The sequence below is a fragment of the Myodes glareolus genome, chromosome 3 (assembly GCF_982192425.1).
Source record: "Myodes glareolus chromosome 3, mMyoGla1.1, whole genome shotgun sequence".
In the NCBI taxonomy this organism is placed as follows: domain Eukaryota; kingdom Metazoa; phylum Chordata; class Mammalia; order Rodentia; family Cricetidae; genus Myodes; species Myodes glareolus.
This window is the reverse complement of record NC_142028.1, coordinates 115,724,930-115,797,018: the sequence shown is the minus strand read 5'-3', so window position 1 is coordinate 115,797,018 and position 72,089 is coordinate 115,724,930. Positions and strand designations below refer to the sequence as shown.

The window sequence follows — 72,089 nt, the reverse complement described above, 5'->3', positions numbered from 1 at the left end:
TTTCACAGGACCTAGGTCTTTACTTGTCATGGATACTGCATCATCATGTATGTAAAATACATGAAAAGACATATTTATTACTATGTGCCATAGTAAAAAAAATGTTAAAATATGATTAACATAGAAGTCAAGCTGCTCAACAGAGCCTGGCCTTTGAAAATAAGCGTCAGGGTATTCTTTTTCTATGAATCTCCAACTTAAATTTTGATTGTTTTCTAACTCCAATTCCAAAACAAGCTCAAATGAATAGCAACATCCATGAGATGTGGTATCACTCTTGGGTCATATATTTGAATGCTTGTTAGAAGGTTGACAGAACTTTTGGGGAAGGATTAGGAGGTATGGCCTTCATCCAGAGGTGTATTACCAGGGATGGCCTTGAATATTTCAAAGGCCACACCTTTCCCAGGTAGATTTCCTGCTATCTGCCTCTTGCTTGAGGATCAGACATGAGTTCTGAACTACTTATACAGCACCATGGCTGCCTGCTGCCAAGCTCACCATAGTGGTCATGGGCTCTCTGGAATAGTGAGCTGCAAACTGAATTCTTTCTCTATAAGTTGCTTTGACATGGGTCTTTTTTCACAACAATAGAAAATAAACTAAATTGGTTAGCTGGAGAATGTTGTAACTGGATAACCTGGTTCAAATTCTGGCCCCACCTTTAAATATTGCTCCCTCAAGCAATACTTAATTCCACCCTAAGATGTTTCTTCTTCCTCTACTGCAAATTACTGAAATAATGCTAAATTACAAGAATTATGGTGACAGCTATAAATATAACTTATTATATCCATAATATAGTCTCTACAAGGTGAACTATAATTTTTATGGTGAATATTTTAATTTTACAGCCATTATTTAAAATAAATACAAATGTTTGTGCTGTATCTATGTTTCTGACAGCATGACATAAAATGTATATGGTGTGTGTGTGTGTGTGTGTGTGTGTGTGTGTGTGTGTGTGTGTGTGCATTCTTTGATTCTCCCTCTGGAAGCAGCATAGGACATGGATTTAAGATCAGTGGGGAGACAGCAGCTGATTTGCTTTAATCAAGTACAGATGAACAGAATTATAAAATGCTATTTGAGTACCATTATCAGACATTTTCCCTTAGTGATTATGATTTTTATACTCCTAGATAGAACACTTCTCTTTTACTATTGTTATCTAAGATGTCTAACTCTTTTATTAGCATAATTTTTACTGATTCCTTGGGAATTTCACAACATGCATCCCAATCCCAGTCCTTTGCCAGTCTTTCTGTATCCACTCCTCACCTCCAGAGTACCCCCCAAAAAAGTTTAGAAGTATTAATTAAAAACAAAGTAATCAAAGGAATCACTTTGCTCCTCCATTCTTTTCATCTTTTCATCAAACTTCCTCTTTTGTTTTAGTGGCACTGGGAGTTGCAGTGTGTCATGGAGTATACCCTTTTCTCTACTCAAGTTTCCTTACAAAAGTTCATTTCAAGGAGTTGTTCATCTGGTTCAAGGTCTCTGGCTTCTGGTATATCATCCATACTGGACACTCACCAAAACTACTGTTGGATATCCTGCTGTTCCTCCAAGTCATGAAGATTCTGTGGTTATGATTTTGCAGGACCAGTCCCTCCTACATATCATAGATAGGGTAGATGTTCAGGTAGACCATCAAAGGTGGGCCTGGGTGGTAGCAAACTTGGTGAATCTTGGCTACTGTGACTACCCCTCTCTGGCAAGGGGTAGAGCCAGTTCTTCTGCTGCAGTGGACAATGAGGGGCAGGGCCAGCTCTATCAGAATCAGCAAAGGGTGGTGCAGGTTCAACCCAACCCTCAAATTTCAACACACAAGGTTCCTATGCCCCTCTGTGGTAACATAGACCACAGATATCTTGAACCCCAGTTGCAGCAGGACCATGAACCTAGATATGACCTCCAGCACCAGATTGGGCCTGGGCATTACCATGTCCCTAGTGGCTGCAAAGGCAATGCAGATCAGTTTGCCCTTGGCAGCAGCATGGCCCTAGAACACCAACATAACCACAGGAGTGGGATTAATCTTGGGCATCTGTGTGGGCTGTTCTGTCAACAAGGGCCACAGACATCAACATAGATCCCAGCTGCAGTAGGACCACAGAGCCAGACATGCTACTTAGCAGAAGGTTGGGCCTTTATGTCAACATGGCTCCAGCTGGCAACACAGACCACTCATATCAGCAAGGCTCCAAAGGCAGTGTGACCCTCAGACACCAACGTGGATTTGGGTGGTATGCCGGACCCAGGATCCACATAGCCTTAGATGGTAACAGCAATCATGGACAGCACAGATTACTCATGTCTGCTTGGCCCCAGGGGCAGCATGGTTCTCAGAGAGCAACACGGACTCAGGTTGATGATTAGACCCCAGGTATCTGCTCAGTCTTCAGTTGTAACTGAAGCCATGGATATCATCATAGACTCTGGCTGCTGTAGGGCCATGGACCCAGACTCTTAGCAACATTTCAAGCCCAGACTTCATTAAGGCCCTGGGTGGCAGCTCAGGCTACTCACTTTGGCATGGCCCTGGGTAAAGTATGGCCTTGAGACAGCAACATGGCCACGCGTGGCAGCCCAGACCCAGACTGCAGGTATCCATGTGGCCTTTGGTGGCAACATGGGCCATGGACATCAACACAGACCCCTCCTGAGGTAGGACGGCAAGATATCTAATTCTTAACTCAGAAATTATTTGTTAAATGTGTAATCAAAATAATAAAATACTACAATGAGAAAGTTTCACATCAAAATTTCATGTGAAACATAATTCTTATTAAAGCTTAATTAAGACATGGGCCTTTAGGAATATGATTAAGCCCAATGGACTTTCTATCTACAAGAACTAATTCATATAGCATAAAAGAGCTAAAGGCAATAGGTTAGAGTCCTCCACTCAAAAACTTTACATTTTTCCATCTCTTTTGACATGTCATGACACAATAGCTCTCTCCGACTTGAATCTCCATAAAGGGGTTTTCCTGTATGGTAAACATTGTCATACAAGTCTCTAATTCCTTCATTTATAGGATAGTTGTAAAGAACTTTCTTTTCTAGTCTCCATTGATCAATTGCAAGTCATGTGGTCGCTCTAAGTCATTGTTGTTGGAGTGATAAATACTTTTAATTGTCAATCTGCTTGATAAGACCACTACAATGATGAATAGTGGTGGATTATACAGGGGTTTGTATGCACTTGTTTTATCCCCACTAGGTCACACAGAAAAGTAAAAGAAATTTAGAAAAAAATATGTAGGGAGAAAAATATTAAAGTCACCACAATTTGCTATAAATAACGACTTAATAAAAAATAATCTGTAAAATAAATTTAAAAGCAATGTTTAATATTTAGAATAATGATGCTCCAAATTATATGTGCACAGTGTTTTAATTAAGATATTATAAAGTATAGGTCATGCACATTCTGCAGCTGGAAGACTCAAACAGATGTCACTTATGAAAACTCTATATTTTATTATTGCCACAAGATTGATAGTAAAAAAATTAATTTTTATAAGAACACAAGATATTAGTTTCCCAGACCCTGCAAAGGACCTGTACATCAATAGACTTAAAATGGGTTCAGGGAAATTGGTTCAAGAGCTATGGGGGAAGAGGAGATGGAAGACATCTCAGGCGTGATCTATTAACTATTATTTAGTCTATCTTATCTACAGGGATCCTTTATTATTCTCTTTTCAAAGGAAATCTCTCTTCACAAGCAATATCTTAGAAAATTAATACCAACAAAAAGCATTGTAATTTGAGGGCTTGATATGTGTATAGTTGTGTATATCCACACATTCATTAGACAAGCATTTGTGTGGTGCCTAATACACAGAGTCACCGGTTCTTAATCTTCTCAGAGCTAAGAATCTAGAAGATAACTGTAAAATTTCTAGGTGTATGACAAGTACAAATAATAAACTGCCCCAAATCTGCTACCATTAGTTTAGTAAGAGCTTACAAAGTCAGGGTGGGTAGTGAGTAAAACAAAGTCAGTGTGCACTGAAGACGCGGAGACCCAGAAACTCCTGCTCTAAGGAAATCACAAATCACTTGACCTCCTAGTCCCAAGGAGAGTAAACTTCTTTTGAATTTCTCTAATATTTGCAGTGAGAAGTACAAAGCGAAGCCTGCCTGGTATATTTTTCACTACTCTATCATTTCTGAAACACAATAACAAAATCCTTCTGTAACATTTAAAGATCTTTTATTAAAAACTGACAGTAAAGAAATAGATGTTGGATGTCTAAGTCATTGCTCATGGACTATGTACTAGTTCCAAAAGGACTAACCAAGATTATCCCAATTTCCAGTGGTGGAACCCAAGAGCAAAAATTTCTTGGAGAAAAAACGCTATGTCTTTTCATATGTACTTAAATAAAGAATTCCTGCAGCAGAATTTCCTAGTGTGGTACAGATATAGATCCCTTAAGCTAATATGAAAAACTTGTTTGAAATCCATGGTTATCGATAGTACCAGAGACCTACAGAGTTGAGAATCTGTAAACTCAGGGGTCATGTGTGAATCTTTCATTCACTATATTTCAGATCTTTAAGTTACACCAAGTAGAGAGTGGGCAGCCAGTATCACAACATTTCTGCTTGTCTATGAAGAGGCGATAGAAATAAGCTCCATGGGGAAGAAAATGAAAACAAAGGCAATGGGTAACGCTTACCTGGTAGACTACATAACTAGTATGTATGAAGCCGTGAGTATAATTCTCCACACCACATAATCCAGGTACAGTGGCACACACCAGTAATCCTAGCACTTAGGAGGTGGAAACAAGAGGATCAGAAACACAAGGTCACATTCAGCTACATAGTCAGTTCAAGGCCAGCTGACAACTCACATAATTCTGTTTCAAAAATAATCAAACAGAAAAAACAAAGAAAAATTCCAGACAATGACTGTGCCATTAAACCAATCTTTGTGCTTTCTACTTAGTAATACGCTTTTCTACATATATTAGTACACTATAATATACAAAATCAAGGTAAGTGTTCCCTTGATAGAAAACACTCCTGTTTTCCCTTGTCACAGAAGCCACAGACTATAATAAAGTCAAGCAACGGATAGATTTCAGCTAAAACCTTAGTTTCTTTGGAAGAATTCAAAGGCTCCACAAGGTGCCTCATGTGTGTTCCCAAAGAGTTCCTATGTGGTCACATCTGCAGTATTAATGGTACAACTGTTTCGATACCATCACTTATTTACCAAACATTTATGTAACCCCACTACTGACAGAGACAGACATAAGGGGCGCTGTGCTTCTCTAGTGTCCCTTCTGCAAACCTGGGAGCTTAATTCCGTCCACTTTTATGCTTCAAGTTCTAATAGTCACAGACAGTCAGTTTCTGTCTGTGTTCTGTCTCTGTTTGTCTCTGCTTCCACTCACTCATCCCAATACACACACACAATACATATGCTAGGCTGGCACTCCTAACCTTCATGCTGTACCTCATGACTTCCGAGATTAGAGATATGTGCTATCTTTTGGAACCGAGAAACATGTTCTCTAACAAGAACTGTGTTGTGTGCATTTGAAGCTTTAAACAGATCCACTTTTTATACTTGCTTACTTGCCACAGACTGAATTGGTGTGATTCTCATTTTCTGGCATCTTCCTTTTCAAAGAAATTGGTTGTATTCTTCATGATATACATGAGAACATTTGAAAGATGCTCACTGAAAATATGATCATCTTTTCTTACAATGGTTTTTAAATATGAAAGGCCTTCTTTAGGGATAAAATCCCTAAATTCCCTTTCTCAAATTCTGGAAATAAAAAATTCATCACCATGTTTTGCTTTCAATTATGGGGAGTTATTTAACTTTGTACTAAGTACTCGCTATTTACAGTGGTTATTTCTTGACTGAGTTGTTAACTACTAATGCTTTGCTTTATAAGTAATTAAATAAACCCAGAACTTTCTATAGCTTTTCAAATGGAGTTTTATAATATTGTAAGATAAGTAAAACAACCAATGTTTTATGATATTCTGGAGAGATTGGGGCACATTTTCATTGTGCTAAGTAATAAACACTCCCTTAGTTTCACAAGTAACTCAAGACTTTGGTAGTCTACACACCATGATCCCAAGATCAGAGCCACATTTAAAGTGAAAGGAAGGGAGCAAGGAAAAAAGAATAACTGCAACTCCCATTAGAGTCAGCTAGATCACAGTGTGAGGAACAGAAACCTGAAAATCTCCTTTTGGTTTCCTTCCCAGAATTAGCTTTCCCTAGTCTCTCATGGGCCCCTTTGCGTGGTTTCATAGCTAGGACTTGCAGTCACAGCAGCGCATGCGGGGGCAGAAGAGAAATCAGGGCTGTGGCACTCTGAGTAAATTGCTCTCCACTGTATGAATGAGAGAGAAGACTGCAGCAGAGAAGAGCATTGTAAATAACTTTAAGTGTGCAATCGCACATAACATCGATTTGACTGACCTGGTAACTTGGCATCAGCCCAAGCAATCATGCCCTAAGCAGGATTTATATCCTGTGTTGTCAAAAAGCAGTCCAAATACACATTTAGATGCTGCCTTGTTAGTCTTTTCAATTAGAAAATACTGTAGGATTACCTTGCTATAAAAATCAACCCCCATACGTTTTTCCTGTAAAGTTAGTAATTTCCAATGGTATTGGGAAATAATGTGTTTCACATTTATTTAAGTATTCAATTGAATCTTTTTGAAGGTATATGTGCAGATTTATTTGAAAAGTATCCGAGGACTATGATACATATGTATGCTTACAAATATAGGAATTAAACACAAAAACTTCCATTTTTAGTTTCAGAGGTATCCTTCATCTGCATCAAAAATTATTCCTGGGAGTTAAGTGAAATTGTCAAGGCAATTAAAACTGTTTAAGTGTTCCTTTCTTTTTGGGTTAAGTGGGAACACTGAGATACATACTTAAAAACATAAAACAAAGAAACAAAAATATCCACTGTTAATGTTTTGTCTTCATATTACCAGGATAAATGCCAAGGAGCATATCAGAGTTAGTGATGAGCCTTCCTTCAAGGGCTTCAGAGTCTATGGCTCCATATGAGACTGACAAGCTTTGGGATTACAATTGGATTGCCAGGCATAATGGTTTGCACAATTAGACCTCGCTGTATTTTTCTTTTCATTTTGTAACAACATATTTTGTGATCATGAGGTATAAACTTAGTTTTAATTTGGGCAATAGAGATTCCTGTCAAGTGCTAATATAAACTTCTTATCTGTTGTATGTCTTTTCTTGCTTATACCCTGCTAAAACTGTCGAGACATATGGGGATAATCCATAGAGAAATTTTCATCTAATGTATGCAAACTAAATCTATACAAGTTTTATTAGTCTATTGTTGTATAAAGTCTGCTTGTTTGTTCCCAGCTTCCCAGACTCCCGAAATAATCACAGAAACTATATTATTTAAAACACTGCTTGGCCAAGGACTCTAACATATTTCTAGCAAGCTTTTACATATTAAATTAACCCATTTCTATTATTTTATATTTTACCACAAGGCTTGTGGTCTACCTAGTGGCTTGTGTCTTTCTCCCCTGGTAGCTCTATGGCATCTCACTGACTCTGCCTTCTCCCAGCATTCAGTTTAGTTTTCCCTGTCTACCTCTATTCTGTCCTGTACAGGTCTAAGACAGTTTCTTTATTAACCAGTGGTATTCACAGCATACAGAGGGGAATCCCTCATCAATCTATGACAGAGAAAGAGATTTCTGGATTCTAACCTGTGGGTTTTATTTTTAAATCTATTTAAATTTAATAATTTTAATTATTTTAAATCACTCTCTGACTTTTCTCTAAAAACCGGCTTACAAACTAGGCTCCTTTATGTTTCTCTCCATCTTGTTTTGTCAATTTTGGTTTGGGAAACTTAAACTTAAGAAAGCTTAAACTTTTATTCTCTTTTTGAGAATAGATACTTTTTATAATCAGGACAGCAAGAGAAATTTGGTAGTGAAGCCCAAATGGTGAAAGGGAATGAAATGCAAGTTAGAAAAAGAAGAGATTATTCTGTTATCACAAAAGCGTTGAACTGTCTCACTAATCCTGCAATATCAGCACCCTAAGTACAGTTTCCTATGTAGCTGTCAACTAATGTAAGACTAGAAAAAGTGACAAAATTCCCAGGTTAAGAAGGGCAAATGAATCACATAGGGAACATCCATAGAGGGCAATGTGAGCTCTACTAAGAGAATAGAAGTGAGGACATCCCAGATCTGTGAGGTGTTACCCCAATCTCTAGACTGTCCAGATACTTATTGTATGGAAGTGTTTCAGTTTGATGAGCACCCGGCTATGAGTAAGATACTTAAAAATGAATGACTATTTTGGTTTATCAATTGTTGGGAGCCATGCAGGATCTGATCAGCATATGACCCCATTGGGTTTCCTCAGAGCAAAGCATCCATGGAAATGGACTCTTCTTGAGAATCAGTAGTCCAGGGGACAACGTGGAAATCTGCAAAATTTGTGCAGTTTGCAGGCTCTTTTCTTTCTCATTATATTGGTTATTCTTTGGGTAGGTATTAGATTTACTTTGTCAGTCATATATACAATAACTGCAATTTCCCTGGAAATTCTTCTCTTTCTCAACTATTTTCCCTTAAGTTTCAGCAGGGGACTAATGTTTCTCAAATCTCTTATCTGGAATTCCTATGACTCCTAATCCTGGGAACTTCTCTGACTCAATAGAGACAGTTAGGTACATGTGAGAGAACAACACTTAGAACATTAACTATGTCTCATAGATCTGGAAAAGAGAGTAAGGCATGCAGACACAGAACAGGGAAAAGCCTCAAGAATACACAGTGTCAACTGTTGAGAGTGTTCCCTGGGACACCAAGCATATAGAACCAATGATAGGATCTAGTATAACCCAATGGGGAAAATGCAATATAAAATATAGGATGGAGAGATCCATCTTCACTATATATATATTATATATACTTATATTGGTGGAAGAATTATGGTATAATGGATGGGAAAAGAGTGCCTTATCAGAGTCTGCATTTTGCAGAGAGATTGAGACATGGGACCCTCTTATAGAAAAGGGAACTGTATAAAATCATTTTTGTAGACATTAAAGAATTGATTGGGTTTAAATATTGTCCATTAAGGCACTGTACCCATGTCTATTACTTTTTAACTTTGTAATCATAAGTAGCTTCAAGCTGTCATAAGTGTTGCAAGAGCAAGATATGTCTGGCTTGCTATTTAGTTAAGCCTGCAAAAATGCTGAACTCTATCACTAGAATAAGATTATGAAGCAGGTGGGAGAGTGTAATGGGGAATGATAAGAGATTTCATAATAATTATGATGTGTTCATTAAAATATGATGCAGTTCTTAAAGGTCAAAAATAGGAGTCAATAATAAAGCTGTTCATATAACCCTGGTAAGAAAAAATGTTTATGTATAAATAAAGATGGCTTGAGCTATTCGGGGCCACTTGAGTGCAATCCATTTGGTGGTCAAATTTTTTCCTGGTTGCTGATGCCCCCTCCATGCCTCAGGACCTGAACCTGATATCAGGCTGGACCCCAGCAATTAATGAGAAGGATTTATTCTAAGTTGAGCACAGATATCTTATACTAACTTGGAAGTCAGCAGAATTTTCTCAACTGTAAAATAAAAAAAAATCAACTAGCTTAAATGCTAAATTAAATGTTCCAATTATAGTTTGAATATAGAGAAACAGAATATTACTGGAACTTGACTCAGTGTTAAAAATGGGTCTTGGGAACCAAGAAAATTACTAGATAATCCAAAGTATCTCAACACGGAAAAAATTTTACTTTTACAGAAGGGTAAATAGCCACATCAAAACAAGCAGGCAAGCACACAGGGGTCCCATTTGGCTTTTATTCCTAACACTGAGGCATAAAAGGTCCTGTGGCTCACTCTGAGTGATCAAAGCTTAGCTTCTCATTCTTACATGACTGGAAATTCAAAGCAGCACAGCTGATAAGCAAAGAGCAACTATTCAGAAGAAGATGCTATGCTCAACATATATTTTGATTTCAGGTAATGCTGGCCTTGGAGGAATTTGAATTTGTGCCAACAAACTTTTTTTTTTTTTGGTTTGTTTTGAGATAGGGTTTCTCTGTGTAACAGCTCTGGAACCTCCTGGAATTCACTTTGTACAACAGACTGGATTTCAACTCACAGAGATATGTCTGCCTCTGCCTTTGCAGTGCTAGTATTAAAGATGTGCGCTATCACCACCTGGTTAATTTTATTTTTAATGAGTTTTACTTTAGCTAACTCTTTGGCAAAAAAAAAAAAAAAACAAAAACAAAAACAAAAAAACGTATTTCTATTGCATTACCCCCATTCTGGAAAAGAGTGAGCTACAGAAATAAATGTCAGTATTAAATTGTGTCAAGATCACAAAATGGCTTACAGGGCAAATAAAACATCACAAAATTGTATCTTCTACCTCCAAATAGTGTATGATATATGACTTCACTTGTTATAAAAAAATGGGGGGCTGTTGACGATTTCACTGCACAGCTAGGACTCAGAGTAGAATACTCATGGGAAGGGCTGCTGAGCTTCAAGTCAAAGGTCAGGCGAAATTGACATAGAGCCATGACAGAACAGTGTAGATATGGAAAGGGAGAACTCATGTCTTATGATAAGCCAAGGGATTCAAAGTTGAAAGTCATGTTTAATAGGAAGAAGGCACAAAGATAACTATGGTTAATTAAAGGTTAGTTTCATAGTGGTGATTTTTGGACCAATAGCATGCTTGCAAGAGAGAATAGATACCTAGAAATGCACAGAACAGCTTGGCTTGGGATGTTCCAGTGACCCCTCTAGAAATGTAGCTGTAGTTTATGACTCACAATGCATGCTTCTGAAAAAGTGCAACTAGGCAAGAGAAGGAAGCAACACTGGAAGAGCTTGATGCAGTTTCATAGAGCTCCATTCTCTCCTCTCTTACGTGATCTACACATAAAAGCTGTGAGACGGGGAGAAGATCATTTTTCTTCCATGGATGAGGAAGGGTGCAGACAGCACTCAACTAGGGTTTTATTTAGAGCTCAAGCTAAGGCAAAGCATGTCAGTCCTGTGATCAACTTAGGAAATAAGCACAAGCATCACAGGAAGCCAAAGCTGCTGTCAATCGCCCTCCTCCCCCTCAGCCCTGGATATATTTAAACCAAGTAATAACGAAACAAACTGGCAGCTGGCACTTTCTCAGTGCCAACTTGAAACTCCTCACAAGGAAACTTTATTTCTAGACAGAGTTTTGATTTCTCTTTTGAAAATTTTCATTTGTTGTTTATTTGAATGCTGCATTTCTAAGTAAAACATTGGAATGAGACGAACAAAATTGCTAACAAAACGTGACTTGTATAATTTTTAGGTTTTAAACTTCTGCTACACAGGCATCTACATGTGAGCCATGGTATAACACAAGCCCATCAATTCACAGATATTTGGACCACAGTTTCTCACGTAGCCAGACTCTGAATCTTCAATCAGCCGGTGAGGGCAGATGAAGAGCCCTATTTACTGGCCTTCTTATATATCACAGTCACTAAGACCACATTGTCATCCTACAGTCTGCTGGACATGTATTTGCATTCTAAAAGTTAGAAAACCAAGGCTTAAAAAAGTAATTTGCTGAGGGAAAGGCGGTTTTCCATGGCAGATTCCAGACACACATCTTTTTGCCTCTGTTGCTCTAGCTCTTCTGGACCTCTGACAACAGATGACGTGCTTCCCCCTGAGAACTTACTGTTTTGTTTGGGGTTGGTTTTATTTAGCTTTAGGCAAAGGAAGCCTAAACTGATTGCTGCTTAGAACAGACACATCTAATTCTTTGACAGCCAATGTGAAAAAGAACATGTCACATGGTGCCAGATGTTTGAGTTCATGTGATCACATCTGCGCATATTATGGTAGCTGTACAGTCTGAGCCATCTGAAACTACTCTCCTGTCTTCACCTGTTGTATGAGAACTATGCCTAAATGTGGGTATTATAAAGCGAAGCACATAAACAAATAAGTGAAAAAAATGGCTGGTATGCATTTTACCACCTAAACAAGAATACCAACAACACTAAATTCAGACATAGTGAAAATTCTGTAGAGAGTTTCATTACCTTGCATTCTCACTTCTAAAAACAATTCAGGGAAGAATTCTATTTCTTCTGAAATAGACTCTGGAGCAGAAGCTGCAGGGCATCATGCCTTCACTAATATCTGAGAAGAAATGATCCCGCTGGTGCTGCCAACATGTGCCAATGTGTCTCAGCTTGCGCTCCCAGTAACAGGTGTTTGCAGGCTGGCAAAACGGAGAGTGAACCTCCTCCTCCCAATTTGCCTGTCTTTCACTTGTCAAGGGTTTTGACAGGCATTTTACAGTTCTCTGTCACACATTTTTCAGCATGGCTGAACAGTATGCTACTTAAAGCAATCGAAATCAAAGAACTCTGAGAATGGCCTCTCTGGATTTCTATTTGATGACAAGCAGGGGTGTTGGTAGTCTTTCCCCTTGACATATGCCCCCTTCACTCACTCTTCTGGTAGGTGGACATTAAGTTCAACAGTTTGTCCATTGCTAACTGGGCTCTTCTGTTGATTTAGTGTCATCTTTGGTTTTAGTCCCTGTTTACGGGCTAAATTATTGCCTTCTTTGCTCCCAGAAATCATACATATAAATAATCCTTATCCACATCACTGTTCTATTTTAGTGTTCATATCTCTAAATTTTAACCTCTCAGAAAAGCCCCCAAATGATTCTCCAATACATTATAGTATTTATAGTTAGAACTAAATTTAGACATATATTTTATAAAGTAGCTTATTCTTTTCTAATTTCATGCTTGCATATATTCTTGTCATCACTCATTACTCCATCCTTTCTTATTCTTTCTTCATCTGACATCCAATTCCCCATTAAATCTCTATCCTATTTTCATGCCTTTTGTTTAGTTCTTATTTTGTCCTTATGACCACAGGTTTGAACCAGGCCATAGTTTTGTCCACAAGTAAGGAGCATGTGTAACTACGAGTGGCTACACGACTATAGACAATGACTTTCTTTGCCCAGCAGCCCTCACTTCCAGTGACTTCATCAGCAACTGAATGTTTATGGGATCAGTCCCATGCAGGCTCTACAGAGAGAATTGCAGCTGCTACAAGACATGAGTGCCACGCCCATGCTGCTCCCCTAAGTCGACATTTCACAGGTCTCCTTCCCAATCACTCAGTTTTTCTTTCAATTCTTTCTCACTGGTTTGTAAACCCTAATATTTCTGTGTCTGTCTGTGGTGTGTGTGGGGGGGCACTACAGGACTCAACAGTCTCATGTTCTCAGTTCTTTGCCCAGCCATGAATCTCTGCACCAATTACCATGCACTGCTAAGAGAGACTGAGAACAGCACTGCAGCCAAAGCAAACTTTTAATGAGTTTATTACTCATTAAAAATCAGGCAACAAGCTACTCATGGCTTGGGCCCCACTGCAGTGCCAAAGCATGTGTATAGAGGTGGGGGTGGAGTTGTTCAGGAAAGCAAGACAAACAAAATGCTTAATTAACATGGAAAATCCTAGTTAGAGGGTGGCTGGCACTAGCTAATGGGAAACTTTCTTTCCTAGGATATGAGCATTTGTACTGATTTACATTTTAGTTTCTTTATAAGTGAGCTGAAGATGTTGAAGATGTTGTCTCAGCCAAATGGTCTCCCAGTGATTTTTAGCACTGGAATTTAATAATTCCTAAAGATCATATAATTAAACAAATAGTAATATAATGTATTTCCATACCTGAAAATGGTGTTTCCTTGAAGTAAATGATGTTGGTTTTCTCCTAACTTTGCAAGGTTTCTGGTTAGTGGTCAACATAGTGATAAAGTCACTCTTGTCCTAAACAACCACACATTATTGTTAAAATTCATATGGGTGTATTATCAAATATATTTAGGCAAAAGGAAAAATGTACATTTTCTCTGTTCTGCTCTGCTCACTCAACTGGCAGCCTATTTTCCTTCATTGAAACTTGTTTTTCTAGACATTGCTTGCATAGTAAAAAAATGTTTAAGTCAATTTTCATTACTAAGCTAGTATTATGCAGCTTAAATTGAACATAGCGTCCCTGGGAAATAAAAAGGGCTACCCTACACATATGCATAAATGGATGTTCAAATACCACATACTCACCTACAACTTCACCACTAATTCTAACTTCTCATATTGATAAATGCCTGAGAAGTTCTGCAGGCCAAGATCATATTGCCATGTTTCATTTACAGACCTTGATCAGCTCATAAAAGGGTCACAAAAGACCAACTTCCTCTCCTAAAGAAGACTTTGGTTGGCCAAGTGCACTACCGCGTTCCTATGAAACATTGGTGTTTGCAGCTGCAGAGTGACCAGGGTGGGTGATAGGTCAGCAAGTTTCTCGTTTTTGATGGCAGCTTTCAGTGATAATTTCGAGTGCTACTTGAGGGATTATTGTCTCTTGGTTTCTCATTGCTCTACCTGTCTCTGCAATCAAGGAGTATGCTTCATTTTAAAACAAAGATTATAAGAAGAATCTTAATGATGAAAAGGAAATTAAACAATTATATCATCTGATCATCTAACTTTTATAGGATAAAATTTATGCTCTAAAATTGTGTGCGACTTTCCCAAGAGCATAGTTAAGATGGAAGATGCTCTGTGGCTTTAATCACATGATCCTTCTGACAAATTATACAGAGTATACCGTTCACAGGTAGGTAAGGTTCAGGTACAGTTGAAGGCTAACTGAACTACAGATATGTGAGTTCCAGTCTAAGGGCTTCTGATTTAGCAATAAATATGACAAGAGTCTAAGAAATTACATTCCCCATGAGTTCTGTCTTAGGCAGTACTGACACTGCCCCATCCAAGCTCAAGAACCACTGAAATATACTCGTTACCAAAAGGAACAAATAATTTCTCTTTGTTCCCATTCATTTGTTCTGTCTTCTATTTACTTTCTTAAATATTTATTGAACATAACCTCTTTTCCTTACCTGCTGAGATGGGAAATATGAAGGTAACTCTAAATCAGTCCTCTTCAGGATTTCACAAGTGGGGAGGAGCAAATGCATAATCAAGCAGTTACCAATCTTTTCAATACAATGATAAAAGTCAGTGAAAAAATAATGTCTGAGTATTCTTAAAGCTAAGAGAAAACTCTTCAGAGAAGGCTTTATGAGAGAGGTGGTATTTGGGTGAGGTATGAGTGGACAAGAGAGACTAATTAGATGTGGGATATACTATCCTAAAAGAACAACCCATGCAGAAGTGTCTAGAGGGTCCTTCTTTCCTAAGAAAGAGGAGCAGGAAGACGTCAGGAAACAGAAGCAGTTGAAGATAAAAAGATGTAGGGTCCATAAAGGAAAGGCATTTTATACTTTACAAGTTTCTCTCAGATATTGAAGTCTTTTTACTTTGGGTAATGTTATAGATGTGCATAATGAAATTTATATCTATGCCTCATTTTGCCTTTCTAATTTTCCCCAAGATGCCCTCCTCCCAACTTTCTAGAATTTTTCTTTGTTAACTCACTAATAACAGTTAAAACTGCCCATTAGTATATGGATGTGGAGCCATCCAGTGGAGCACAAGAAGCCCACCAATAGTCACTGCCTCAACAAACAGCAATTCCTCTTCCAGCAATTATCCACTGCCAATAAATCCTCAGTAAGAGGTCTAATTTGCTCTGTTGTTCTGAGCTGGTGGCAGCTTAGTTTATCATGTTGTGAGAGTGCAGCTGCAGGGGAGGACTGTTTCATCTCAGAGCCAAGGAACAGCATGATAGAAAAAATACTAATCCTGTTCTTCCTTTTGAGAGAACACTCTGCAGTGTCACCAATAGGCTCCACTGGAGACCAGTCCTGTAGCAAACAAAACTTTAGGAGACATCAGGGATCCAAATTATATTAGATGCTAAGAAAACCACCATGTCAATACTCTTCGTACCTCAGCCAAGTTACCCAGGAGTTATCATTGAGAACTCCCTTGGGCAGATGGCTTACTACTCCAGGACTCAGTGATCTCATCTGTAAACAGGGTAGCTAAATGGATAAAATGGATCAGCTCATGGAAAATATTAACAAAATGGTTTTCAAAAAGAAAAAAAGTTAATTCTGCACTTCATAGTGTATAGAATGATTTTAAAAAAGAAACAGAAAAAAGAAAGTTATGTAAGAGGCAGGCATGGTGCACACAACTATAGTTCAAACATGGACGATAATGAGTTACAGGCTAAGGTGGGATATACAGTATGAGACACTATTACAGAATAGTAATATACAATAAGTGAATAAATAAATTTCACCCAAGGAAATTTATTCACCTAAGGAAAACAGGAGTAGATAAAAAAATGACTGTAAAGACAAATACACCACTGACCAAAACTGTTATCACTGTCACTTCATCATGATACTTAGAATGGGATAGAAATTTAATTTAGCATACCACTCATTGTAAGGTAGGAGGTTAGCTCTTGAGGGACTGTTTAATATGCCTTCCAAAAATAGAACAGCAAAAATAGGTAGACATTGTCACAGCCCCAGGAAAGCATGCAAAGTATTATGGTTGGACTACCTGATATATCCAAAACAGGATATAAATAACAAGGTGACAGTGCTTTAGGACACCTAATCAGATCAGAGCAGTTTCAGGAATGGCCCCACCAGTAAGCAGAACATGTGCAAAACAGTATTATTCTTTTGGGCAATTTTTCAACTTAAGGTGTATTTTAATGCCTACATCTATTTCTGCATTTTACATAAATCTACTTCCAACAAACTGAGCTTTGGGTAAAACAGGCTTCCAAGAAGAACATGTCTCTTCCCTGGGATTGGAGGAGAGGAATAACCTCCATGCCTGCTACAATTGGTGCTGTTGTTTCTCAAATTCATTCATTCTTTATTTCTAAAAGATGTATTCTTGCTTCGGCGCTTTTGTTCTAATTCCCAACTGCTTTTATTTGCTGCTGGGTCCTGATTGTATTCTTTTTGATAGCACTAGAACCTGGATTGCTGGTCAAGACCAAAAGAAATTGGAGATCTCGATGTGACATTATGACTTAAAATACACAAATCACTTCTGATTCACTGTATTCATTTTATTTTGCTGTGCAACAAACTTAGCAAATTAAACCAACCTATTGGTGCGGGAAAGATTACTCAGCTATTACATGTACTGTGTGTTTGTCCAGAGGAATCAGTTTTGATTCCTTGCACACATCTGGTGGCTTATGATCATCTGAAAATGCAGTTCCTAGGTATCTGATTTGCTCTTTGTCCTCTACAATCACCAGGCACACATGGTACACAGATCTATACACTAGTAAAACATTTAAGAAACAATTTATTATTTCAGTTTTACAGCAAGACTTTGCCAAATCTCACAAAACTGAGACTAAGATTAGGCTGAGCTGTGGTTCATAGATCTCACAGGGTCCTCTTCCAAGCTGATTGTTCATGATAGGAATTGAGTTCTTGCAGTTATTGAACTGAAGTTATTACCTTGTTTCTACTGTCAACTAGAAATTACTTTTATCAACTTCACATTAAGTTCCATAATACGAGGTCTCCACAGGAAGTTCATGAGTATGCTTACTTTCATCAAGGTTACCAAAGAACTTGCAGAACAGTGAATAATCCTTATCCTCCTAATTGATGACTCTCTTGCCTCTAACACACAAGCCAAGATTTAATAAGCTTCTATGATTGGTTCATCTGGGCAATCTTGGTTTTAAGTCAACTAATCATATTCTTCAGTATGACTCCAAATATCCCTTCCTTTTAGTACCTACTGTGGTATGTGTTGGAATTAACTGTGAGACTGTGTGCTGTGGGAACAGAAAACTGTGGAGCCAATACAAATTTTGTCACAGAACTGACTAGTCATTATCAGTGATACTGCCGCATTTTAACATCTGTCCCCTTGACTCTTTCTTCCTCTATACTCTATTTACATCTGAATGAAGGACTGTTCAACAGGACTAAGAAACACATCTTTTATTAGTGACATACTTATGTCTGCTGCTCAAAATAACTCAGAATTGCTCTCACCTCTGAGTCTGTGACCCAGTCACCTATAGAATCACTATACCAAGGCAATGATTTATCTGTCACAAAAAAAGCAGCTTTCAATTTGCATTTGTTTTCCATTCATCCTATCGATTTGAGAAGTAGTAACTTGATTAATGGAGTAGTACCAACATACCATTTGGAAGCAAGCCTAGTTTGAGAGATATTTTGCAGAGAACCACCCTGAAAATACATTTAATTTAAAAGCAGCATATTTTATGTTGTCAAATCAACTGGCAGTTTTCCTGAGGCTCCTACTTCAGATACAAATGATCTTAAAAAAAAAAAGTAATAAAAAGAAGGGAACAAAAGCTAAACACCAGGGGGAAGTAAAAAAACAAACTTGGTTGAGATGTTCAGCTTTCAGTTACCAGAAACAGTTTCCTTTACAAGGAGGCTCATCCAAGTGACCTGAGTGTGTTGCCATCAACATCAGTCTCCATAACAGATTGAGAATAGAAATAAAGCTCAAACTCAGCACCTCAACATTTCCAGTATGCTTGAGGGTCTCTATATTTGGTTCTTTAAACAAGATTGTATACAATGCTAGCTGATAACAGGACTCCAAACAACTTAACACTATATATAATAACAAAGGATGACACTATCCCAACATGAAAAAAATTATACCCATGATGTAAAGGTTTCACTAACAGATGGCTTGGAAATTTATTTTTAAAAGAAAGAATCTAGTGGTAGATCATGCCTTGGAAGCATTATGATCTGACTTTGAGCCTCAGAAACCATGGAAAGAAAGAAAGAAAAAAGAAAGAGAGAGAGAGAGAGAGAGAGAGAGAGAGAGAGAGAGAGAGAGAGAGAGAGAGAGAAAGAAAGAAAGAAAGAAAGAAAGAAAGAAAGAAAGAAAGAAAGAAAGAAAGAAAGAAAGAAAGAAAAGCCAGGGATGTTGGGTCAAGTTTGTAATCGCAAGTACTTGGGAGGCAGAAAAAGGTGAATGCCTAATGCTGTCTCTCCAACCAATCTTGCCTACTTAGTTAGTTCTAGGTCAGTGAGAGGCCTTTATTTAAAAAAAAGGGGAGGGGATGGTATCCAAACAAGTTTGTTCTCTGGTCTCTGATTGCATGTATATACACATGTACCTCTCCAGTCCTTAAAACATTCCATGTTAACAGGTTTGCATTTTGATTCCTAAGGTCCAGGAAAGAAACATGGGTATTTCAGATTGCTGATTTAATTTTTATTTACTCATCTCCCCTTATTAATGTAATTATGAATTTTCCTAGCCTCTCATTTCAATGCTAAAAGCTAATTCAAAAGGCCACCAATTATAATTATGTTGGGTTCTTACACTACTAAGTAATGATGGATTCATTATGAGCTTATTTTAGTTAGGGTTCTTATTGCTATGAATAGACACTATGACCATTGCAATTCACATAAAGAAAATACTTAAACTGGCTATCAGTTTCAGAAGCTTAGCCCATTATCACCATAGTGGAACACGATGGCATGCAGGCAGATATGGTGCTGGAGGACTTGAGAATTCTACATCTTGATCCAAAGGCAACAGAAAATACACTGAGACACTGGGCATAGCTTAAGCACATAAGAGACCTCAAAACCTACCTTCATAGTGACACACTTTCTTCAACAAAGTCATTCCTACTCTGAAAAAGCAAAACCTCCTAAGACTGACAAACCCTATGAGCTTATGGGGGCCAATTATATTCAAACTACCAGCTTCTACTCCTTGCTTCCCATAAGCCTATACCAAAATGCAAAATGCATTTAATCCAATTTCAGAAGACCCCTTAGTCTACCACAGTCTCAACAAAATTGTAAAGTTCAAATTTCAAAGTCTCTTCTGAGATTCATACACTCTCTTAACTATAATCCCCTAGAAACCAAAATAAAAATAAAATAGGTCACATATTTCCAACATATAATGGCACAGGATACATATAAACATTCAGAAATGTAGAGAGCAGAACACGGTAAGGAAATACTGGACCAAAGACAGACAGAAAACAAGCTAGGCACACCCCTGAGATGTGTTCCCATGTCTAGTATCAAAATGCTTTTTAGATTTCTAATTCTTTTCAGTTTTTTTGACTGAAACACACTTTTCTCTTAGGTTGGTCCCTGCTCCCAGTTTTCCTCAGTGGGTATCCCATGGCTCAGGCATTTCCAATGTCTTGTGGTCGCCAAAGAAACCAGATTTTTACCTTCACAATTTCATTGATTGGATTCTCTAGGCCTCCAGTCAGGAACACCCGTGACACAAACCTGGCCTTAGTGGCTTTCTTTAGAAGCTCCTTGACTGTAAAGTCAGAACCACCTGGTTAAATCTGCCAAGCTTTGTGGCTTGCTGGAGTTGGAGCATGGCTCAACAGCTCAATTACTTCACCAGCTTTCTGTTTTCCTTGGCTTCCTTCACTGTCTAATCTTGGCTGTCCTGGAATTTGCTCTTAAAACTGGCCTTGAGCTCAGAGATCTTTCAATAACATTTTACCAGTTTTATTTTCGATGATTTTCACTGCCAAAGCATGGCATTCTGGAACTTGCTCTGTAACCAGGCTGCCCTAAAACTCAGAGATCTGCTAGATTCTGCCTTCTGAATCCTAGGATTAAAGGTTTGAAACACCACACTAGGCTCTAACCTTTTCTTTAATTCCTTTTCTCAAGTTGGAACCATAGCTGGGTGGGATCTTACTCTAAGGTCACCACTCACTTTAGTCCATTTCTTAATCTGTTTATCTCCTGGAACATAGGTCTCGGCTCTATTTCACTTCCCGGTGCTCCTTTTTTCCTCAAATTGTAGATTTTTAATTTTTCTTGTTCAGGTTGCTCCTTTTCATTACAAATCGTTAAGAGTTTACATGATGGAGTCAATACTAGGCTGTTTTGAGATTTCCTCTGCCAATGGAATTAACCTAAATCTTTTTTTTTTTTTACTTTAGCCTCAGGCAGATTCTTCAAATATGGGCAAAAAGCAGCCACATTCTTCAAAAAAGTATCACAAGACTGGGCTTTGGCCACATACAAACATTCTTCTTAGAAACCTCTTGAGCCAGGTCCCAACAGTTCATCAAATCACATTCAGCACTACTGTCTTCCATGCTCCTACTAGCATGGCCCATTAAGCAATAGTTAAAGCATTCTACTGCTTTCCTAACCCAAACACCCAAAGTTCAAATTCCTACAAACAAAAGCATGGTCAGGCCTATCACAGCTATATCACAGTCCCCGGTAAAACTTCTGTTTTAGTTAGGGTTTCTACTGCTATAAAGAGACACCATGACCACATCAATTCTAATAAAGGAAAACACTTAATTGGGTGGCTCACTGCTACATAAATTTAGCCTATTATTATCATGGTGCGCTATTGTGGCATACAGACAGACATGGAGCTTCACATCCTTATCCAAAGGCAACAGGAGGTACACTGAGACACTGGGTATGGCTTAAGCATATATGAGATCTCAGTGACCACTCCCACAGTGAAACATTTCCTCCAACAAGGCAACACCTACTCCAAAGAAATCATAACTCCTAATAATCCCACACTTTATAAGCTTATAGGGGTCAATTACATTCAAACCACCACAGATCCTGTTTTTCTTACCTAGTATCCTAGTATTACCCAAAAGGGGGAGATAAACTTAAGTGAGGGAAAAATGGGGAGGAAGGACAGACAGAAAGAGGAAAGATAGAAATGACGGGGGGGGGGGGTCTTTTGTAAAGATCACATATTCCCAAAACAAACTGAAATGACTGCTTGGTACTTCAAATTTTGAAGTATTCTTTTCTTAAAACTTAAAGGAACACTTAAAACAAATTCTAACAGCTATTTATTTATTTATTTTTGAGACGATGTTTCTCTGTAGCTTTGGAGCCTATCCTAGAACTAGTTCTTGTAGACCACCAGACTGGCCTCAAAACCAGTGTTCCACCTGCCTCTGCCTTAAAGGCATGCACCACTACCCAGCTCTACATTTTTTTTTTGGCTTATTATGTGAGGATTGTAAGGACAATGCTTTCTTCATAGACAACTAAATTGCTCCAAGTGGGGAAGAAACAAATACATGTATTGATTAGGGATGTTCACTGGGTAGAAGCTTATTTAAGGACACAAGCTCAGTGACAACATATCTAAATGGTACTATGACCCAGGATATCTTTTTTCTCTTCATTTTAATTTACAGACACTACACTTTTAAAGAATGTATGGCATATGAAGGCACACATTGAGCTCAGTGGCTTCAGATCCCTTTGAGCTGGAATTTTAAGTTGGAACAAACTGATATTGGTGCCAAAACCCAAACTCCAGTCCTCTGCAAGAGCAGCAGTACATGTTCTTAACAAATGTGCAATAGCTTTTGCCTTTACACTGATTTTACAAACTGAGTTTGTGGCAGCCCTGTTCTGAGTGGGTCTATGCATGCAATTTTCCAATAGCATGTGCTAACTTAATGTGTTTGTGCTACAACTGGTGATTCTCTTATCTCTACCCCATAGTTTTGAGACAGGGTCCTTGTTTACCAGACTGGGTACAAACTCTACATATCCAACAATGACTTTGAACCTTGCTGAGATTATAGTTGCATGATACTACATTCAGGTAATCAAGTGCCTAGAGACAGAACCTAACATTCCCTGCATGGCAGGCAAGCACTTTACCAACCAGTTTCATCTCCAGCCCCTTTAAGTTTACATTACATATTTTATAATTTTTGATCTTAGTATTATGACAATAATTGTTTGAAGCACCTTAAATTTCACTGAAAGATGTGCTTCAGATTGCACCATAAACCAGTCACTGCACATCTCTTTCCACCTTACTCCATTCCCCAGCTTGTTTATTCTGAAACACAATGTTGAAACTGGTTTCACAACCCTCAGAATCTTTAACTGTTAAAGTAAAAGGGTCACATAACAGCCACTTTAATTAAAAGCTAAAAATGACCAGTCTGTATGAGGAAAGCATATGGAAAGCCCCAATAGGCAGAAAGTTAGATCAACACACAACAAATGTTAAGCCAAGCTTAACCTTGAATGCAAAGGTAAAGTTCTTGATGGGAAATGAAGTGTTAGTCCTGCAACTTAAGAAAGAAAAATAGCCTTGTTGCTGATTTGATGAAAGTTTTATCACTGGGGCAGATGACCAAAGCAGCTACATTTCTCTAAGACAAAATCTAAGCCAGAACCAGGCGTTACCCTTCTCTTCAATTCTATGAATCCTGATGGATAAGAAATCTTCAGAAGAAAAATTTAAAGTGAGGAGACATTTATGATTTAATGAAAATCATATCCATGACATAAAACTGCAAGGTGAAATAGCAAGTGCTACTATGGAAGCTAATGCAAGATCCTTAGATATAGCTAGAATAACTGATGACAGTGGTTACATTAAACAAGAAATTCAATACATACACGTATATTGAAAAATGATGCTATCCAGTATGTTCATAGCTGCAGAAAAAAACAATGTCAGCCTTCAAAATGTGAAAGCTTCAAAGCATAGGCTCTAATTATCTGTTCTATCCCTTTAAGAGACAAGTCATGCCCACTCCCTTCCTGCTTGCAGTCTTAGGCTCTCTCTCACACTCTCTCAGAGACAGGTTGCCTCTCCTCTCTCTCTCCCCTTCTTTGCCCTTTTCCCTTCCCTTCCATAACCATTAAATACCCAACCTCACTCTACATGTCGTGCCTATCCGTCTGTCTCTTGCCTAACATGTCTCCCTGCCGGGGACTAGACACTGCTCTGGGACCGTCAGCCATCTCTGCCTGGGACTGGCTGCCTGCCGCCACATGGCCCACTACCACCGCTTGGGGACCTGCAGCATTTCTGCTGCCTGCTGCTGCTGAGAATTCTGCAGCATTTTTAATTTTTTCATTACATAGGCTGATTCTCATTAGGGGTAATAAAGCTAGGAACCTTAAAGTTAAGGCAACACTTAATTACCATTCTGAACATTGCAGGGGATTTAAAATTCATGCTACACCTACTCCTTCCTTTATAAATGGAACATAGCCAGATAACTGCACAACTGTAACATAGCTTATTGGATATATTAAGTCCACTGTTGAGGTTTCCTGAAAGCGAGTTCATAAAAAGATACAAAACTAGATTCTCTTTAGTGACAATGTACTTGGCAACCCACAAACTCTAGGAAAGACGTAAAACTACTTGGACTTTCACCTCTTATTTATGAGATGCGATAGATGCCACAGTGATTCCTCTGATGGGTTCTTGCAAAGTACACTGAAAACAATTCACAATTTTTAAACACCATGATGAACTTAATGACTTATGAGAGGAGGCCAAAACACCAACACTAACATGAGTGTAGAGAAATCCTTTCCTGGTGACTCTAAGAGGTTCAAGATTTCAATAGAAATAGTAAATAAAGATGTATAAAAATAGTAAGTAACACTAAAAGTAGAACCTGAAAATGTGACAAAATTGCTTTCATCTCATGATCAAACTTCTAATGGCTAGAGTCTCTACTTATGAATGACCAAAGAAAGGTGTTACTCAAGATGGGAAATACTGGTAAAGAATTATAAACTTGGTTTAAATGTCAATAAATGATTGAGACTCTCTTACAAGCTTAGGTGATGAAACAGCTACAGGGTTTATGAGATTAATTCCCAGTCTTCAAGTTATCCTTTTAGTAAGATGCTATCAAACAGCATTGCGTCAGCAAATTATTTGATGTAAAGAGTCATTTATATGGTAAACTTCCATTCTGAAAAACTATAGTCACCCAACTTTCAGTACTTACCATCCTGGGCAATTAGCAGCCATAAATACTAAAGCAAGCTCATCCTCAGGAAAACAAACTGAAAACAAAACCCCCAAACACATGATGTCCTAAAGGTTAAGATGAACAGAAACATTTTTATCAACAGCATTTTAAAATAAAGTATATATATACATACACACACACACATACACACACACACATACACACACACACATACACACACACACAGTAATTTCAAATATACTATTCATCTTAGGGTTTCTATTACTATGATAAAACATCACAACCAAAAGCTTTAGGGAGGAAAGGGTTTATTAGGCTTACAGGTTATAGTCCATTATTAGGGAAGCCAAGGTAGAAAGTCAGAGGCAGGAACTGAATCAGGGTGCTGCTTACTGGTTGTTCCCCCTAGCTTGCTCATCATGTTGTCTTATGTGCAGGAGAGGAAATACCCACAGTGAGCTAGGCCCTCCCACATAATCACTAGTCAAGAAAATGCCCCACAAATTTGCCCATAGGCAATATGATAAGGGCATTCTTTTAAATTGATGTTTCTTTTCCTATATAAGCATAGCTTGTTTCAGGTGGAGAAAAACAAGCAAAAAACCCACTAAAACTAAGACATAAATAAATCAGGATACTGTTACAGTAACTATGGAGTAAACATAATTTTCAGATGTACCCAAAAGCCAAAAAGAAAAAAAAATCATTCACTTCATTATTGTAGTCCAGATTCCTACCTATGCTTATGCAAGCAATCCTAATAAAACTTAGTGGTCATTAAAAACAAAACAAATAAACAAACAAACAAAAATCTTAGTGATCATTTTAAAAAAAGGCAAGTGAGGTAAGATCAAAATATTTTAAATACATGTATAAAACTGTCAAAAACTAAAGTAAAATACTTGTTCAACATAGTATCCAAAACTTACTTCTTGGTACAGAATTTAATAGTATCTTTCTACTATGAAGAACCACCTAAACATACCTTTGCACAGACACCTCAGTATTTCAGAGAAAACCCCCTAAACCAAGACCTGACAACTTGACATTTCTCTTATGTCTATATCTCAAAATCATCCCAATTCCAATTTAAAATACTTATAATATCTTTGGGAAGAACCGTCAACAGATTTTCTTTTTGAATTTTTCTCAAATATTTTGATATTTACATCTTTTACTTTGTAGTCACATTTGGTGGGTAAAGGCAACCCCTACCTCTTTGGAACTACCTCAGTTGTGAAAGACACAACCAGGAAGACAATCTTTTCGTTCCATCACTGTGCTGATGAACCATAAAAGCAAACCCACAGGGTTGGTCTCAAGGCTTACAACAAAATAAATCAGCAGCTATCACTCGGTGAAGGGTTTACAGACACTGTGGAGAGCAAGACAAATTTTGAAATCTAGTTTCATGTAGCTATCCAGGGTTTGGTTGGGAATAGCTATTGATACAATTACAAAAGTAAAAAGGACTATTTACTATAATAATAAAATAGCTTACTTTACTATTAGCCTATCATTTACTTCATTTTAATATCTTCTTAAAACTGTTATCTTTCAGTATAATTTCAACTACACACAATCTCCTTGGACAAGACACTGAACCATTTTTTGCTTCCACGGGATTTATTTGTCCCTTGATAACCTGAGGGGAGAAAGTTGTAAACATCCATGACCAAAGAATGACAGCTCATGTTGTCACAGTCTTCTTGGCATGTTCTATAATGAAGTGCATCCCTGCCCACGTCTGCAAAGAATATCCACCAACACAATGCTTGCTCTTTTTGCCGCGCGGCCAGAGACTGGATACAACAATTAATTGCTGGTACTTTCAAACTTGATGGGACTTCTTGGGGTCCGCCAGGACAACTACACCAAAACAGGCGATACCTGAAGAAAAACAAAAAAACCCAATGCCTTTGGTGTGTTGCATTTTAGTTTACTCAGCGCTTCGTATGTGCCATTTATAAAACCACCGCATGGCTGAAAGGTAGATCACTCGTGCACCTCTCTTACAGGACAGTGCTGGGAAAGGAGCCCCCGCCCCTAACCTCCCACCACGTCCCACCTCCGCAGCGCCCGCCCCCTGCTCACAGACGCCGACGACCATCTGCGCTATGGAGCCTGGTTGCACTGGGAGTCCCCGCTTCATGGGCCTCTGGCCCAGCAGGTAGACGTAGACGCCCGCCCCGAAGAGCGCAGACCCAGAAAGCAAGCGACAGCTCCAGCAGTCTGCAGAAGAGGAATCCTGTGCGTCGGAAGCTGGCGCAGCGGGTTTCGCAGGTGGGGTCGCGGGGGGAGGCCTGGCATACTCGACGTGATGGGACACTGAGGACCCCATGTCCGAAGAGGGCACCGTCGCCGAGCCTTTGCTTTCAACTGACGTAAAATGCTGCCGGAAAGCATCACGCTGGCGTAGCACCTCAGTGCTTCTGGGAAATGTAGTTGCGCCACGCAAGGATGTGGGCGGAACTGGGCGGAGCTGCCGCTGCCCCAGAAGGTTTTGGAGATTGAAACCAGGAAGTTTAAAAGTGCAGGCAGCGTCAGCCTGGTGTTTTAAGAACTGTGTTTTAGACTACTTTTTGAAAGTCTTGATTTCACTATCTAAGAAGTAGAAATATACATCTGTAAGTTTCCTGACTAACACAAACTAAGGTCCTGACATGAGGACCTTGATAAGAATCAAAGACTACATTTAATATGTTCTTATCCAAGGGCTTACCTATAGCAATTCTGTGCATTCTGCCGTTTCTTCTTCTTTCTATTCTTTCTTTCTTTCTTTCTTTCTTTCTTTCTTTCTTTCTCTCTCTCTCTCTCTCTCTCTCTCTCTCTCTCTCTCTCTCTCTCTCTCTCTCTCTCTCTCTCTCTCTCTCTCTCTCTCTCTTTCTTTCTTTTTCTTTCTTTCTCCCCGCCCTCCTCCCCCCCATACAAGGTTTCGCTATGTAGCTCTGGCGGTCCTGGAACTAGTTCTGTAGACCCGCTCTCAGACATCCGCCTCTCTCTGCCTCCTGAGAGCTGGGATTAAAGGCATGCGCCACCACTACGCGGTCTACATGCTAGTTTTCTCTAGAACAAAACGGCTAAGTGTCACAGCAGTGGTTATGAACCACTCTTTAGATAAGTGCAGGCTCAAAGTTTTCAAAGTGTACATACTGTGAAAGAAATATACAGGTATCATCAAGATATTAAAAATGTTGTGTGGCTCCAAAACTACAGAGAAACCCTATCTCGAACCCTCGCCCCCCCCCAAAAATGTTTGGATTCCCTGAATACCTTCAATCTCTCTGTATTTATTAAAGATGTGATGTCAAATTCATGATTTTGGTTTTGTTCAAGAGAAAATTCGGTACAAACTCAAGTTATTGACACCAGGAGAAAGATTGTTTCCACAGTTTTGCATTTTTATCATCCAGTCAGAATGAATTATAAAAGGTTGAGGAGTTGGCTCTGTGACTAAAGTGTTCCGCAAGGAGGAAATATAAGTTCAGAGACCCGGAGCCCACAGAATGCATGACAGCACATTTGTAAAACTATCAATCATAAGATATTACCTAGCTAAATTAACTCTGACTTTGAGCTCTGTATTCAGATGACAGTCCTTTCCTTAAGATATAACATGAAAAGCAATACATGCACATCACACATATGCAAAACAAATGATTGTATCATTCTGACTTTGTATCTTTGTAAATCAATAGTTATCACCCATTCCTGTCCCAGCTCCCTTTTCTTTTCTTTTCTTACAATAGGCTAGCCATCTTTTGTCCTAGTTGATCTCAGGGGGTTATTTGTACAAAATAGTCTTAAGTAGCAATTTCCTCTGAATCGACATTTTCCAACCTGAAGGGAGGATTCTAAGGACTCAGGAAATAAGCCAAATATACAAAGCTCAGGAAACAACATTCATAAGACCAGCCTAAGGTTACATATGCAATAAAATTTGGCTGGGAAAGGAGAATCTGACCAACAGAGTTGACTTACAAATTGAGCAAAGAGCTCCAGAGGCACAGCTTTCGTAAATAATTCTCACACTGGGTGAGCCTTGTAGCAATACAGCTCCCTTTGAGTCACCCATGCTTCTGGAAGCAACTCAGTAAATTTATTGTTCACTGAGTTAAGCTTGGTGCCATTTCAGTAGTAGTAGTGTGTTCATCAGGGCCCTGTCTAGGATGAACACTTGTTTGTTCTTATCTCCCAGGAAAAGTCACAGGAGAACAATACATTTTAGAGTTTCTTTAGGTGGTTTCTTTTAGAGGAAATGGGTAAAAACACAGTAACAGATTTAAAAAGATTATTCATTCTGATTAGCATTTAAAATGTATGTGTTAATAATGAATTTACTATTTAAAATTTTCTAAAATGAAATGTGATGTTTAGGGAGACTGAAAATGGGAAAAAATAAGGATGAAATAGGTTTCTGCCAATGCAAAATGCTAGATCAGACCAAATTAAAAAAAAAAAACAGATAAATGCAGATTTATTGGGCGCAGCTCCTTAGTGGATCCACAGGTCCCAAAGAACAAGGCCAGAGAAGACACACACCTAAACTAAGGCAGAGAACTTTTATCAACATTAAGCAAGGGGTGTTGATGTGCCAGCCAGAAACTGGAACTGTACCTAAGCATCATCAAAAGCTAAGTCCCTTGGTATGTACGTTGGTGCCATTCCCTTGTTCATGGTTTTCTCAATGTAGGTGGGGTTGGGGGAAGTAGAGTAGATGGGGTTTCCCAGCTTATGCACGAGGGAGCAGGGGTTCCAACTATACAATATGAATGAATAGATCACAAAATTGTGAGAAAACAGGACTGACTTGCTGTTTAATAAGACTCCATTATAATGTGTGTGAGTAGATATACATATATGCATATTTTCTGTAGATATTTAAATATATATTTGTTCATATGTCTCCATGTATTTTATCATATAAAAATGAATATTCAGAAAGTCTTGGTTCTATACATTTGTGCTGCATATCTATGTGCTAGCCATGAAGCACAGAGACTGTTTCTAATTTCACTGGACCTCAGATTTCCTCATGTGTAAAAATGCGTTTGGGGGTAGGTGCTAACTTTCCTGACTTAAAAACCTATGATTAAGAATCTCTTATCTATTAACATTCTGCTAAATAACTTACCAGATGATTCAATGGTATTTCAGTATAAATTCATGACATATGCTGCTGCTTTTCACTGTGTCTTTTTATCATGTGTGTAATTTCTTTTTTACATGACAGTGACTCACAAATCATGTGACTGTATTCTCTTAAGGAAAAAGCATGTGTTTTCTAGTAGTATGCATTGTTATTCATAATTTCTATGCAACTATGCTAACTTAGGAGTCTAAGCAAGTAATAAAAATGTCGATATCTTATTACAAGTTTTGACATTTGTTTAGTGTGTAATTTAAAAGGACTGCATTCATATTTTATGTTCAATGTTAGTTTTTGTAGTGCACTCTTTGGAGATCACACCTTTAATTCTCTGAAGTAATCCTATCATATAGGTTTCCTTTCATTATTTCAGACAGAGAATTAGTCTTTCCTGGGGATGAACCTCCTACATGGTTATCTACTACCAAGTGGTCAGCCCTAAAAACAAATACATGCAAGCAACACTAAATGGACCAAGTAGACCTTATATATTTACATTCTATTGTGCATATTACTTACTGTGTGTGTGTGTGTGTGTGTGTGTGTGTGTGTGTGTGTGTTTGTGTAACAATAAAGAGAGGCCATGAATTTGGGAGAGAACAGTGTGGGTGACATGAGAGGAGTTAAGAAAGAAGAGGGAATGGGAAATTTTATAAATACTTTTCACATGTCTGAAAATTTAAGAAATAAATTAAATGAAGAAATAAGTAAAGGAGTCATTTGTGCATTAATCTGTTGACAAAGTTCTGTTAAGCTAAATAACCCTTAGTATAATGAAAAAATAGATAGTAACACACATTCAAATTTTCCAGTAACAGAAATATTGTTTTAATTTGTTTAAAGTACTTTTCAAAGGGTATCTGTCTTCTTATGATTGACTCAAATGATTTTAAATGTTTTGTGGGTGTAGTTTTACTCTGATATTTTTCTAAAATTTATATAGTGATTTCTGCAGAACCCACGTCTTAAAACTGCACAGAGAACATGTTGATATGAGATAAGCCAACATCATTTTGACTGGAAATTATTGAAAGGGTAAAGATGCCATCTGAGATACATAAAATATTATGGTTTAAGGTCAGAGTAAGAGACTGATAGAAACATATGGGGCTGTTGCAAAAGAAGGGGTGTGTTTACTGACAAAAAAAGAAAAGGGAACTGAAGGATGATTTTTTTAACCTCAGTTTTTTCATTGTATTCATTTTCTTTTGCTAAATTTTATCATTGTATTTTTTTGGTACTTATGGGTCACAAAACCATGTGCCTTTTCCTATTAATAAATATAAAAAGTTAAAATGTATTGTAAAGTTTATATTCTGTAGTGCCCTTTCCATACCTGTACACCTGCTCCCCAGCTCTTCTGTTCCCTATGTAGCAGGGTTGTCAGTGTCTTGTGTATCTTTTCAGGGATATTTGACATATACATGCATATTTTAAGAGCCATTGTACATTGATCAGTATTGATCATTGTAAAGTACATTGATCATTGGAAGAAGCTCACCTATGTATCAATTATCTCTCTTCCAGTATGAAGATGTGCTGTACAATATTTAACTGACCCCACGGGTGTGGGAAGTCCTTCTGTGTATGTGTTGCTTTTAATGGTTAATAAAGAAGCTACTTTTAGCCAATGGTTTAACAGAATGAAGCTAGGTGGGAAAAACTAAACTGAATGCTGGGAGAAGGAAAGTGGAGTCAGTGAGAAACCATGGAGCCCTGCCAGAGACAGATGCTGGGCAGAACCTTGTCAGTAAGCCACAGCCACGTGGCTATACACAACTTAATAGGAATGAGTTAAATTAAGATGTAAGAGCCAGCCAATAAGAAGCTAGAGCTAATAGGCCAAGCAGTGATTTAATTATGTCTATATTCTTGACTGAAAATGTCTATCATCTATAGTAGTTCTAAGGTGAACTTTTGGGGATCACTTGAGTATACTATAATATCATCAACAAATATAGGTACTTTGGCTTCTTTTCTAATTTATATGCCCTTGGTCTCCCTTAGTTGTCTTATTGCTCTAGCGAATACTTCAAGTACTGTGTTTCATAGGTATGGAGACCTGCTTATAGTAGAATCGCCTTGAGTTTTTCTTTATTTAAATTGTGATGTTGACTATGGGCTTTCTGTAAAATGACTTTGATTATGTTTAGGTATGTCCCATGTATCACTAAAGTCTCTAGAACCTTTATCATAAAAGTGTGTTAGATTTTGTCAAATGCCCTTATTGCTTCTAATAAGATGATTATGTGCTTTTTTTTTTTCCAGCCTGCTCGTATAGTGGATCACAGTTATTGATTTTCAGAGTTAAACCATCTCTGCATCTCTGGGATGAAGCCTGTTTGATCATGGTGAATAATTTTGATGTATTTCTCGATTCAGTTTGAGATTATTTTGCATCTGTGTTCATAAGAGAAATTGGTCTATAATTATCATTTTTTGTTGAGTCTTCATATGGTTTGGATGTTGTGGTCAGAGGTTACAAATCAACGCGAGAAAGTACAAGAGATTCCACAGAGCAGGACATATTAGCCAGGTAGTGGTGGTGCATAACTTTTATCTCCGCACTCGGGAGGCACAGGCAGGCAGATGTCTGTGAGTTTGAGACCACCCTAGTTTGCAGAGCAAGTTCCAGGACTACAAAGGCTCTGCAAAGAAAACCTGTCTCGAAAAAATAAACAAAAAATTTATTTCAGGACTCCAGTGCAGTAACTGATTGATCATGGACCACAGTACAGACTCAGGAGCTACCTGCATCCCAGAGCTTTTCTTTCAGAAAATATTTAAGCATAAATATCCATGCCAAGGCCATCCCAGGGCTAGGCATGAAGAGCCTTGGTGACTGTTGGTCAATGCATTTCCTTCCCCTTCCCCCTGCCCTTTCCTAATAAACCCTTACATGGGTTTGTAGAGCTCTGAAGTTTACTTCTCACGACCGCAGAAATGACAGTATCTGTTGAGAAAACTATCCATTTCTTTTAGATTTCCAATTTGGTCTTAGTACAGGTTTTTAAAATATGTTTTTGTGATATTCTTCATTTCCTTGGTGTCTATTGTTATATCCTCTTTTCATTTCTTATTTTGTTAACTTGGATTTTCTTTCTCTGACTTTTGGTTCATGTGGACAAAGATGTGTTGATCTTACTGATTTTCTCAAAGAGCCAGCTCGTTGAGAGTGGGTGTGATTCTTCGTTTTGTTCTTTTCATTTCAATTTTTTAAATTTAAGCCCCAAGATTGATTATTTCTTGCCATCAACTGATTTTGGTTTTGATTCTTTATTTTTTGTTCTAGCACTTTAGTGTGCTGTTAAGTTGCTATCTAGTTTCTTATGTAGGTCATTAGTGCTAGAAACCTGTCTCTTAGAAACATTTTCATCAAATCCCATAAGCTTGTATATACTGGATATTCATTTTCGTTGTATTATAGAAAGCCTTATTTTATTTATTTCTGTATTGATTCATTTTGTATTTAGTAGAGAATTTTTTAGTTTCCATGAGTTTGTAAACTTTGTATTATTTCTCTTGTTGATATCCAGTTTTAATTCATGATGTTCTAATAGAATGCAGGGAGTTAATTTAATTTTCTTGTTGTTGAAACTTGTCTTATGCCTGGATATCTGGTCAACTTTGGAGAAATTTCCATGAGGCACAGGGAGTAATGTATATTCTTTTTTTTTCTTTAGGTAAACTATTCCATCAGCTCTAGCATTTTTCTGTTTAGTTTAGATGACCTCTCTATTGGTGACAGTGTGGAATTGAAGTCTCCCTTTATCAGTGAGTGTGGGTCAATATATGAATAACTGTTGTCATATTTGTTTAACAAAAGTGTTTTCCTTTGTTTGGAGTGGCATATATTTTAAAAATTGAAATGTCATCTTAGTGGATTACTTCTTTGATGAATATGTAGTGTCCTTCCCTATCTCTTCCGACTAGATTTTATTTGAAGAATGTTTTGCTGTATATGAGAATGGTCATGCCAGCTTGTTTCTTAGGTACAATTTTATTTATTTCCTTGAACTATTTCTTTTTGTTTACCTGAGTTTCTTTAAGGAATGCATTCATTTTCCAAGTTGTTTTTGTTTTCCTGGGTTTTTTTTAAGGATTCATTTATTTTCTCAATCTATTTGTGTTTTCCTGGATTTATTTAAGGAACTTATTCATTTCCTTTTTGCAGAGCTCCATCATCTTTACACAGACTGTTTTTAGATTTTTCTCCCGGCCTTCAGCTAGAATGTTAGAATAGATGGTGTCTGCTGCATTGGGATTGCTGGGATTCAATGGAGACATTTTGTCCTGGCTGTGACTGATTGTCTTTTTACACTGACATCTAGGTATCTGGGGTTGGAATAATTATAAGCCTGGGTGACAATATCTGGTTTTGTTTTTGTTGAATGAATGTTCTATTCTTTGGTTTCTTCTTTCTCTATGGATTTTAGGGGAGTGTGGTAGCTGTGTACTACGTGGTAAGAAATTGTTTGTGAACACATTTTCCAAGCATGATCCATCGGTATGTTCCCAAGGTATACCTGCTGCTCTTGGACGCTGAGATGATGGGAAGAACTGAGGAATGCAAGTTTGAGAAGTTCTTTCTGATCTCTTGGGAGTGGTGTCAGAGAGGAAAGATAGACCACAACAAATTTTCTGCTATTCAGCTGAAGCCCAATAGATGGGTTGGGTTGAATCTGGAAGAATCGAAGGATAGGTATGGATGTCCAGTTTGTGTTTCCCTGGCAGGAGTGACCCTCAGGTTAGGTGGGGGCATCTGCTTAGGTTAGGGCTGGGACAAAGCAATACATGTAGGGGTTAGTAGGATAAAATCTGTGGAATCTACGGGAGATGGGAACAGCTAGAGGGAAGGCTTCCATGGGTTTCTGTTCCAGAGCTGGGGATGAGACTAGGGAATTGGATCTGGGGTACAGAGGAAATTTTCTTCCATAGAAACATGTGAAAAAAAAAAGTCTATCTAAAAGACCTCAACCCAAATTCCTGCAATTATGTCTGTGGTGAGTCTCCATTTCTAAGAGACAAAAAGATGTACAATAAATTTTCAGCTTTCATGGTTGAGGTTTAGAAGATTACACAGATGATACTTTTGTCCTTCTCATTTGGGCTTTCATCCATTTAAATGATTTCAACTGTTCCATTCTTGCATATTCTGCAGTAGTTGGTTCATGTGAAGATCATTTTGTAATTCTACTGTTAAGTGGGCCAGTTTCAACAGAGTCAACTCATAGGAGCAGAACAATATGTCTACCCTTGTACTGTTAGAAATAGCCTATGAGTATTACTCTGAAGCATAAGTTCTGTTTTTCTCCATTGTCAACAAGTATGTTTGAGATAATCTTCATTACTCCCATAGTTGTTGGTGTGGGCAATGCAGAGGAATAACAGAGATGTAGAACATAATTGGGCCTCTCTGCTGTGACTTGGGAGCCTGGAATGAAGGCAGAGGAACTATATTCACATGAGAATGTTATGTTTCCTCTTGTACTGTTGCCAAAGTAAGTCTCTTCAATTTCTTTCTTTCTCCAAACATATCCAATGATACACATTCTTCAGGTTTTTACTAATCCTTTTATATTTTTATCTTTCTTACTCAATACATTTATGGATATGTTGATTTTCAAAATGATCCTCTTTCTGTCCTTATATGATAGCTTCATTTTTTCTCTTTTTGCCTTTAGAAATGTGTGTGTGTGTGTGTGTGTGTGTGTGTGTGTGTGTGTGTTTATATCGCCCAGAGCCATGGTGACATCTGGGCCTGGGCTACTGCAGAGGACCATGTCTGGTCCTACCACGGCCTGGGTCTACATTGATGTCTACAGCCTGTGTTGACACCAAAGGCCACAGGGATCCCTGCTTCTAGGCTACCATCTAAGGCCATGTCATTCCTGAAGGTCATACTCTTGCCAGGGACACTCCCCTAAAATCCATAGAGAAAGAAGAAACCAAAGAACATCATATATATGTACATAGATGTATATTTAGTTCTTTGAAAATGTTTACAATGTGACTTGATCATATTCACTCTCACTGTCTCGATTTTTCCAAGATTCACCTCCATCCTCTCCATTTCCTATCCATCCAATTTTGTATCCATTGTTTACTCCTCTCAAAGCCAATTTGTGCCACCCAAATACTTTTGGATATTTGGCCTTCCACTGGACCATGATTAACTTATCAGGGGCTACAATCTTAAAGAAAACTGTCTCTTTATTTTGTAGCTAAAAATTGCCAGTGATTTCTCAGCTAATGGTGTGATTGTATAACCAACTCCCCTTTCCATGCCGCTGTTTACTATGACTTGAACTTACGCAGATGCTTTGAATGCTGTCACAACACTAACTTTATATGTACTGCTTTACTCCTACATATTTTTCTTCTAGTCATCTTCCAACTCTGATTTTACTGTTTTTTTTCTATCCCTCTTTCTGACCGAATCTCTTAGCCATTTGAGGAGTGGTGTGGTGTATATATGTTCTATTTAGGGCTAAGCACTCTGCATTCTCTGATTCTCTGCACCTTGATCAGTTGTGGATATCTGAGCTTATCACTGTCTACTACAAATAAAATTTCTGAGGGGGGTATAGTGACCATTGATTTGTCTTTGAGTATAAAAAAATAAATCTTGACAAGATGGCTCGTAATATATTCATTTAATGTAATAATAATAGTAGGTTTTCTCCTAGGGTTTATAACCCATCTATCCATAGGTGATTGGCTCACTAATTATAACAAGTATGGGTTTCATTTTGTAGAACAGGCCCTAAATTCTATCAGAAAGTGCTTGGTTACTTCTTTGACATTTTTGCCACTATTACACCAGTGGATATATCTTGCCAGTCATTATTATAGCTCATAGGGTTACTAGCTCAGTAACACTGATAGTTAATTTTTCCATATTATAGCACCCATAGCACCTTCCAGAACTATGTAAGCTTGTCAGTGGTCAGTACCAGACTGATGATGTACTCTGACTCAGTTATGTGATCTCTACAGCAGTGCGGTAGTGGGTTCAGTAATTAACCAATTCTGGAGGATAACCAAGAACATGGGCATTATTCTGTAATATTTGAGGTTTTTATCTCATTGATCAGCAACTCTAAAAAAATTAATCCATTTCTGGAACTTCTCCAGTTGCTTCTATTTCAGTTGACAATTGATGTTTTACCTTGTTGTTTTGTCTAATAGTCTCATTTCTAAATTCTCTTACTTATGTTTTAAATTTATGCTTCCTACTTTTTTATATTAACAGGGAAGTTTTTAGTAATGAATTATATGCTCTCTGGTAATATTTTTCTGAAGCCCAACTTGCATCAGTCATTTATTTTCAAATTATTTCAAACTTTATTTTCTTTACTGTATCTTTATATCCTTTTGATTTTTCTTAAAATTAAGTATCATCAAAAAGATTTTCTATAGCCACCAGGGAGACTGATTTATTAGAACAGGATTAGAATTTAGTCCTAAGCCAACTAGGAGTATCTCCAAGATGCAGGGAGTGGTATGTGAATTCATATAACCTCCTTATCTCATCAATGGGTGACACGGGTAACTTTGAACAGACTTTATGATTCAGCATTTTGCTATTATTCTACCAACAGACCAACTGCTTCCCATGCATGTGTCTCCTTGATTTTGCCTGTTGATGTCTTTTTTTTTCCTTCAAAGAGCAGAATTGGATTTTGTGATATAGTTTTCCACCGTGAACTGCCTTTACCTTCAAAATATGTACTTTTTAAATCATCACTTGAACTGAAAAGCCCTTTGTCTGATGTCTCTTCTGACCAAACCAGGCTTGTGTGATCACCATAACACTGGTGATCTCATATGTACTTCATGCAATATGGTATAATTTTGGTTTCATTACCTGCTAATTAGAATAAACAGACACTCCTCTGGAAATATACAGAAAATGAAATGAGTCTTTATTGTATTTTGAAATGCAAAGCTATTTATTGCTATTGCATATAGTCTATTTTAACTGAAAGTTCTACTGGTAGAGAGCAAATAGAAATATAAGAGAAATGAGAAAGATCAAGTGAGCTGTCTTTATAAACAGAGAATATGCTTTGGTTTCCTGGCCACCCAGACCTGAATAATCTATATTAACTCCAACACTGTTTTGCCAATGACTCAACCATATTTCTAGCTAGCGCTTACATCTTAATTTAACCCCTTTCTATTAATTTGAGTATCGCCATGATTCTGTGGTTTACTGGGTAAGATTCCATGTGTGTCTCCTTTGGCAGATACATGATGTCTCTTTGACTCCACCTACTCTCCCTTTATCTCTGTTTGGATTTCCCACCTGGCTTTACTCTGCTAAGACATTGACCAAAAAGGATTTATTCATTATCCAATAAAAGCAACACATATACAGAAAGACATCCCACATTATGTCTTGGTTATTGTTCTGTTTTTATGAAGAGTCACCACAACCAAGTCAATTTATAAAATAAGGCATTTAATTGAGAGCTTGTTTACAGTTTTAGAGAATAATCTATGGTCACCATGGCAGGGAATGTGGCAGCAGGCTGGAAGTAATAATGCTGAAAGACTACATGGAACAATAAATATTTTTGGTACCCAGGTGGTGAACTGTTTAGGAAGAGTTAGAATGTGTGGACTTTTTGGACAAGGTATGTCACTAGATGTGGGATTTGGGGTTTCAAACACCAATGGCAGGACCAATGTTTATTTATCTGCCTGTACCAAATGTTGAAATATATGATCCTATGGTGACCATTCTCATTCAACTCACCACATAGGGGAAAAAGCAAATAAAATGTACAGTTTTAAAAGAAAACATAGCACCAGGAAATTTAATGTTGGAACTAAAGCTTGTGCTGAAAGAGATAATGCTAGTCTGATATGAATTGGAATAAAGGAAATAGTATCCTAATAGAAAGACCTTACCCAAGTAAGCTTCCAACTTGTAAAATGTTGGAAGGAAAGACCTAAGTAATTGTATTTTCCTAAAAAGAAGCAACAAAGGAAAATTTATGCAAATGTAATTGAACATGGGGGCCAAGTTCCATTTTAAGGTGACAACTGAACTGGCCAGCAGTAATCATGTGATCCTGGCTCCAGAATCATAAAGGAAACATGAACAATGGGGTTGTAGAATCTTCTTCTGTAAGTAAGGTGAGTCTCTGTGATGGTTTGAATGAAAATGGCCCCCATCAACCCATAGGGAGTGATATGAACAGTGTGTAACTACTGGTGTGACTTTGTTGGAGTAGATTTGGCTTGGTTGAAAGAAGTGTGTCGCTAGTGGTGGGCTTCGAGCTCTCTCATGCTCAAGCCAGATGCACTGTCTCATTCTCTTCCTGCTACCTATCGATCTGGATGTAGAACTTCTCCAGTCTTCCTCTGCGCCACCATGGTTCGCACCATGATAATAACGGAGTAAATGTCTGAACCATAACCCATCATCCCCGATTAATGTATCCTTATAGGAGCTACTATGGTAATGGTATCTCTTCATAGCAATAGAAACCCTAACTAAGCCACAGAGGCTGGACACATGGCAGGGGAATCAGAATCCCTACATGGAAGCCTTAAAAGGATACTACCTGGAACTATGTAAGTAAAGCCTGGATTGTGCTTCAGAAACAAAGATGTTAGATATGCCAGAAATGTACGATATCTATAAAAGAGAGCTGACTACAGGGTGTGGAAAAAACCAAGAGAGAGAAGAATGTTTTAGTTGGCAAATTTGGAAGAACAGATTCTTGTAAGTCCTTTGGTATCAGACCTAAGAGATTTGGAGTTTACCATGCTAGGTTTCAGTTTTACTTTAGTTCAATATTTCCTCCCTATACCCCCAATTCCTCCTTTTTTGAAGGGTAATGTATATTCCCTGACATTATATGTTAGTAGTATGTAATTTATTCTTATATTTTACAAGGGAATACAAGTAAGAGATTGTTCTGAGTCTCAATGGAAACTTTGGACTTTAAAAATACGATTTTGAAAGACTATGGTGACTCCTAAACTAAATCCATTTTGAAATATCGTAGCCATGAATGGATGAGTGCCAGGGAATGGACTGTGGCAGTTTAAATGAGAATAGACCTCATAGGTTCGTATATTAGGTTCAAACTTCCTAGAACTGTTGGGAAATGATTAGGAGGTATGACCTTGAGGAATGTGTGTCACTGGGGTTAAGACTTGAGGTTTCAAAAATCGTGCCATTCCCAGTCAGCTCTCTGTGTCTTGTCACTGTTATCTCAAGACATGAGCCCTCAGCTACTTCTTCAGTGCCATGCCTGCCTGCCTGCTCCCATGTACACTGTTATGATAGCTATGGAGTCACCTCTGAGATTGTAAGTCCCCAGTAAACTCTTTCTTATCAAATTTTGCTTTGTATTGATGTCTAAACACAGCAATAGAAAAGTAACTAAGATACTCAGTACAGATTTTATTGCTTAAAAGATTAGGAATACCCCTGATGACAAAGTCACCCAGTGCTTGACAAGCACAGCAGAATTGTCTTCCTGAAAGGAGTGATATCAATAGATCTTGCCCATATTGTATAATGTAGGCATCTTTTACTCTCCTTTTATAAGTAATTTGCATAATTCTCATATGTGTTTCTTATTTCCTAGAAATAATATTCATATGTAAACTATTAGTGTATATTCATATTTATATCATTTATATTCATTTTTGAAGCACACTCATACTGATGAAATGACGCTTTTTTTTCACCTAATTGGCATGCAGTAAATATTTGTGCATTTCCTTACTAATACATGTTTGATGAAGTGTTTTCCATATTCTGGGTACACATTAGTAAATTCAGGGTTCTCCTTTTGCTCTCTCTAGTTTGAACTGACAAGAGGTTTGAAAAAATAAACAATTGAAAATGGCATTCCTGAAGGTAGCCATCAAGTGTAATAAGGCTCAAGTCAAATGGCTGAGCTGTCACTGTAAAATACAGCCTATTGACTTCCTTCCCACCAGGGAAAAGCACTGCATGCCACTTACCACAGATGGCCCAGACAAAAAGGATGGCCCTGAAAACTGCAGGAGGGGATGTCCTGTTCAGTTTCCAGAAAGACACAAATCCAGCTTGTTATATATAACCACATTGTTTTTATTCTTCTCTCGTATATTACATCCCAACTGCAATTTCCCCTCCATTCCCTCCTTTTAATATCTACCCCCACATCCCCTCTCCCTCAGATCCATCCCCTTTTTGCCTCAGCTCAGAAAAGAGCAGAAATACCAAGGACAACAACCAAATACAGCATAGCAAGCTACAATAAGAGTAGGCACATACCATCAAATCAAGGCCGGATGAGGCAACCAATAGAAGGAAAGGGGTCCTAAAAGTGGACAAAAGAGTCAGAGACAGACTCCCCCACCTGTGATCCCTCTATTAGGAATCCTACAAGAATGCCAAGTTACTTAGTTCAAATATATGCAGAGGACCTAGATCAGACACCTATAGGGTCCCCTATTCCCCTATTTCTGCAAGCCCCCATGAGACCTTGAGAGTTGATTCTCATGGTGTCCCTAACCACTGTGGTTCCTATAACCTTTTTTCTCCTTTGCAGGATTCCCTAAGCTTCGCTTACTATTTGACTATGGGACTCTGAACTGCTCTCATCAGTTGCTAGATGAAGTCTCTCTTGTCTCTCTGATGACAGTTTTCCTAGGCTCTGGTGACAGAAGAACTTGCAGGAAGGACAAATTGTAAGTTAAACTTTTTTTGTGGCTAGATTGGTGTCACAATCCCTCCATTTGAGGCCTTACATGGTTACAGAAGATGGCTAGTTCAGGCTCCATGTTCCTCATTCCTAGGAGTCTTTGCAAGGGTCATTCTCATAGATTCCTTGGAGCTTTCGTTGCATGTGTTATTGGCATAAAAACAGACAGATGGATCAATAGAATTGAATCAAAGACCCAGCTGTTAATTCTCAAATTATGTGGAAAAAAAAAAGCCTCTTCAGCAAATAGTACTGGTCTTACTGGATGTCAGCATGTAGAAGTAGGGTGTCTTTTACACAATGTGCATCCTTCTAAGCCTCTCACATTGTTGATACACAAACACAGCTCCCACGTCAAAGGGTAAAATAGGTGATATTTTATTCTGGAGACAAACATTAATGAGCATGGCTGGGGAACATAGATTCATACTGACCCAAATTAATGCTCAAATGTAGATATGGTTTCATGAAGTTTTTAGAGCATCACGACATAACAACAAAGTCATAAATAATTACGCCTTTCAAATACATTGGTAGAAATATCAGTAAAGTAAGGTACAGCTAAGAAGAGAAAGCTCATCTATAAGTGTCTGATGCTATCTGATAGTGTCCATGGGGCTTTGGTTGGTGGGATCTAGGGAATCTTAACTTAATATATTCCAAAAGGTTTGTTATCTGTTAGTCTCAGTTCCAACACAGAGCTGGGCCAGGAATGGCTTTCTCTTGTAGGCTAAAGGTAGGCTAACATAAATTGTAATTAGGTTCTTGATCTGCAACATCCCATCATCTTCTTATCACTGAAGTTCTAACTCCCCAGTCAGCATGTGTAGATATAACTTACATCAATCACTAAAGATACAGCTTCTTTCCAGGAATTCTCTTTCACAACAGGAAACTCAAGCACATTCAGTATCCAGAGAAATAAAGTTTATAAGAAAATTCAGAGAATATTGAGGGGAAAGAGATGTTATTCCTAATTGAATGAAAGCTACCAAGTTGAATTTGGAAGGAGGGGTGTTTGTGGTATTTGTAGAAATAAAATGGGTGACCACTAAAGAATATGTAAATGACACTGGATCCCTTATGCTAAGGCAGGGTAGAAGGTATAATGAATTAATAGTGGTAAAATGCTTCAAAATAAAATACCCTTCTAGATTTATTAATCATGTGGCATTATTGCTATAACTTAATGAATTGTGCAACTAGAACCTTTGAGAAGTTTTTGTATATTAAAAATGCTTACAATCATTGCCACCTGCATCTCATTTAACCTATGGTTGCTGTTTATATCAGGTCTGGCATTTCTGTGCCATGTAAAGTAGCTAACAGCCTTTGGCTACTCACAATGCTTTGCTGCACAAATGGCACCTTCTTTTCGTATCCTATTCCAACCGGAATCAAAGACTAAAAGTACCATTTAATGTGTTTTATGGATAAATTATGATCTTATGTAATTGAGTATCCTTATGACTGTAATATAAATGCTTGTATTGGCTAAATTTAAGGAGTTTTGTGCAGACTACTAAGTATATACACTAAGCAACATATTCCCATTGGTCAGAGTATTTCACGTGATAGTTTGGAAAAAGAACCTAGGTTCATTTTCAAGAAATGACACTTCATAATTCCATGAACATTTTTAAACATAGGAATATAGGTGTACATAGTTGAGGGAAGAGAGAAGGTATATCAGCGAACATAGGCTTTAGGAACTCTCAGCTAAAAATAGTTTAATTATTTCAGGTCTTCCCATAATGCTCACTGACTTCAACAGGATATGCCTCTCTATTCCCTTGCTCCTTATTAACTGTCATGTGGAAGGAACGTCTATTGATCCCTTTTGTAATCTTCTTAGGCCTGGTGGGTATTGCATGGCTGAACATCTGGGAATGCTGTTCTTTGCTGTCTGGTGAGGGAGAGGACGAGAAGATGGGCCCCAGGTGTCTTGCAGTCCACTGCACCTTAAAGATTGCTGACACTAATCCACATCACACCATGCTGTCAAGTCTGAGGACTGCAGAGAAGCTGCTGATGGGAAGCATAAACAGCCCAAGGGAGATAACTGCTCTTAGTGATAAAATGCACAGTTTCCCTGGGATTGTAATTTATTCCAGAGCTTTCTTTCCGAGCATGTCTTAGTAATTTACTGACATTTGGGTGGAAAAATAAACAGAAACTGAAAGAAAATGAGATGGCAATATGATTGAAATGTCCGTAATGTCTACCAGTTTATAGTTTATCTGATTTAATACAGTACTGGAATGGCATTAGAAATTATCATTCCCTTTTCAAAAAGGAGGTCAAAGTCTAGAAAGGTTAGGTAGTGTGTTCAGTATTTTAGCTAGCAGAAGGGGAAACTAAAACAGAACAGAAAACAAGAAAGCAAAACCCAATCTACCATTCAGCCAGAAACTGAATAAGCTTTATGCTTATTAGCAAATTAAATTTCATAAAAAATGAAGCAGAAGACCACACTTGCCCCATTTTACAAAAATAAAAATATGGGGAGGGTTCAGGTGTTAGCATCACTTAGATTAGAGGTTGATGCCTTGATTTGAAACCATACTTCAGAACCTGTCTTCCTTCATCTGCTCCTAGTGGTATGGCCCAGATCACTGCACAATGGAAGTTTTGGCCATCACTGTTCTGAGATGATGCCTATAACTGCTTTTCACAGTGCCTGGTTCAGGAAAACATTTCATATTTCTGAACTGCTACAAATGGCAATGGCTTAGTGGCATATTGCTTTCGTTGCAAAGATTTTAGAATATTTTAACCCTATTTTAGGATCAAAATGCTAAATTCCCTGTGCATTTCTAATTTCAGATTGTGTCTTGAAAGACTAAGGCTCAGCAAGCAAACATTTCTTTTCTAAATAGGTAAGTTATCAGTGTACATCGGGTTGTCAAGGTGAGGTATGAGAGAACATTCTTACTATGCTGGACCCCACATTGGACACTGGTACAGACCAAACACCACGTGAGTTTACAGTACCATTTTTAAATGGGTTTTTGTTTTTGTTTTGACTTATTTAATGTCTTGTTGAAAATGGAACCCAGGGCTTCACCTATGGGAGACAAGCACTCTACCCCAAAACTACATCTTCAGACCTATCTTTGAAGATACCAAATGCTTTCATGCACATGCCTTTATGTCTTGCAACAAGTGTAGCTATTACTGTCATTTAACAGGGAGAAAAAGAAAGAAAGAATGTTGACTAAATAACTTGGTTCCTCCTGCTGGGGGTTAGGGTAGTCAGTCAGGAATAGATTCTCTGACTTGAAACTTAATATTCTGTCACTCCACATCACTGCCCCATATTTGTCCTAAGATTGTAGTTCATTTCTACCATATCTGAACTACCAGGTTTCAAAAATGCAAATGCAGTAGAGAGTCACAGGGGGCAGCATTATGAAATGCAGGGATGTCGTGTTCAGAATGTGAACTGTAAGCTCATGGAATAACTTCTTTGAACACTTGACCTAGAGCTGGTAATACTGTTTAGCAAGGATGTGGAAGGAGTGTAGCTGGAGGAAGTGGTTCAGTGAGGGTTGGTCCTTAAGGCTTTGTAGACCTGCAGGACTTTCAATTCATGCTTTGCATCCTGTGTGTGGCTGCAGTGTAACCTACCGTCCTCTCTTGGAACCATGTCTTCCCTGAATGCTGCCATTTTTTTTTCTGTGATCCACAATAAATATTTCCTCCCTTAAATTTCTTTTTTGAGCATGTTTTATTATATCATTGAGAAGATAATTAAGGTAAGGGTGAGGGATAATTTTGGTAGGCCTTACACTGAAATCTGAAAATTTTTCTTCAATTCATAAACATTTATCCCTACATCATCCTTGGCATCATGTTAATTTATGTGTGGTTTAATGAAGCTTAGAAAACCTTCTGTTTAAGTTCACAAATTTCTACATGTATAAACTATAGGAATAACTTGTAATGAGATATCTTACTTCACTAATTATACCAAAATCGAACTGGTGATGGTAGTTGTGTCTTACTTTTGTCTATAGTTCACATAATAAGTGGCCAAGTTTTTTAGCTTTTGATTTAGAAAATAGAGCCAGGGGCTCGATTCTTTAGGAGGTTTGGATAAAACTGAAGGATGATATGAAGGTAAATTTAGTAAAATAAGAATCAACTGGTGCATATTTCTAATTGAGGTTGTCAAGGACTGCTTCATGGCAAAGACATTTATTGAATGTTAGGTAAGTTTTGAAGATTTCTGCTGTTCCTTTTTGGAATAGTGTGAGTAAATTATTCTAATGAAAATAAGGAATAAATTAAAATATTCCAGAACCTTTTATACTGGATTTTATACTGGATACAGGAGTCAATTAAAACATTTTTGTTGATCCAGAAAGATTTCTCAGTGTGTAAAAAAGCATTTGGTGCACAAGGCTGACCATATTGTTTGATGTCTAGAATCCACATGAAGCTGAAAGAGGAGAACTAACTCTCCAAAGCTGTCGTCTGTCCCCACACACTCAACATGTCAACACACACACTTACACAAAAATGTTTTTAAAAATCAAAACACTTCTATTTAATAAATGAGTAAGTAATTGACTCTTTGCTTTATGCCATTTAGTGCTTTAGCCTGTAAATACTGTTGACGCATGTTTGTATTACTTAATACCAGTGATATTAGAAATGTCAAAACACTCTGGTCATAATACTGTGCTGTTATGTTTGGCAATTCTTGAACAAAGCAATCACAGAATACTTTTGTAATTCTTTATGCTGTCACAGACATTAAAAGGGACGATATAGTTGGAAGAAATATCTTGAACCAAAGCATGCAAGTGTAACTTCTTTAAAAATGAGGATATCAACCAAAAGTCTTTGATTATTCGCTCATTCCTAAGTTATCGTTGAGAATCTAACTATAAAACTATAAGGATTCTTGCTCAATTTCCATTAAATTTGAGTTTCTGCATTAATTATTTGATTATATTTTTTGTACTGAAAATAAATCACAGTGCCTGCCTGGTCATTTTCAGAGGAAGAACATGGATACTAACAATAAAGAAGGCACTACTTACCAGGTTGTGATTCTTCATCCCAAGTTTTTCTTTCTTAGAGAGCAAATGAACAGCACTTTTAACTCACAATGTCTTTAATGAACATGTAAGAACCTAAGCAAATTAATACTTCATTTTGTTTTAAATTATACATATATGTGTGTGTGTGTGCAATGTATTTTCAAATACTATGATTTACAACACTTACAATATTTTTAAAGAAGAGTATAAAGGAAAATATCGATAATGTTACTATTGCCAGTATAAATTAATGTTTTAATGATGATATTTGAAACTTCATATAATCCACCAACCCCCAATTTTAAAAGATTTTTCACTTGGACTGAGGGAATATATATCTATAGTAACATTCAAATAATTTGGATTATTGATATATAATGATGAACACATAAAATTATGTTGTAAGTTAATTTCTAACTTATTAGTTTAATTTATTGTTTGTTTGTGCCTTATTAAGTTGATCAGTGCAGAGCTGAGTAACACAGTGTGAATTAAGCAAGAGAGCATTTTCCTATTGAAAGAAAAAGAAATAACCTTTCTATTCTGAATATATTCAGCCTTGAGCATATATTTCTAACCATGGTGAAGCAAAGGGAATCAATCCTATTGACTCATTCAAGTGGGAAAATAAAAAAAAAAATGAAAATGCCAAAGATAAATATTTCAAGTCTTTGGCTCTCAAGGAGTAAAGAACTTTGAGAAGTGAGAAATGAGGTGAGTCCTGTGGACTCAACCTCCGTCTCACTGTGGAGAGTGAGATTGCAGTGTAGAGAGCACACAACAGGTAATTACAGGAGCAGGAAGTCTTAATGAACTGAGGCGGAGTCTTCAGATGAATTCCAGTCAGCATATATGTATGACAGAACTATTAACAAGACTGGAAGTACCATCCTCAGAGCTCAGAAAGGAACAGTCTAGTTACTGTTCCTAAAAGCCAGAATACTGTGCTCATGAAAAATAAGTCTTCAGAGGTTTTCTACAGTAATAGGGAGAAACAAATCTGAGTCAAAACTTTTTCTAAAAGATGTCAGCTACCAAAAGTAGACAGTAGATTTATGGCTAGCATAAATCTGTTAAGGATCATTCATTGTTAAAAGAACCATAGGAGCAATAATCAACTCTGATGACTTTAATGGAGATCTTTACCAAGTATGTGAAGAATTTGTTCCTTTATATACAACCTTTTACAGAAAAAATATGAACAGGAGATACTTCTCATCTCACTTTATAAGGTCTATAAGAGCACCATCATTTTGATACCTACAAACATAACTACTACCCATTCCCCCAATAGAAAGGCAAAAGAAAAGTATAAATTTCAGGTCAACATCTTTAAGAATCAAATACCAAAAATTTAACCACTATTTAGTAAAAATAATTCTATCAATTTTTTTTAAAAAAGGATCAGGGTATTTATCCCAGGAATATAAATTAGGTCTTCAAGTCTTAATAGACACAAGGGTGAACAGACATATATTCAGGAAAACCACTCAAATACAGAGTAAATATATATATAAATATATATAATAAATTATATAATAATAAATTTTTATATATATATATACTCAAATACAATATATATACAATTTAAAATGTCAGGAACAATCAATGATGTCCACTGTTACCATTCACAGTCACATTTTATAGAATTAAGCCAATATAATCAGGTAAGATAAATAATTATTTAACATCTAAAAGAAGGACAGGAAACCCAAGTACCTATCAGGAACCTACATAATCTAAAAGAAACATGTGAATACTAACAATTGAAGTTATCAAGGCTACATTTTCAATGACTAATTAGCAAATGTTGCTTTTTTAATGTATGAACAAAGAGCAAAGGCTAGTATATGAAAATTTATCAGCAAAGAGCACAAAACTAAATGTAAATTATAACAAACAAACATACAAAATAGAATCAAGAAAACAAAGACAAACCAACAGTAACAGCAGTGAAACAAACAGACAAACAAGCACTACGACTAACCAATCAATAAAAGAAAACAGTGTGAGAATGAGCAGAGAAGCATGTATGATATGTATGAAAAGACAGGAAATAAACTGGGAGAAGTTCTTTGTAAATTGTATACCTTATAATGGACAAAAATCCTTTGTTAGGATAAAAGAATTGTAAATAAAAAACAAAATAAAATAAATCAATAATTAAAAATTAATTTTTATTGATTTTTATTGAGCTCTACATTTTTCTCTGCTCCCCTCCCTGCCTCTCCCCTCTTATTCAACCCTCTCCCAAGGTCCCTATGCTCCCAATTTACTCAGGAGATCTTATCTTTTTCTACTTCCCATGTAGATTAGATCTATGTATGTTTCTCTTAGAGTCCTCATTGTTGTCTAGGTTTTCTGGATTGTTATTTGTAGGCTGCTTTTCTTTGTTTTATGTTTAAAAAACAGTTATGAGTGAGTACATATGATAATTGTCTTTCCGGGTCTGGGTTACTTCACTCAAATTGCTGTTTTTTAGTTCCATCCATTTGTCTGCAAATTTCAAGATGTCATTTTTTCTGCTGTGTAGTACTCCATTTTGTAAACGTATCACAATTTCCTTATCCATATGTGGTCGAGGGGCATTTAAGTTGTTTCCAGGTTCTGGCTATGACAATGCTGCTGTGAACATAGCTGAGCCCATGTCCTTGTGGCATGGTTGAGCATCCTTTGGATATATACCCAAAAGGAGTATTGCTGGGTCTTGAGGAGAGTTGTTTTCTAATAAAAAAATATATTTTTGTTAAAGAACAAATGCTAGGGAACATATACAGGCATGAGGCTAAAATAAACTCCTATTTTCCAGGTACACAAATTAACTCATTGGTGATTTTTCAGGATTAATTTATTTACTTCAACTTCTAAGGAGAAAGAATGAAGCATCTATCCTCCATTATTCAGTGACTATACTTCAATGTAACCAAATAATTGATTAGGATGTAAGTATGCCACATTAACTGTGAAGGACATTTGTTCACAAAACAAAATGATTACTGTGAATATTATGAAACATCCCAATTTGGTCAACCATTGATAAGAAATAGAAGTGAAGAAAGAACTTGGAAAAATAAACTTCCCAAGGTAGATTAATCTAGGGAGGTCAACCTCAACACCAATATTTCATCCTTATCGTAGAATAATCTCAGGAATAGCCCTGAGATGCCAGGCTTCAACCAAGATGTGAGGTCAACAAGCGCAGTGAGATTGCAGCACATATCACAAATCAATCCATGACATCAGAAGAGCACCAAGACTCTAGCCTAGATCATAATGTGACATCAGGAGAGAACAGAGATCCCACTGCCTCTTCAGACCGCGTTGTGAGGCAAGGAAGAGTTCTGAGACTCCAGCAACCATTGTTATGTAATTTTCGTTTACTCTTGTCCCACTTTACAGCACTGCAATATAGAGAGATATTTTTGCTATTTACTCTTTGGCGTTTTTGGACTTTTGAGGGAGCCAGCCACACAACTCCCAAATAACCACACATAGAGGCTTATTCTTAGTTATGAGTGCCTGACCTTAACTTGATTTGTTTCTTTTCAGCTTTTCTTAACTTAAATTATTCCATCTATCTTTAGCTTCATAGCTTTGATTTTATCTTTCACTACTCCTGTACAACTTTACTTTCCTTTTTACTCTGTATCTGGGTGGCTGGCCCCTGAAGTCCTCCTCCTTCCTCTCTTGTTCCCTGATTCTCAGATCCCTTTCTTCTAGATTCCTCCTCATCTTTATCCCCTCTGCCTGCCAGCCCCACCTATTCCTATCTCCTGCTTCACTATTGTCCTTTCAGCACTTCATAAGACCATCAGGGGTTTTAAACAGGCACAGTAATACAGCTTCACAGAGTTAAACAAATGCAACATAAACAAAAGTAACACACCTTAAAATAATATTCCCCAACAATCCATTTCAGACCCTCCTATATGGAGGGTATCAAGACATTGCATTGCTGTGGGATAATGCCCTAGTACCCTGTAAAGATATGCCGCTTGTATTAGTTTAAAAACTGCTGATTGGCCAGTAGTCAGCCAAAAACTAAAGGTGGGGCAAACACACTAAGAGTGATGTGGGATTCCCCTCTGTATGCCATGATTACTATCAATGAACAAAGAAACTGGTTGGCCTGTTGATAGGGCAGAACTTAGAGGCAGATGGAGAAAACTAAACTGAATGCTGGGAGAAAGGAGGTGGAGTTAGAGAAAAGCCGTGTAGCACTCCAGGAGACATAGTGCTGAAACTTTGCTGGTAGGCTACAACCTCATGGTGATGCACAGATTAATGGGTTAAATTAAGATATAAAAGTCAGCCAGTAAGAAGCTACAGCTAATGGGCTAAGCAGTGATTTAAATAATATTGTTTCTGTATGATTATTTTGGGGATGAGTAGTCAGGAACCAACAAGCAGCCTCTTCACTACATAGGAGAATTCTGGAAAGAGGAAAGGCTCTGTCTGCAGTCACGAGACAGATGGAGAAGAAACAAGATGAAAATTCTGCACTGAGAAAAGGTACCAAGGTATGTGGCTAAACATAGATAAGAATTATGGGTTAATTTAAGTTGTAAGGGCTAGCTAATAATAAGCCAGAGCTAATAGACCAACCAGTTTATAAATAATATAAGCCTCTCTGTGTTTTTTTTAGGACTCAATGACTGCAGAACTGGACAGGACAGAAACTTCCATATACATTGTATCAGGACTTATTCACTGTCTCAGATTATACAGGAAGGTCAGATAGTAGGCATAGAGTATGGTTACCATTCCAAATGATTCTGAGCAGTCAGCTTGTAAGAAGAGGCTCTGACTCCATCCCATACAGTGCTGTATAGTGACTTTAATCACCATTTATCAATAAATTTCATAGAATATGAGAATTTTTACTTCATTTTAATAGTATCTACTCCTATATATTTAAAAATCTGTTTCCTGTATATACCAAGTCTCTTTATAGTAATGGACAGTAGAATCTTCAGAATTTTATACCCTATGTTTTTTCTTGAGAGTATGTGGGTGAGACTGGGAAGCCATTTCAAATATATTTATTCATTTTGATGGAAAGAAACTTTTTAATGCATGCCAACTACAATAGTTATGATAAGTCTATGCTTGCTGCACACAGGGAACTTTTATTTCTCATAGACAGATAACATTTCCTACTTCATTCTATCTCTAAATTTCTTTCAATAAAAATTCGTTTACACTTAACGCTACTCTAAAAAATGACACCACATTCTACTGGTAAGAACCACAGTTGTATCATCCAGCATCTACCATTTAAGTCTACACATTACCATTAAGCAGAACAGGGTTTTGAGAGAACTGAGAATCATGGGAAGAATAAAGAAGAAAAGTTTTTTTGAAAGTTGCAGGAAATCAATAGTTATGCTTAGAAACTAAAATGCTTCTAATTCTCTATGTAGGAACATTTAAGAATTGAAAAAGATTATGTGGGGTTTATTTGTAAGAAATGATGACTTCAGGTCTGAAATTTCTCTAAATTGTAGACAAAGATGTATGGAAAATATTTAACTATAGCAGAGCCTGTTGCTGGGGAGCTAACAATCAGACTCAGCTACCAGGGAGAACAAGGAATAGTTGAGAATTTATGCCAAAGTGTGTCATGATGGCTGGTGTATGTTTAGACAAAAGTATTTTACAGTCTTATCCTTCCCTAAAAAACTGATAGAGCATCTACCATACCCAAAGGTCAACTACCTGAAAAGCTTGATTTGTCTATATGAAATACCCTATTCCAACCTATCCATGAATCATATACCTGTTACTAGTATTCAGGATTTCAAAGATGAACAGGGTATAGTTCTTTTCTTCAGATGTAGAAAGGTTAGAAAGAAAAGAGAATCAGAAAATGATTATTTTAGATAGTACTAAAATAGGATTTGTATAAAGATCAGAAAAAGGAACGGGGTGGGACATATTAGTCTTGTAGAAGAGATAAGACTAAAGTAGCAGAGATAATTGTAGCAAGGTGGCTGTTCAGATTATGAAAGATAGGTAGTTGTTGTGCAACAGTTTTCTTCAGTATAAAACCATATACCTTGCATAGAACTTTATTAAGACACAGGGACTTCAAGAGAAGCTAAGTAACAAGGAAAACCCTAACATAAACATACATAGATATCCCTGGGAAGGGGAAATAGACAAGAACCCTGAGAAAATTGGGAGCATGGGGGTTGGAGGGAAAAGGGAGGGAAGAAAGAAAGGAGGATGGAGAAGAGGAGGGGCGAGGGGAACTTGAAGGAACAGATGGTTGAGATGAAGGAGGACAGAGAAGTAGGGAATCATTATGGAACTAGCAAGAAACCTGGCACTAGAGAAATTCCCAGGAACCCACAAGGATGGCCCCAGCTAAGACCCTAAGCAATAAAGGAAAGGATGCCCAAACTGCCCTTGCCCAGTAATCAGATTGATGTCTGTCTTAAATGTCATCATAGAACCTTCATTCAGCAACTGATGGAAGCAGATGCAGAGATCCACAGAGGAGAAATGTACTAAGCCCAAAGTTCAGCTGAAGACTGCAAAGAGTAAGAATATGAGTAATGAGGTCAAGATCATGATGGGATACCCAAAGAAACAGTTTGCCTGAGCTAATAGGAGCCCACCAACTCTGGTCTGACAGTGAGGGAACCAGCATAGAAGCAAACCAGGCCCACTGAATGTGGGTGACAGTTATATGGCTGGTCAGATTGTGGGGCCACTGGCATTGAAACCAGGATTTATCCCTCCTGCTTAAATTGTTTTTTGGAACCCATTCTCTTTGGAAGGATACCTTGCTCAGCCTAGATTGTTCCTGCCTCAAAGCAATGTGCTAGACACTCTTGACTCCCCAGGGGAAGACTTGCCCTCTCTGATGAGTAGATGGGAAGTGGGGTTGGTGGGAGGTGCAGGGAGCAGGAGGAGGGGAGAGAGTGGGAACTGAGATTGGTATGTAAAATGAGAAAATATAGTTGGTTTTTTTGTTGTTGTTGCTGTTAAAGGTACAGAGCCTTTTAAAATATTACTGAACATTCCATACTATAGGCAAGTTCCTTTTACTCAGAAACTAAACATCTCAAAGGCTTCAGAAAGTCCCTGAAACTGAACAGATTCCCTTTTTCTAAACATATGAGTTCAGAAAAGAAAAAAAGGCAAGATGTTCTCAGATAAACTGAGCTACTTAAAAGTGTCTTGACCACCTGAGTCTTGTGGAAGATGTGGAAACCACCAGGACCAGCTGAAAGAAGCAGAGATCAGCAAGCTACTGGGAAGACACAGCCCATGTGCCTGCCTGTAGTAGACACTCTCCAAACTGCAGAGCTGATTGCAAATTGTGGAGTGCTTCAGTTTTCAGAGGCTGTCACCCACATTGGGGAGAACTTTTGGTTCTGCAGCTGTCTTTGAGTCATTTCTTTTCCCCAAGTAATCCCTCAACTGTATTCTTATAAGTAACCTTTGTAAAACCTATGAGTTCACAAGTAAGACATTGTTGGTATTCTCGCTTTGGTCCATTGTTAGTGCCCGATATGGAGTGAATAGACATTTGTTCATGTCTCACCAGCAATAGTGTCACCCAACAGTGGTTTTACTCTACAGGCAAACTAACAAGTCTGTCTCCTAGGTACCTAGTAAAGAAATGGATTATTCTTGGTCTTATAATTGACTTGTGCTTCTTGTTTCTACCTCAAGTCCTATAGTAGCATTTCAGAGAGGAAGAGGCAATTCAATGAGAGTTATATAACTGCAGGAGTTACTCAATCTAGGCTTAGTGAGATGGAAGCTTTCATAATGAACTACAAGCAGGCTTTCTTAATCTTTTCCCAACAGAAACATTATCTTTATTAAACTTGAAAGAAACAACTGACATCTGAGTCAAAAGGATAAATCACCCCTGTGTTCCCAGGCTTAATATATAGCCATTGAAGGGCTTATCTGGGACAGAAGCCGCCTTTTCTTTACAAGGATGATATATAGAAATGAGAGAACACCGTGGGTAACTGCCATCTAACAATTCCTACTCTTTGCTTTTACACTATCTTGTCCTGTATAGTGTTGTCCAACATGTATTTATATATACATATACAAATAAATACATATAAATATATATGGACACTCAGATTAAAGTTATATGGAGAAGATAAGTAAAATGATTTCAATTTCTCTCACAGAGTATTCATGAAAGGCATTAGGCTTATTTATATCATATAATATTTATTTATTTATCTCATATAGCATTTATCCAAACCTATTAGTTCACCCACACAATGGATGCTGAGACATGCAAATGAGGCTGAGCCATCTGAGGATGAAGTGTTTGGGGGAGAAAACCTAATATAGCCAACTTTCCACGTGTGGTATTTGATAGTGCACTTCTTGATATGGCAAGAGTTGCATGAGCCTTGCTACATGTAGTGAGACATCTAACTAAGACCGAGTTGTTGGGTAGAATGTTGGGTGGTAGTAATTCCTACATCGTAGTCTTCTTCTTTGTGGTATAAAGTGGCACACTTGTTTGGTTAATGAGATCTGCTCCACTATTATAAAGATGTCCTTAAAAGAGTTAAAGTATCAGAGTGTCATATATAAGGGAAAAGAGTATCAGAAAGCTGACATAGATGTTGCCTGTCCACAATAAATTCATTTGAGGCCAAGATAATTGTTCCAGAGGAGCTTGTATATACAATGAGTAATTACAATGGAAAAGGGACGTAGAATAAGAGGAAAAAGAGGTGCTGCCTTCCCATTTCTTATGATTTAGGACAAAGGGAAAGGCAAAGAGAGTACAAGTTAGATCTGTGCTAAAGATTGCTTCCTGGGATCCCTAAACTAAGAATTCATGTGAAGAATCAGATGGTGAGCAGGAACAGAAGACAGTAAAAATGATAGAAGAAAACCCTCAGACTCAACTGTTAATAAAGAGGATGGGGAAATCACTAACTCAACATAAAGAACTCTTACCTATGATCCAATATGTGAAACTATGTGGTCAATGATCTTTAATCCAACCTTTTGGGAGGTAGAGGCAAGAAGGTCTCAATGAACTTGGGGCTAGTCTGGTTTATATAGCCAGTAGAGCTACATATTAAGACACTGTCTCAAAAACAAACAGAAAATTACAAAAGAAAACCAAACAAAACACCCCATCTATAAAAATCAGAAAAACTCCATACCCAAATTTTTTTGGGTTGCAAAAGACATATAAAAGCAGTGGCCAAATTACCACAGCATGGTTCCCAAGGCTGTGGGAAATTGGGGCAGATTACACAAGCCTGAGAGCTGTAGAAGAAAAAACCTGAGGAATGTTACTACCCATCTCTCCCTAAGACAAAATCTTCAAGACTTTATGCAATATGAGAAAGTCAATCACTACTACATTAGCTTACTTGAGGCATAAGAAACACCAAGTTATTATTAGCTGAAAGCCCCATCATTATCATTATAATAGAAGACATAAAGAAAGGAAAAACATTACTTTCCCCAGATTACAATCCCCAGATTACATTCCCCAGAGAGAGACCACCAGAGAGGTCCAAATGTTAATAAGCAAGGTTTAATCAGCATAATACAAACATGTTTGGAACTCATCTCCATCCCCGTTGCAGTGAGGTAGAGAGGAGTTGTCGCTCCTCTGTAGGGTAGACTTTTTAAGGAAAAACTACAAAGAGGTCTTTTTGAAGTTGCTTTGGCACGGGTACAAGATCTTTTATTCTATCTTGTCCTGCTTCGTTAGCGGGCAAGGCCACGAGTTCCTGAGTCAGGACATCCTTGTAACCAGATGATCCCATTCTGAATCTATGCTTTGTATTTTCCCAATTCGGGGGTGGGGTTATTATCCTTTCTGGGAGCATGAATCTAGCCTGGGGTTTTTAATTTTAAAACATTTTACTAGGAAATTTCTTTTTGTCCCTTTGAGAATAAGGGAACCGTAATTACTGGAGAGCTAAAAATAAGAGGAGTGATGTTTGATGAACAATTCCTCAGAGTAGATGAACTGTTCGTAGGAAAGTAATAGAAGGTGACTCAATAGGGACCACAGGACTGGTATGGAATTTTGTGGTTTTGCTGAGTCCTACCAGGATGTGATCTTTACAAGGTATGAAAGGCTGCGAATGAGCTGAAAGATCTGGACTAGTGTATAAATCATGATCATAGGGCGCAAAATCATTCAGGAGAAGATGAGCAAAGGTGAAAATATAATGAGTCCTTTCAAAATTATTTTAACATAAAAGTACAATGATTTAGGTTTAACTGGAGTTTGTAGGGGAAAACCTGAGAGAAAGCAAATCCTGTGCTTGTGAGCCTTTTGAAAACTTTAGAACCTGAACAGCAGTTGGAATTGCAGTTTGAGTGGTTTGCTATTAATACAAAAAAGTACTTGGGCTTCGTTGCACACTGGAGCTGAGTGTATCTTATATATAGAAAGTCCTACAAAGCATCATGGAAATGGACAGCAGTGGATGGATATGAGGATAAGACAATGAAGGTTAAAAGAGCCAAATATTATTCTAGAATCCCTGCCCCCAAGAGTGTACACTCTACAATTCTACACTGTGAGAGAACATTCTTGGGATGGAGCCATTGTAGTGGCACACAGAATGTGTTGCTGAGGGTGCAAACTGTGAAAAGAGTCCTTTATAGGAGAGATTTAAACTTGTGAAATTGCCTACATTGAGTAAAGTGGCAAATAGTAAACAGGATACATTGCCTTTAAATTTAAAAAAGCTATCAAGGACTTAGAAAAACTAGAGATTATTTGCATTGTCCAAACCACTGTCGACAACCCACTATGAAGAAGCCAGGTAGCTTCTGAAGAACAGCTGTGGATGATAAAGAGCTAAATAATATAGTTCCCACATCCATGCCACTGTGCCGAACATTACCCTTTTGACTGGACTGACACAAGCGATACAATGTTGTACTAGATCATGTTAATGCAGTTTTTAGGATTGCCTGACAACTCAATTTCAGGGAAAATTCATTCACTTAGAGTGGTCAATAGTGGACATTCCGAGTATTCCTCTAAGGTTAATTTACCAGTCTCACGGCGTAGTGACCTGAGATCTTTCTTTGTTATCCTGTCTGCCCTCTGTAAAACCGTTTTATTATATAGATGGCAGGTATCTGCCCATCAGGTATCCTAGAGCCTTCTCATTAGGTTCAAACAAATTCAAATCACAGGAGAGCTAATATAGGCTAGAAAACACCTAACTCTGCCAACATTCTTGTAGACTATTATCTTACATGCTCCCCAGTTATGTGAGGTCTGTCTTCTATTAGAGGCTCAAGGTTATGAGACTATTATGTTAACATAACAGATGTTATGACAGACATTTATATAAGTCAACTAGTGCTGTAGACTGGAAAAGACTACTTGTAGGGCCTATTCCTGTCAGTGAGGGATCTGAATATGCCCTTGCCTGTGTGGGTGCTGTTATAGGTCTCTTAAAAGCATTTCTATACTAATGAGCAAAAAGAGAAGCCACCATAAAAGGTCTCACACAGGAGCCCCTAGAGAACTAAGGAATAGAGGTAGTCATTTGACAAATACTGATTTGCAGAATTGTTCTGGGTGCTGTGGTACTTCCATCTACTTTATTGCTACCCTAAAGAGGCTGGGTTAATTGAAACAAGAAATGAGTTTTAAAATAGCAAATGAAAAAAAAGCATCTTGGGTGTTTGAGAAAGGACACTTCCAAAGACCACACGTTATTAAGTGAAAATCCTGGTTCCTCAATAGGAACTTTTTCTAGGAGGTCTCTGAGGTCCCCCAAACCATAAAGTCTACTACTACTGCTGTTGTTAGCTGAATGCCAGGTAAAGATCTAAGATCCTATTTCCAAAAGATCCTATTTGTGCCTATCAAAGTACATTGTAAACATTTTTATTTATACCCACAGATTGCTGTTGCTATCAGCTGCAATTGGACATGGAAGGAAACAACCTTTTTGCAATGGATGCTGTAACATAACAATTGATAAGCACTGATATTGCTTCTGAGAACAAGCGACTCTCGTGGCATTGTAGCTAAACGATAAGCCATGGATGGACATCTGTAACACTGTCCTGTGTTTGTGGGAGACTGAGGAAATGGAGGTGCAAAGCAAGAAGGAGCAGGTAGAAGGGGTGGTGAAATTTCAGGTTTGAAACCATAAATCCAGATAGAAGTTTTTAGGGCTCAAGGAGTTCTGAATTGAAACTTTCTATCTTGGATGAAGTCTTTTTAAATAGGAAATTCTAAATTGAAACATTAAATGGGGGTGGAGGTCCCTTCCTTTCTAGTGTTATATGAGCCCAGTTTCTTTCCTCTAAAGGGGGAAGGCAGAGTTTGTTTCATTTTGAAGAACTAAAGGAAAAGAAATACAAGTATAAAACTGTCTTTTTATTCGTTGCTCTCTATTTCTCCCTGTGAGAGTTCTGCCACTCATAATGGTCTAGGCAACTTAGGATAGCCAGGTCTAGCAAGGCTCAGGGATCTGAAAGTCTCCTATAGACACAATGTAGACACTGCAGAACTTTCAGGTGCAATTACATTGATGCATTCATTCCACTTGAGAAGTGCAGTCCTCAAGTGGTGATTTGAATGGGAACAGTCCCCATAGGCTCAGATATTTGATTGTTTGGTTTGGAATTGAACTGTTAAGGAAGAATTATGAGTTGTGGCCTTGTTGGAAGAGATGTGCCACTGGGGGTGTAGATTTGGAGGGTTTTTTGTTTTGTTTTGTTCTCCACAGTGGAGTTTTTATTCTTTTTTACTTACTTATTTATTTATTTGTTTCTATTGACAAATCCCCCCTGCATTTCTACCCTCTCCCATGATCCCCATGCTCCCAAATTTACTCAGAAGATCTTGTCTTTTTCTTCTTCCCATGTAGATTAGATCCATATATGTCTCTCTTAGGGTTCTCTTTGTTGTCTAGGTTCTGTGGAGTTGTGAATTACCTTGCTCAATATCATGTTTTCTGGAATCTATCCATTTGCCTGTAAATTTTAAGATATCAATGTTTGGGTTTTTTTTCTGCTCTGTAGTACTCCATTGTGTAAGCGTTACATATTTTCCTTATCCATTCTTTGATCGAGGGGCATGTAGGTTGTTTCCAGGTCCTGGATATTACAAATGATGGTGTTATGAACATAGTTGAGCACATGTCCTTGTGTTATGATTGAATATCCTTTGGGTTTATACCTAAGAGTGGTATTGCTAGGTCTTGACTTAAGTTGTTTCCTTCTAATTTGCTGAAAATCACGATACTGATTTCCAAAGGGGCTGTACCAGTTTTCACCCCCACCAGCAATGGAGGAGTGCTCCCATTACACCACATACTCTCCAGCACAAGAAGCCATCAGTATTTTTGATCTTGGCCATTCTTACAGGTATAAGATGAAATCTCAGAGTTGTTTTGATTTGCATTTCTCTGATGGCTAGTGATGTTGAGTATTTCCTTAAGTGTCTTTAAGTCATTTTAGAATCATCTGTTAAGAGTTCTCCATTTATTTCTGTACCCCATTTTAATTATATTATTTGTTCTTTTGATAACCAATTTCTTGAGTTCTTTTTTTTTCAAAGTTTATTAAATTATGAAAGTTTCCATTTCCGCCCCTCCTTCCAACCCCCTCCCACTCTCCCCTCCCCCTCCTCCTCCCTCTCCATCCCTAAGAGCAGTCAGGGCTTCCAGCCCTGTGGGAAGTTCAAGTTCCTCCCCCCTCCCCCCAGGTCCAGGAAGGTGAGTATCCAAACAGATTGGATCCCAAAAATCCAGTATATGCAGAGGAAACAAAGTCCCAGTGTCATTGTCAATGGCTTTTCAGAAAGGCTCCGGGCCAGCCACATTCAGAGAATCCGGCCACATTCAGAAAATCTGGTTGGATCACGTGCTCGTTCAGTCCCAGTCCAACTGCCCTTGGTGAACTCTCATTAGATCAGTCCCCTTGTATCAGTGGGTGATCGCACCCCTCGCGGTCCTGAGTTTTTTTTTCATGTTCTTCCTCCTTCTGCTCCTCATTTGGACCATGGGGGGCTCAGTCGGTGCTCCAATGTGGGTCTCCGTCTGTATCGCCATCCATCGTCGGATGAAGGATCTATGGTGATAAGCAAAATCTTCCTCAGTATGGTTATAGGCCAAGGCCGGTTCAGGCACCCTCTCCTCTGTCCAGAGAACAATCTGGGGATCTCTCCTTGGACCTGGGATCCCATTTATAATCAAGTCTCTTGTAAACCCTAAAATGACTCCCTTAGTTGAGATATATTCTTCCCTGATCCCATATCCATCCTTCCTCCCTCCCCCCATCTCAGTCCCCCGAATTTTCCCCATTCCTCCCCTACTCCCTTCTCTCTAACCCTCTCCCCTTCCAACAACCCTCCCACCCACCCACCCCCATGCACCCGAGGTTACCTGGGACTCTTGTCTATTTCCATTCTTTTTTTTTTTTCTTTTAGTAATTTTATTAAATTATAAAAAGTTTCCATTTACACCCCTCCTCCCAACGCCCTCCCACTCCCCCCCTCCCTCTCCTCCTCCCTCTTTGTCCCCAAGGGAAGTCAGGGTCTCCTGCCCTGTGGGAAGTCCAAGTTCCTCCCCCCTCACTCCAGGTCCAGGAAGGTGAGCATCCAAACAGACTGGATCCCAAAAATCCAGTATATGCAGAGGAAACCAGTCCCAGTGTCATTGTCAATGGCTTCTCGGAAAGACTGCAGGCCAGCCACATTCAGAAAATCCAACCACATTCAGAGAATCTGGTTGGATCACATGCTCTTTCAGTCACGGTCCATCTGGCCTTGGTAAACTCTCATTAGATCCGACCCCTTGTATCAGTGGGTGATAGTATCCCTCGCAGTCCTTCGTCATTTTCTTCCTCCTTTTGCTCCTCGTTTGGAACTTGGGGGGCTCAGTTCGGTGCTCCAACGCGGGCCTCCATCTGTATCGTCATCCAACGCCAGGTGAGGGATCTATGGTGATAAGCAAAATATTCATCAGTATGGTCACGGGCCAAGGCTGGTTCCGGCACCCCCTCCTCTGTCCAGAGAACAATCTGGGGATCTCTCCTTGGACCTGGGATCCCATATATAATCAAGTTTCCTGTAAACTCTAATATGACTCCCTTAGTTGAAATATATTCTTCCCTGATCCCACATTCATCCTTCCTCCCTTCCCCCCATCCCGGTCAACCGAGCTTTCTCCATTCCTCCCCTACTCCCTTCTCTCTAACCCTCTCCCCTTCCAACAACCCTCCCACCACCCCCCCCATGCACCCAAGGTTACCTGGGACTCTTGACTATTTCCTACCTCCTGGCGGATAGGTAAATAATCTTCATCAGGTTCGTCTTCTTATTTAGCTTCTCTAGGATCACGAATAATAGGCTCAAAGACCTTTAATTATGGTTAGAATCCACTTATGAGTGAATACATACCGTGTTCCTCTTTTTGGGTCTGGCTTACCTCACTCAGTAAAGCGTTTTCTATGTCCATCCATTTGCATGCAAAATTCAAGATGTCATTATTTTTTACCGCTGAGTAAAACTCTAATGTGTATATGTTCCACACCTTTTTTAACCATTCTTCTATTGAGGGGCACCTAGGCTGTTTCCAGGTTCTGGCTATTACAAATAGTGCTGCTATGAACATAGTTGAACAAACGCTTTTGTAGTATGTTTGGGCATCTCTAGGGTATATTCCCAAGAGAGGAATTGCTGGGTCCTGAGGGAGGTTGACTCCCAGTTTCCTGAGAAACCGCCACACTGATTTCCAAAGTGGCTGCACAAGTTTGCATTCCCACCAACAATGGATGAGTGTTCCCCTCATTCCACATCCCCTCCAGCATAGGCTATCATTGGTGTTTTTAACTTTAGCTATTCTGACAGGTGTAAGATGGTATCTCAAAGTGGTTTTGATTTGCATTTCCCTGATCGCTAAGGAGGTTGAGCATGACCTTAAGTGTCTTCTGGCCATTCGAAGTTCATCTGTTGTGAATTCTCTGTTCAGATCAGTACCCCCATTTTTTAATTGGGTTAATTAGAGTTTTAGTGCCTAGTTTCTTGAGTTCTTTGTATATTCTGGAGATCAGACCTTTGTCTGATATGGGGTTGATGAAGATCTTCTCCCATTCTGTATACTGCCATTTTGTCTTGTTTGCTTTACCAAACCTGCACAGTTTCAGAAGGCCCCATTTGTTAATTGTTGCTCTCAGTGTTTGTGCTACTGGATTTATATTTAGACAGTGGTCTTCTGAGATTCAGTATGGTTAGTTTTATGTTGAGGTCTTTGATCCATTTGGACTTGAGTTTTGTGCATGGCAATAGATATGGATCTATTTTTATTCTTCTATATGTTGATATCCAGTTATGCCAATACCATTTGTTAAATATGCTTTCGTTTTTCTATTTTATATTTTTTTGCTTCTTTGTCAATAGTCAGGTGTTCGAAGGTGTGTAGATTGATAGATTGATTTGATTTCATTGGTCCTTCTATCTCTTTTTAAGCCAATTCCAGGGTGTTTTCAGTACTATAACACTGTAATAAAGTTTGAAGTCAAGGATCATGACGCCTCCAGAAGTTGTTTTATTGTACAGGATTGTTTAGACTATCCTGAGTTTTTTGCTTGTCCATATGAAGTTGAGTATTGTTCTTTTGAAGTCTGTGAAGAATTTTGCTGGCCATTGAAATGAATTTGTAGATTGCTTTTGGTAAGATTGCCATTTTTTACTATCTTAATTTTACCTACCCAAGAGCATGGGACAGCTTTTTATTTTCTGGTGTCTTCTTCAATTTCTTCCTTCAAAGATTTAAATCTCTTGTCATAAAGGTCTTCCACTTGTTTGGTTAGAGTTACTCTAAGATACTTTGTTATTTGTGACTATTGTGAAGGGTGATGTTTCTCTGATTTCTGTAGAATGATCAAGGGGCAGCTGTGGCAATAGAAAACAGATAAACACCTAGAGGTAGTAAAAAACATTAAATGTAAGAGAAAATTAAGGATAAAATTATTGTCAAAATTTCTTGACTCTTATGGGAGTCTCCAAAGTCCCTGGAGGCATACAGTTCTTTTTTTTTTTTCTACATACAACTTTCTAGAAAGTAGAGTGTATAACAGATGCAAATGCTGTTGTCACAGCTGAGAAGTAAGAGAACCTAGCATGAAAAGTAAAGAGAATTTTTTTTTGTATTGTGGTTGAAAAAAAATGAAGAGAGGGAGAAATGTCATTCATCTTTTCTTTTTTATTAATTTGTCTTATTTATTCATTATTGTGACAGAAAGAGTGCACTTCTGAAGGTAAGAAAACAAATTGCAGGGAGTTTGTTCTCTCTCTCTCTTTTTAAAAACATAGTTCTATATTTATTCTTTGGGAATTTCACATCATGTACTCCAATCCTGCTCACCTGGGTCCAGATGTCACCCTGTCCCCACCCTGTCCCCAGATGTCACACATGCCACCACATCAGCCCATTCCTCACTATCTTGGCTTCTTCAATTCTGCCTCTCTCCATAGCACATGAACCACTCTGCTTCTTTGTCTCTACCTTTTCTTCATCATACATTTGTTCACCATAATGGCATCTACATACCCAACATTGCAAGGGCCTATAGATATTTTCAACCAGTCCTATTCTGAGGACCCAGGCTAGCCTGAAGGTATCTTTCACCTGCCTGGGCCAAGTGGCACCTAGTGAACCTGTGGATGCCTTCAACCATTCTGGACTCCAAGGGCCCAGTTGGGCCTGTGTGTGTCTTTCTGCCACCTGAGCCAAGTCCAGTCTATTCCAAATCACTGAATGTTTTTACATGGATGACATTGAGATCTCTCATTGTAGTCATTTAGTAAATTATATTTCTCAGGTAGAATAGTAGCTATGGGAGGAGATGGGGAGAAAAAAGTGCCAAGTTATTCCTTACCTACTAGAACAGAGTGAGACAGCATCATTAACACAGGGACTATCATTGTAGTGCAGCCACTGCCACTGCTCTGGGAGCATCTTACAAATTGTGGAGGTAGACAGCTGATGGTTCATTTCAGCTAAATAGTTCTAAGATTTCACATGTACTGTATTTCCTTTTGTTCATTGAAATTTTTCAAATGATAAATGACCAGGTGTCAAGCTTCCTGTCACCTACTAGACATTGCCACCCCTCCTTGCTCAGTGAGATGACAGGGCTACTTCTGATGTGCTGCTGCTGTTCTGCTGATAGGCATTTTGCCAACCGTGTACAGGCTGCATGAACATTGTGAGCCCTAGTCCTGAATGCAAGCTGCCCAGCTTCATTCTCAAGCTAAACCATGAGCTGCTGAGTTAAAAAGCAAACAAAACAAAAAAAATATTCTGCATTTTGCCTCATTTTAAAAGGTAAAAAGAAGCCAACAAATACAAAATGATCTTTCTATTCTTTTCTATTTTGACAAAAAAATAAAACCTTACCATTGTACGCCAAGTTTTCCTACCTTTTGTTTTATCATGAGCCCCCATTCCCTTTTCTTTTCTCCCTTGTTTCAGACCCACTGTAATTTGTAACCCTTTGAAATTGTCCAGTATCCCTTAGGCTCAAAAGAACTCTTGTCATCAAATGCTAAGTAAATGGCAGTCCAAGGTTCTTCCTGCAGGCTGCACACTTTGGTTGGCTTTGTTACTTGGAGTCAGATATTTGCGTACAAAGAAGAGACTTTAAGTTTAGGTACAGATACAGTTTCCAAGGCATTGCTGACAGCCATATTTTCCTTAACTGCAACATTCTTTGTAGTGATCAAGTGACACTGCCAACTCATAACCTTCCAAATTATAATGACATCACTTTCATTCACTCTTAATAAAACTTTAAAATGGCGAAGGATACTTTATTTGGAAAGAGAGGTCAATACAGAAAGAGTGGTAGAGAGGAGGTACATATATGGGAATATGTAACTTAAATTAAGTTGTGTCATTGGGCTGACAGTGTTTCCCACAAGAACTAGAAAAACCTATAGACAGAGATGGCTTATTAGACCTGAAATGATCACACAGAAACTGTATTAATTACAACATCCTTGGCCAATAGCTTAGACATATTCCTGACTAACTCTTTTTTTTGTAATTTTATTAAATTATACAAGTTTCCATTTCCGCCCCTCCTCCCACCATCCTCCCACTCCCCCCACTCCCTCTCCTCCTCCCTCTCCATCCCTAAGAGCAGTCAGGGTTTCCTGCCCAGTGGGAAGTTCAAGTTCCTCCCCCCTCCCTCCAGATCCAGGAAGGTGAGTGTCCAGACAGACTGGATCCGCAAAATCCAGTATATGCAGAGGAAACAAGTCCCAGTGCCATTGTCAATGGCTTTTCAGAAAAACTCCGGCCAGCCACATTCAGAGAATCCAGCCACATTCAGAGAATCTGGTTGGATTGCGTCCTCGTTCAGTCCCAGTCCAACTGACCTTGGTAAACTCTCATTAGATCCCTCCCCTTGTATCAGTGGGTGATCACATCCCTCGCAGTCCTTATTTCCTTTTTCATTTTCTTCTTCCTTCTGCTCCTCATTTGGACCTTGGGGGGTTCAGTCCGGTGCTCCAATGTGGGTCTCCATCTGTATCGCCATCCATCGTGGGATGAAGGTTCTCTCTGATCTTGCCGTCTTTGCTCACGTTCTCTTTCCTTCTGCTTCTCCTTTGGACCTAGGGAGTTAAGTTCAGTGTTACGATGTGGATCTCTGTCTCTATCTCCATCCATCGCCAGATGAAGGTTCTATGGTGAGAAGCAAAATATTCATCAGTATGGTTATGGGCCTAGGCCGTTTCAGGCACCCCTCTCTTCTGTCCAGAGAACAATCTGGGGATCTCCTTGGACCTATGATCCCATTTATAATCAAGTCTCCTGTAAACCCTAAGATGACTCCCTTAGTTGAAATATATTCTTCCCTGATCTCACATCCATCCTTCCTCCCTCCCCCCATCCCAGTCCACCTAGCTTTCCTCATTCCTCCCCTACTCCCTTCTCTCTAACCCTCTCCCTTTCCAACAACCATTCCACCCCCCCCCCCCCCATGCACCCGAGGTTACCCGGGACTCTTGTCTATTTCCAATCTCCAGGCAGATAGCTACATGATTTTCATCAGGTTCACCTTCTTATTTAGCTTCTCTAGGATCACGAATAATAGGCTCAAAGACCTTTAATTATGGTTAGAATCCACTTATGAGTGAATACATACCATATTCCTCTTTTTGGGTCTGGCTTACCTCACTCAGTAAAGCGTTTTCTATTTCCATCCATTTGCATACAAAATTCAGGATGTCATTGTTTTTTTTACCGCTGAGTAGAACTCTAATGTGTATATGTTCCACACCTTTTTTAACCATTCTTCTATTGAGGGGCACCTAGGTTGTTTCCAGGTTCTGGCTATTACAAATAGTGCTGCTATGAAAATAGTTGAACAAATGCTTTTGTGGTATGATAGGGCATCTCTTGGGTATATTCCCAAGAGTGGAATTGCTGGGTCCTGAGGGAGGTTGACTCCCAGTTTCCTGAGAAACCGCCACACTGATTTCCACAGTGGCTGCACAAGTTTGCATTCCCACCAACAATGGATGAGTGTTCCCCTCATTCCACATCCTCTCCAGCATAGGCTATCATTAGTGTTTTTGAGTTTGGCTATTCTGACAGGTGTAAGATGATATCTCAAAGTGGTTTTGATTTGCATTTCCCTGATCACTAAGGAGGTTGAGCATGACTTTAAGTGCCTTTTGGCCATTCGGAGTTCATCTGTTGTGAATTCTCTGTTCAGTTCAGTACCCCCATTTTTTAATTGGGTTAATTAGAGTTTTAGTGTCTAGTTTCTTGAGTTCTTTGTATATTTTGGAGATCAGACCTTTGTCTGATGAGGGATTTGTGAAGATCTTCTCCCAGTCGGAAAGTAGCCTTTTGGTCTTACTGACAGTGTCCTTTGCTTTACAGAAGCTTCTCAGTTTTAGGAGGTCCCATTTATTCATTGCTTCTCTTATTGTCTGAGCTCCTGGGGTTCTGCTTAGGAACTGGTCTCCTGTGCCTATATCTTGTAGACTACTTCCCACTTTCTCTTCTATCAGGTTCCAAGTGGTCGGATTAATGTTGATGTCTTTAATCCATTTGGACCTGAGTTTTGTGCATGGTGATAGATATGGATCTATTTTCATTCTTCTACAGGTTGACATCCAGTTATGCCAGCACCATTTGTTAAAGATGCTTTCCTTCTTCCATTGTATGCCTTTAGCTCCCTTTTCAAATATCAGGTGTTCATACGTTTGTGGGTTAATCCGCGGGTCTTCTATTCGATTCCATAGGTCGACTTCTCTGTTGTTATGCCAATACCAAGCTGTTTTCAATACTGTTGCTCTGTAATAGAGTTTGAAGTCAGGGATGGTAATGCCTCCAGCAGTTCCTTTATTGTATAAGATTGTTTTGGCTATCCTGGGTTTTTTGTTTTGCCATAGAAACTTGATTATTGTTCTCTCAAGGTCTGTGAAGAAGTTTGATGGAATTTTGATGGGAATTGCGTTGAATCTATAGATTGCTTTTGGTAGAATTGCCATTTTTACTATGTTGATTCTCCCAATCCAAGAACAGGGGAGATCTTTCCATTTTCTGGTATCCTCTTCAATTTCTTTCTTCAAGGACATAAAGTTCTTGTCAAATAGGTCTTTCACTTCCTTGGTTAGAGTTACCCCAAGATATTTTATGCTATTTGTGGCTATCATGAAAGGTGATGTTTCTCTGATTTCCCTCTCTGCTTCTTTATCCTTTGTGTATAGGAGGGCAGCCGATTCTTAAATTAGCCTATTTCTATTATGTTATATTTTACCACGATGCTCATGGTTTACTAGTAAGGTTCCCAGGAGTCTGTCTCCTTTTGCAGCCTGATGGCATCTTCCTGACTCTGCCTACTCTCTCTACATATCAGGTTTCCCACTTGCTTATATTGTGCTCTGCCATAGACCCAAAGCAGCTTTTTTATCAACCAGTGGTAATAAAACCTATTCACAGCACACAGAGAGGAATCCCACATCACCTCCCCTTTTCTGTCTAAACAAAAAGGAAGGTTTTAACTTTAACATAGCAAGATTACAAACAATAAAACAGTTATTAAGTTATATTATTCAGAACATTTACATTTGGCAAATTAAAGAAAATATCATTTATCTTATCTTTGTGTCTAAAGTTTTATATCTAATCTATCTTTTGCCTTAACTTTGGAAAAGTATAATAACTACCTGTTCCTCAACTCCATCAAAGACCCCAGCAGCATATAATATTACATAAGCAAACAGGAAGTGTATTGTAAGCAACTTCCAAAACTCTAGAAGTGACAGAGACATCTCGTTGCCTGAACAGTCACCCAAAGTTTTCTGTAACATTGGGACATACATCTTCAGCCTATAGGCCCATAGTATCCATCAGACAAATATGGGTACAAATATGGGTACCAGTCGTGAGAAACCTATAGTCCAAGTAACACCTAAAATAATATATATTGTTCTGTTCTTGGGTACCATTCAGATCTTGAAAACAAATTCATTTTGCTGGATTCTGTTCACTTTGGGCACAAAGCTTGAAAGATTGTGGCTGTAACTAAACTTCAAGCCTCTTTCTTGTAGTCCAGCTTTCATAGTTCCAGAAAGTACTATGGAAGCTGCCAAAGAAAGGAAGCAATAGTTCAGTCCCATTCAGCTGTAGCATATATAAACTATAACAATGGCCAGTATAGCAAGATGTTCATAAAAGCACAATAGTAACACTCACATATTAATAGTTACCATCAACAGTGTAATTGAACTTAATAGGAAGAAAATCACAACTGTCTTTTTTTATTGATTGAGTTTATTGAGTTGTACAGTTACACTTGATTTTAAAAACTTAGCTGACTCTCCAGGGATGGTGAGGTCATGAATTTTAGAAGGTAACCAACTGCCAGACCATCACAATTCCTAACTACATTCTGAAACATGAACCCACAGTTAAGTGTAGCTCTCACTCTTTCACAGAAGTTTCTCTTTCAGCAATTGGAGACCATTAGAGAAAAACCTCAACAAGCTATAATGTTTTCAGATTATACAACCTGTCTGGCCGCCCTTCCCCAATAAGCCAATTAATAGTGAAAACAGCCAAATTAACAGTGGAAAACAAAAATGGGCAAACAAAAATAAAGGATAACAAAAAGATCCAGAAAAGTCTTCAAGTCTGTCTCTGTAGTTCTGAAGTGATATCAAAGTTGAAATTGAAGGGCAAGGATATGATTATCTAAACAGTGAAAGTCAAATTGTGGTCTTACCCACAATTGACCCACCACTCTCTGGGTTTCAGTCTTACCTAATAAAGGTAGTAAGGTATGAAATCTCTTGTCAGGAAACAGATATCCCTCCAGCTAGTGCCCTGTCCTTCTCACATCATGAGATTACCTGGAAAATTCTCTTTATTTATTTATTTATTTATTTATTTATCTATCTATCTATTTATTTATTTATTTGGTGTCAACTTTTCTCACAGCCTGATAGGAAGACACAAATATTTCTTTAGAATAGCTTCATTTTTTGGCAGACCAGTTACAATAATTCAAAGATCAACAGACCATGGAGAGTCAAACCCCAAGATATGTAACTGTATTTCACAACTTCTGCACTTAATGCTCAGGGAAAACAATGGAAGAAGGAGTGGAAAGATTGTGAGAGGTGGTGACCAGGAAGTCTGCTTTGAAATTGTATCTCCTTGAAATGATAGGGAAGTTACACCCATGACACTCCAAAATTATGGCTTCTAAGCAAGATCTGAACAATGATAATATCAGTAGACATGCTAACATGGGAGAAAGAAATATCATAGGTTCCTACCCGTAAACCAAGAACTACAGGCAACCAATGACTGCTGAGAGAAGGAGAGTAAAACACTCCAAAAAATTAGCCTCTTAATTCATGAAACAATACAAAATGGTCAGCCTTAAAATTATATACATATAGTTCACACTAAAAGGTCTGAACAGTTTATGTTTATGTATTTGTGTATATATGTGTACATGTACATACACATGTGCATGTGTGTAGTGTAGTTTAATGTGGTGTAACAATAATAATAAAAAAGAGGCTATCAATTTGAGAGGGAATGAGGGGGCTATAAGAAAGTCTGAAGGAAGGGTCATGGAGGAGTGAAGAGAGAAAGAGGAAAGGGAAGTAATGTAATTATATTATAATTAAAAATTTAGTAAGAAAGTAGATGGAAATCTTTGCAGGAGACAAGATAGTATAAAAAAATCATTCCCTGTCCATGATATGAGGCCATGAGATGTACGCTTTCAGTCTCTTTATAACTTTTAAACTTATGCTTCCACCATTAAGACATGTTTCAAATTTTCACTAGCCAAATGTTTCAAAAGAAAACTTTTTTGTAACATTCTATATAATACAGCCATTCATATGTTTAGAACTGTAAAAAAAATAACACAACTTTGAACACCACTGCCATGGGTACAATATCACTAAATTTGAACTTTGAATTTCATCACTGCTATTGAGTGAGTTAAAGGATTCTGGACTGTTTTTTAACCTCTCAAACCCCAAGTTATGTAAATTATAAAATGAATATAAAACATGTATGTCATTAGGTATTTGTGATGATTATGTGAAAGAGCTAATATAAAAATATTACTGCAAGCACATTGTTATCTGTCTACCAAAATCCATTCTTCACTTCCTCTTAAGCCTATTACAAAACCACATTTCTGAATTCTTTATGGCTAGTTGAAATTGCATAAAGAATATGCTTTCAATGTCTATAAACATTTTCTAACTATGATTCTTATCCTACACTTCAGTATGAAGAGACACTATGACCATGAGTCAATTTTGACCATTAGAATTTAGACAATGTACCTGAAACCACTATAGTTTCCATTTCCTTCCTTCTGAGTGGACCCAGGATATAGGATACCTTTGTGCTTTATCCACACTTCTGGCACAATTTGAGTTTCTGGAGGGTCCAAAAATGACAGATGTGTTTCTATAATCTAGGTCACCCAAGAGTCTACTTTCCACCCCTCCCCATGACTTTCCATAAGTAGATTTTTTTTAGTTTAAACTTGCTTCCTTGTAAAAATATCTGTATCCAAATACTGTAGCTATTACCTTAACTAAAAATCTAAGGTGTGATTTAACTACTTATAGGTATTAAAAACATAGATATTGTTCATTAATTTACTTTTCATCTTAGGATTCCTTGGAGGGAAATATTTAGACTTCACCATTCCTCCCTTCCTCTGAAAGAATTATTACAGAGTCCGATGAATGAAACATTTGGAAGCAGTTCTTTCTTGAAGGATAGAGTACTTGAAATTAAATCATAATTCAT

The 72,089-nt window shown here is 38.1% G+C and overlaps 1 protein-coding gene across 1 annotated transcript; it reads right to left on the bottom strand.

Moving 5' to 3' along the window:
- Positions 1–25,144: 25,144 nt before the first annotated feature.
- Dmac1 (distal membrane arm assembly component 1) lies at positions 25,145–27,248 on the bottom strand. Its single transcript, XM_048452975.3, has 2 exons — positions 26,948–27,248; positions 25,145–26,743 (listed from the first exon to the last, which is right to left on the bottom strand). The coding sequence occupies exons 1-2, from the start codon at positions 27,192–27,194 to the stop codon at positions 26,685–26,687; spliced, it is 306 nt and encodes a 101-aa protein (XP_048308932.3). The 5' UTR covers positions 27,195–27,248; the 3' UTR covers positions 25,145–26,684.
- Between the last annotated feature and the right edge of the window lie 44,841 nt (positions 27,249–72,089).

Bases quoted from the DNA above. Each gene is read 5' to 3' on its own strand.
- Dmac1 (XM_048452975.3), bottom strand. From the start codon at position 27,194: ATGGGGTCCTCAGTGTCCCATCACGTCGAGTATGCCAGGCCTCCCCCC. The intron at 26,744-26,947 runs GTGAGCAGGGGG...GTTTTTCTTCAG, and splicing joins GCAGATGGTCGTCGGCGTCT to GTATCGCCTGTTTTGGTGTA.